The sequence below is a fragment of the Bidens hawaiensis genome, unplaced genomic scaffold (assembly GCF_021521415.1).
Source record: "Bidens hawaiensis isolate Kalapana, Puna unplaced genomic scaffold, B.hawaiensis_p1.1 tig00029330_1, whole genome shotgun sequence".
Taxonomy (NCBI): Eukaryota; Viridiplantae; Streptophyta; class Magnoliopsida; order Asterales; family Asteraceae; genus Bidens; species Bidens hawaiensis.
In genome coordinates this window covers 54,499-126,587 of record NW_027494851.1, presented here as the reverse complement: position 1 = coordinate 126,587, position 72,089 = coordinate 54,499, and the positions used below count along the sequence as shown (strand labels likewise).

General features: G+C 42.1%; 4 protein-coding genes across 5 annotated transcripts in view; all 4 read right to left on the bottom strand.

Annotated features, from left to right (window-relative positions):
• LOC143578751 (putative alpha,alpha-trehalose-phosphate synthase [UDP-forming] 10) overlaps positions 1-3,511 on the bottom strand; it is a 3,724-nt gene extending 213 nt beyond the window's left edge. Inside the window, exons 1-4 of one of the 2 annotated variants that reach the window (XM_077062235.1) lie at positions 3,415-3,511; positions 697-2,702; positions 329-602; positions 1-232 (exon numbers count right to left, since the gene is read on the bottom strand). The exon at positions 1-232 is cut by the window's left edge and continues 213 nt beyond it. In XM_077062235.1, the coding sequence (XP_076918350.1) occupies positions 1-232; positions 329-602; positions 697-2,636 (2,446 nt within the window). In that variant the 5' untranslated portion in view covers positions 2,637-2,702; positions 3,415-3,511. Of the gene's footprint in view, positions 233-328; positions 603-696; positions 2,867-3,414 lie in introns of those variants that run through there. The other variant, XM_077062234.1, reaches the window with a different exon arrangement.
• Positions 3,512-28,614: 25,103 nt separating this feature from the next.
• Positions 28,615-31,341, bottom strand: LOC143578750 (protein TWIN LOV 1-like). Its single transcript, XM_077062233.1, has 7 exons — positions 30,551-31,341; positions 29,611-29,815; positions 29,476-29,540; positions 29,312-29,391; positions 29,185-29,240; positions 29,047-29,110; positions 28,615-28,975 (listed from the first exon to the last, which is right to left on the bottom strand). The coding sequence occupies exons 1-7, from the start codon at positions 31,116-31,118 to the stop codon at positions 28,835-28,837; spliced, it is 1,179 nt and encodes a 392-aa protein (XP_076918348.1). The 5' UTR covers positions 31,119-31,341; the 3' UTR covers positions 28,615-28,834.
• Positions 31,342-34,262: 2,921 nt separating this feature from the next.
• On the bottom strand, positions 34,263-35,315 carry LOC143578759 (uncharacterized). Its single transcript, XM_077062242.1, has 2 exons — positions 34,874-35,315; positions 34,263-34,828 (listed from the first exon to the last, which is right to left on the bottom strand). The coding sequence occupies exons 1-2, from the start codon at positions 35,313-35,315 to the stop codon at positions 34,263-34,265; spliced, it is 1,008 nt and encodes a 335-aa protein (XP_076918357.1).
• A 2,108-nt stretch (positions 35,316-37,423) lies between these two features.
• On the bottom strand, positions 37,424-41,356 carry LOC143578749 (potassium transporter 6-like). The gene is made up of 7 exons (XM_077062232.1): positions 41,006-41,356; positions 40,449-40,935; positions 40,137-40,190; positions 39,332-39,592; positions 39,060-39,236; positions 38,716-38,970; positions 37,424-38,627 (listed from the first exon to the last, which is right to left on the bottom strand). The coding sequence occupies exons 1-7, from the start codon at positions 41,042-41,044 to the stop codon at positions 37,576-37,578; spliced, it is 2,325 nt and encodes a 774-aa protein (XP_076918347.1). The 5' UTR covers positions 41,045-41,356; the 3' UTR covers positions 37,424-37,575.
• Positions 41,357-72,089: the final 30,733 nt, after the last annotated feature.

Here is a 72,089-nt window from a genome sequence, read left to right as displayed (position 1 = left end):
ACAGTTTGATCACATCACCAGTGTCATCAAGATAATACTTAGCTTTACTCGGCTTTTGTCCAACCGTACACGCAAATATTTCTGGCTTTGAACTTACAACCGCACTCCGAATGCTTTCAAACATGTCTTCATCTGACCTGTCATCCCCGATGCACGTCACAAAATCCGGGCTTTCCCCCTTTTCCACCATTCTTGATAATATCTTCTCTGCAGTTAATCCTTTTGTCACACCCTGCAAAAGTCAAAAAGTTTCAAAATTTAAGCTTTTGATCTTGTCATTCATGATTCAACCTAACTACAAATTAAGTGGAAGTTAGTTAGCAGTTACCTGAGGTTTGACTTCAACTATGTGTTGACCACGTTTAACCACAGCCGGCTCATTAGCAAGTACGTTTTCTAAATGCACCAACAACTCCTTAGCCTGACACGAACCAAAGTCAGGGTCAGCATCCTGGTGGTGCCAAACCAGACCACTTTCTTTGACCTCAATGCTCGAACCATCGGTTGCTTCTGTATACAGTCTCATAACCGGTTCAGCAATCTCCTTCCACTCAAGATCAGTAGCCGGGATACTCGACTCCCACTCAGATTTCGCACTCCGTCTACAAAACCAAGATTTATATTATTAGAAGACATTTAAAATTTAAACACACATAATATGAATGCTCAATTGTCGAATAAACATTTAAATAATACCTTGTGAAATAACCATGTTCAGCAGCTAAACCGAGCCATTCACAAGGAGCAAGCCACTCGTTTAACGAGCTTCTTCCTCGCCCACTCACAATGAAGACCGTGTTTTTAGGATCATTGCAAAGTGTGCTCAGAATATTAATTAGTTCTTGACTAGGAGCTTTTACAATAGACGGATGTGGGATAAGTGTACCATCATAATCAAGAAATATAGCCCGTCTGCTTGACTTCTTATACGCAGAAACAATATAATTTGGAGAAAGTTTTCTGAAACTTGGAGAAAGAGAAACGACGCGAAAACCAAGCCCGAAACCAATACCCCAACAACGTTTGTTATAATGGTCTTTTGATGCTCTTTCTAAATCTTGCATAAACATACGGGCCCAGTAAGCCACATCGTGAGAGCTTACGTATTTGTAGTGTTTTTCGTGTCTTAATTTCTTCTCTGAATCTTTCATTGTTAAAGCGGAGTTTATAGCTCCAGCTACAGATTCAATGTCCCATGGGTTGACCCGTATAGCACCGCTTAAAGATGGTGAACACCCGACAAACTCAGAGACAACCAACATACTTGATTTGTCAATATGAGGCGAGTGTTGTCTGCAAACGATGTATTTATACGGTACTAAATTCATTCCGTCTCTAACAGCATTGACTATGCAACAATCAGCCATTGAATAATAAGCCGACTTTTCATAACGGGCTACAGGGCGGTCGATTAAAACCACGGGCTCATAATCAGGTGAACCATAAGTCTCATTTATTCTACTTACAACTGAATACGTTTCACGTTTTTCTTCATGTACATCTTTTCCTGTACTTCTTGCAGGGTTCACAATTTGGATCAAAACAACGTTACCTTGTAGCGCAGGGTTCATCTGCAACAGATATTCAAACGCTTGTAACTTAAGACTAATGCCTTTAAAGATATCCATGTCATCGACTCCAACTATCAGCTTTTTCCCCTTGAACCTTTGGCTTATCTCGTTGACTTTACTTGATGTGATTGGAAGATTTAGAACAGACTCAAGCCGGCCCATGTGAATGCCAACAGGTAAAATTTTGATATACACTGTTCGACCAAAGTAATCGAGCCCGATATGTCCTCGCTTGGACTCGTAATCCAGGCCGATCATTCTACTGCAGCATGACAAAAAGTGTCTTGCGTAATCAAACGTGTGGAACCCGATTAGATCACAGTTAAGAAGTCCTTTAAGGATTTCATCTCTTACAGGAAGAGTTCTATATATTTCCGATGAGGGAAACGGGCTATGAAGGAAAAAACCAAGTTTGACCCGACTGTAACGTTTTCTTAAAAAGGTAGGTAAGATCATAAGATGATAATCATGAACCCAAATATAATCCTCATCGGGGTCTGCAACTTCCATAACTTTATCTGCAAATATTTTGTTTGCAGATACATACGCCTGCCAGAGAACGCGGTCAAACCGGTCAGCATGGTCAGGGCAAATAGGAAGCATGTAATGAAAAAGCGGCCACAATTGCTGTTTACAAAAACCACCATAAAACTTTTTGTGAAGATCATGAGGAAGAAAAGTGAGAACACAATTGAATTCTTCTAGCAGCTTTTGAGCAACTTCTTCTTGTTCACTCGCATCTACTTCAACCTTGAGCGAACCTACATATACAAACTCGGTTTCAGGAGGAAACCCGTCTTTTAGCTGCCAGTAGAGCGAGTCCTCGTCGAATCTGAAGGTCAACTTTAGGGTATCCGGATCGCGCTGAATATGTAAAGGTAACATGTTTGTGACGATGATTTTCCTCTCGGGACAGTTGGACGAGATACTATCTGAATCTCCATCATGAGCGTTGATAATTCCGGGCAGAGTCATGACCCGTGGAAGATTTCTTGGAGTTTGAGGGATATCCAGTAGTTTATCAGGAACCAAATCCAACATATTTGCAAAAGATTTTGATGCCATGAGTGGTTTATATTATATAAAAAAGCGCGCCTTTATAAGGTATAAGGTGTATCTTGTTTAAAGATCCTGAATAACAACACATTACAAAAGGGTAGAGAGAGGTGTGAGATAACATATCCGTGATTCAATCATCCAAAGTAGAAGATAACAATGTGCCAAAAAGAATAACTAGAATTTAGCAGCAACTTAATGACCTAAAAAACTGCATTTTCCTCTTTATCATATCAAGAAATAACAATAAGTATCAAGTTGAAATGCCTAAAAAGTAGAGCATATTGAGCAACTCAAACAACATATAAATCAGTAATGAAGTAATAAATATCTATCTATATATATATATATATATATATATATATATATATATATACTGCCTGCATAGTAAGAAGGTCTATCATGAATTATGAATACTTTCCCTATAGTTAATATATATTGCTCTAAATTATTGAGAACATCCCCCAAAAAATGAAATGAAATGAAATAAAACTAAGTGTTCAAAGTAACATAACATATATTTTTGTTGTTCATGTACAAATCCAATTCGACCTACAATCACACACACGAATAATAATATGAATTGCAAATGTTTAAACTCCCAATCCCAATTGGGCGGGTATGATTTCCTAAAAAACACCCAAATTACAAAATTATATATTGTTTTATTGATCTCTTAATTAACTAATTAATTCCATATCTTCCTAAATTGAAATAGTTATTATTCAAATCCATTCTAAAACACACACATAGATGCTATACGGATAATTAAACAACTTAAACTTACTGTCAGATGGATGCGAAGGACGACGACGACGGAACTCGGTGTCCGGCGGTAGACGGAATCCAGAGAGCAACAAACTAATTGCCTTGTGTTGTGTTGGGTTAATAATAATAATAATATTAACTTATTAAGAAACGTTTTAGAGATAGAGAGAGAAAGTGGATAGAGTTAGCCTCTACATCACAACTCAACACATCTCTTAACTAACCATCCTTACCTTTTTACTTAATGAAGAAGCGTGGATCGACTTACTTGTATTCGATCTACGTTCCTCGGTGTGAGTGTGCTATATCACCGATGGTTTTCCGGAATATGAGTTCTTCCACCTACAAAACGAACAGCACCGTGAACTTACCCCTCAGAAAGGGACAGAGGGGTCCTCTTTGGGGTAACCCTCCGGTGTGAGAATAAGATATTGTAGGAGAAGATAATGAGAATGTGAAAATGAGTAAGGACTTAGAATATATTTTCTTGCTTACCTCCCACTGTGGAGGTGGTGTGGTATTTATAGTATTAGGGTTTCAAATGATTGGGCTCAGACCCAATTAGGGCCTTTTTGGCCTCCTCCTATTGCTTCGCGCCACGTGTACTTAGGACACCTGGTGCTTTTTTATTGATTATTCTCTGACCAAGGTATTTCACCTGACCCATGTGCTATCACGTGGTAGCACATGGGCTTTGCTGAGTTGTCCATCCTTCATTGGCAGCTGTCAACATCAGCATATTCTTTATTCCTTAAAAGATACCTTCTGGAAGGTTGTCTGATGAGCACAATCATGGTTGTCCTTATCCTGATTTGGATAAGGACGTGGTTGATTGTGTGCATGTGTGATATGCGCCTATCCTGGGGATGCGCGAGGTCTTCTCTTTATTCTCACGCGCATATGTTTCATGCGCAGATGTGATACGGGCAAGCATATGTGATATGCGTGAGCATATGTGATATGCGTGAGCATATGCGATGCGTGAGCATATGCGATGCGTGAGCATATGTGATATGCGCCACGCGCATAGGTTTTGGCTTTGTGTCTTCATGACATCCTGATTTCAAGCCTCTTGTCTATATCTTGTGGGTTGATCCGCCCCGCTCGATGTTAAGGCGGGTGCATACCTCTTCAAGCCCCCCCAGTCTAATGTGTGTCTTGTCTCGCGCGAGCGAGGTAAGATAGATATTAGACTTAATAGTTTGCTCTTTTAATAGGGTTTGTCTTTTCTTTTTCATTTCTCATATGTGCGTTGCGCGAAATTCTATCCCTTTGGTTAAAACGAATCGTCAATACACGTGGTTGGTTGGTGCTGACATGCATCAGAGGTGGAGGCGTTGTGTGTTAGACCTTTCGTGTGCTCGAGGTGCTACAGTTGCCTTTCACGTCTCCTCATACAGTGTCAGGAACACGTGTCGCACTTATGTTGGCCTACGCTTGCGAGTGGGGGCGCGTGAGCGTAGATCTGATTATTACTTTTTTTTCTCTCTCCCTCCTGGGCCTATAAAACCAAACCTTTTGAACGGTTTTTTCTTCATCTCCATTGTCATTTTCAGAGCTTTTGCTTCTTCAATTTACATTCTGATTAAAAGCTTTCGTCTTTGTCCCTGAACTCCGTGCTTAAAGTAAGCATATTGTTTGGTTCACAATTGTATGTCTGATAACCCAGACACCACAATTTCCCCTAGTAAACGCCGTGTCAAATCAGTTGTTAGGTCTACTTTGAAGAAGACCGGCAAGGGTAAACGGGTTGCCGAGGCCTCGTCGGAGGAGGGAGGAAAAAACAAGGCAGTGAAGAAATGGGATGAGATTCCCTGTAAGCTGAAACAATCTGATTTTGATAGTCTCCTTGCTTCTCAGGTCCCTGAGTATGGTTGTCTGCTTCCGGCAGCCGGGCAGACGGCTGCAGATCCTCCTGCCGGCTACATCTCTCTATATTCTCATTTTTTTACTCACTGTAACCTTCGTCTTCCGATGACAAGGTTTATGGGTGCGCTCCTTCAGTTTTATGGGATTCACATATCCCAGGTCCATCCCTGTGGATTGGTGCGCATGACTCATTTTGAGTTCATATGCAAAGCTCAGCGCGAGGAGCCCACCCCTCGGCGCTTTCAATATTTTTATAAGCCAAAGATCCAAGATTCTTGGTTCTCATTCACACCGCGCAGTCAGAAGGTTAAGTGCTGCACTGTTTCTTTCAAAAGCCTTCATGACTGGGCGGAAAAATTCTTTTTCATCAAGGCTGGTGTTATCCCAATTCGCATGACTATGCGCGTGATCACTTCTGCGCCCGCGGATGATAATGTCCTTAGGAACCCAACGGGCGCGTGGGTTAAGAAGTTATCTGCTGAACCATCCCCCGCCAGGAAAATTTGCGAGGAAGCGCTGGTGGGGGTTGGCATGAGCAAGAGGTGGATTGACAGCGGGACTGAGCCTGTCATCCAAGTTGATGGCTCAGGTGGGTTGTTTGTTCATTGCGTTAGTTTTGCGCGAGTATAATTCGTTTTGCTAATATCATTTGTCTTGTTTTATGCAGAAAGCAAGGAATACATCCACGCCGCCTATGACGAGCATATGGAGGGTGGCTCTGTCGCGCTGAGCGCTGGGGAAGTTGCTTTCCCTGATCGCTTCGATGATATGTTCATCCATGTCGATTTAGAATTTTGTTTTGACAGCGATGCGCCTGGTAAGCCTTTGTATTTGTGTTTAGGCCCTTAGAATACCTGCGTTTTGTTTTACTATTTCTGTTGCGCGTATTGTAGATGCGCTCGAGAATTATGAGTTGGAGCTTGTGGAAGAGGAAGTGGAGGAGGAAGAAGCTGAAGTGCCGCAACTCAAACGTAAGGCTAAAGGTAAAACTGGCGCAGGGGCCAGTAAAAAACAGAAAAAAGGTGATGCCTCTGTTGCCCAGGATCTTCCTCCTACTCAAGCGAAGGGACTTGAGAAAACCAAGGGTTTTACATCCAAGTTTTCCTCGTCTTCTTTGCCTCGAGGTGTGGGCAGTCCCCCCGTCCACACGAGGTATGGTGCCGCCACCTCATCTCTTCGCGTGGCGGACAAGGGAAGCGGCGCTGCGCCTGCTGTTCCGTCTTCTCCAACAGGCATACTTTGTTTATATTTTGTGGTTTTATGAGCGTGATTCTGATAGTTATTAATAAAGCTTTGTTTACTCAAATGTTTGTAGAGCCGGCAACGTTGGTGGCTCAACCTCAGGCACAGCAAGGTGCCCAGGCTATGCCGAAGGTTGTCTTGAAGTCCCCTGTTTTACCCTCGAAAAGGGGGAAAATGGACTTCATGGCGATGCTTAATTCGCGGACTCCGGTGCGCCAAGGTATTTATTGCGCTTTGATTGCCTGATTTTTTTTTTCTTTAGTTCCAAGTCATGAATCATTTCTCCTTGTTGGCTTTTTCGTAGGAATTATAGCTGGCACACAAGCTGCTGGTGGCACCGCTAGCGCTGGCGCAGTTAGTTCAGCTCCTGCTCCGACAAGTATTGAATCTCCCCTCATTGGGATCACTAAGGAGCAGGAGACTATTTTACGCGCTGATCTAACAGCGTCAAGACCTCCCTCACCTCCTCCTGCGCGCAGCCCTCCTCGCGAGACTATTTTTTATTTTTCTAAGTCGCAGAAGAAGAGACCTGTTGTAGAGGATGATGTGGAGGTTAATTCTGAAGGTTCTGATGGTGGCCGCGCAAGCCTTATAGCGCCACGAGATTTCGTGGCGCAGCCTTCTTCTCGTGGGGCAGGCAGGAGCTCATCAGCTGGCGCTAATCTTTCCGCCGATTCTCCTCAGGTATAAGTTTGTTTTGCTCCGCTGTGCAGACTTCCAAATTAGTGTTTAGATAACTAAAACGTTTCTTTGCGTTGCTTTGTGCTTGCAGGAAGCCGATCACATATACCGCCCGAGCTGGAATATTACTGAAGATAGCTCATTTCAATCCATGGGCGTATATGAAGACTTCTGGGCTCACTCTGTTCCTCCGGCTGAAAGGAGGTTTCAAGAGAACCGCGCTCGCGTGGACTTGCTTAATGACCACCTTTTTGCTGGGTCTGCGTTCTTTGCTGCCTCCCAAGAGCTTCGCAATGATTATATAAAAGTGCGTGATGCCCTTGTGGAGGCCAAGCGAGAGGCTAAGGTTTCTGCTTGGAATCTTTCTGATGCCCGAGAGAGGGCTGAGAAACTCCAAGCAGAACTTAGCGAGAACCGGGCAAGTGCCAACGCTGCTTTTGTGAAGCGCGGGCATGAGCTGCAAGCTGCGCGAGAGAAGCTGCAGGCGGCAGAGGCAGACGCGGCCAAGTACGCACGTCGAGCGCGTGACTTGGAGTTGGAAGCAGAGGCGCGTGACCAAACTATTGCGCAGGCTAATATTGACAAATCCTTATTGGAGAGTGAGGTTGCGCGCCTGAAGAAAGAGCTCGATGCTGCGCGAGCGAAAAAGAATGAAGCCTTGGCGGCAGCAGCGTCTGACAAAGAAGAGCTAAAACAAGCCAAGGAAACTGTTGAGTTGTTAAACTCTCAGATTCCTGCTCTTGAGACGTCTGTTTCTTCCCTTGCGCGGGACCGTCAATGGCTAATTTCACAGGGTGTGACTCGTTGCGCTTATGCGATGAAATACTCAGACGAGTTTCAGACCCTTGTGATGGATTGTAATGCAGCGTCGCGCTTGGTGGGTCGAGCTGAAGGGTTTAAGGATGGCTATGAATATGGCATGATAAAGAAGAATCCATCCGACTATCCTTATCAGCTCGACGTTGTCTGCGCTGACATGGCTGAGGTGGGGGAGAAGTACCTGAATACTCCAATTCCCATCCTTGAGCAGGTATTTTAACCTTAATGAGTTTACTTGACTTATTTTCATAATCTTTTGTACTCATACTTTTCCTTGTGACTTTGCAAATAGCCGCGCTTGCTGACCAGCCCGATCTTGGCGCTTTAAAGAAATTACTTGATGAATGTGAAGGGACTGGTGGCAATGATGATGGCGCGGGCAACGCTACCTCTGCTAGCGGCTCTGGCGTGGCCAAAGGACCTACTCCTGACGCTATCATAATAGAAGACGACTATATTCAAGACGAACAGCTTGATTATGGTAAGTTTGGAGATGAGGAGCGGGCTGCGCCAGATGCTGAGGGAGGAAGTAATGATGAGGACGATGAAGAGGCTGATATTGATATAGAGACTTGAAAAGCCCTTCTTGTTTTTTTTTTTTTTTGTAATTTTTACCTCATCATTTGTAAATTTGTAAACTTCTATGTTTTGGAATGAAATTTTGTTTTTCCCTTATTCGCATCTTGCGCATTCCCAATTCATCTCTTTATATTGCATGCGTGTGCTTGTTGAATATAATGTATGTTTACACATTGAAACTTGAACAAGGTTGTAAGGAAATTATTTTTACTTAATCCTTAACAGTTGTCATATTTCAAGTTATTTTGCGATATTTTGAATATGCTGACACGTGCCTTGGCATTTCATTATTCCTCTTTTGCGCGACGTTATCGCGCATTTATTATAGGGAATTATGAATGAGTTTTTTTTTTTTTAGCTTTTACGTGTCAGTATGTGTTACTCTGATATCCATTATAATCCCATGCGCGACCTCGACCTGAGACCTTAACAACTATGCTTTGGCATGTGCTTTGCCTTAGCTGTGCTTAGGTATTTTTATGGTCCAGCTGCGCAATACGTAGGATGGATGCTATGAGTAATTTGAGCTAAGGCTCATATTATTGGGCTAAGGCCCTGAGCTAAGGCTCATATTGTTAGGCTAAGGCCCTGACGTTTTAGAGTTAAAACTCGTTAACGCGTTTGAGCTTGAAGCTCGCGCATGTATGTTTTACTTTTTTTTATTTTTAGTTTGATGTCAATACAATGTTGTCGTATTGCTCAAAATTAATAAAGGGAAGTGTGAAACATGTATGCAAAAGGTAATAGAACGCATATTAAGAAAAAATAGCGCGTATCATTATTCATAATGGCTTAAAAAGCCTTGATTACAAACTTAACGACTTTTACATGAAACATTTTCTGAGTTGTGCTGCGTTCCATGTGCGCGGGATCTTCTTTCCATTTAAATCTTTTAAAGCGTATGCGCCTTTTCCCAATTCTTCCGAGACTTGATAAGGTCCCTCCCAGTTAGGAGACATCTTTCCCGGGGGTATTGCGCGACTAGCTTCATTGTTCCGCAGGACAAAATCATTCTTCTTGAAGTGGCATTCTTTCACGCGCTGATTGTAATATTTTTCTAGTTTTTTCTTGTATTTGGCTTCACTGATGATAGCCGCCTCTCTGCGCCCTTCAAGTAAATTGAGATCCAACCTCCTTTCGCGCTCGTTATCCGTCTTACTCATCATGAGCACTCTATAGGATGGGCATCCAATCTCTGCTAGAATCATAGCCTCCGTTCCATAGGTTAGGCTGAACGGGGACTCGCCATTGCTGGTTTTGGTTAATGTCCTGTGCGCCCACAGGACATTAGGTAACTCTTCAACCCATACATGGGACTCTCCCTCTAACCTTTTCTTCAGCCCATTTAGCAAGCTTTGGTTCGCGCGCTCCACTTGGCCATTCCCTTGAGGGTGGTATACCGAAGTGAAGACCTGGTTGATGCGCAATTCCTTGAGCCAACTGGATATCTTCCTGTCAGTGAATTGTTTGCCATTGTCGCTCACGATTTCCATGGGCAGGCCAAAACGGCATACGATGTGGCTCCAAATAAACTGCTTCATTGCCTCAGCTGTGATTTTTGCCAGTGGCTTGGCTTCAACCCATTTTGTGAAATAGTCTACTGCCACTACCAAAAACTTTACTCGCCCTGGCGCTTGCTGTAAGGGACCCACAATATCGATTGCCCACTTGTGGAAAGGCCATGCAGAGGTCACCGGAATCAAGTTGTTCTTTGGCCGCATGGTGTTTGGCGCATAGCTCTGACACGCTTTGCATTTTTGGATTTCTTTTAACGCGTCCAAGTACATGCCTGGCCAGTAGTAACCTGCGTTCATTGCCTTGGCAACCACCATGCGCGGGCCAGCATGTATTCCACAGATTCCTTCATGTATCTCTTTGATCACATAGCTTGCTTCTTCAGCGTCTAGGCATTTCATGAGTGGTCCAAGATAAGAGCGTCGATATAACGTACCATCAAGCAGTTCGTAGTTCTGCGACTTATGTCTTATCTTCCTCGCCTGTGCGCGATCATCTGGTACCTTTCCCTCCTTCAAGAATTCCATTATTGGAGTTATCCATGATGAAGGTGTTGTATGAATTACAAGGACAGACTTCGCTCCCACTGACGGGTTGCTCATTACTTCCACCCTGACATCTTTGCCGAAATGATCGAAGCTGGTTGATGCCATTTTGCTTAGCGCGTCGGCGGACTTATTTTCACTGCGCGGAATGTGTATGATTCTGAAAAAGTCAAATTGTTCAGTGAGTTTCTTCGCCTGCTCTAGATACAGAGGCATGGTGTTCTCCTTGGCATCATAAAGGCCATTGACTTGTGCTGCTACCAGGTATGAATCTACATGAGCCTCTAGCTTTTTAACTCCGAACTTGTGCGCGATGTGCAATCCAGCCAGCAGGGCTTCATACTCAGCTTCATTGTTGGTGCTCTTGAAATCCAACCTGATTGCGTAGGTATATTCATGATTTTCTGGATCCACCAGTTTGAGGCCTGCGCCGGACCCTTCGTTGTTCGAAGCTCCATCAGTGAATAATCTCCAAACGTTTTCTTCATTATTGGCTTGCGGAGGGTCTACTTCGCGCTGAGCCTCTTCAACTTTTCCTTCAGGGATTTCTGCGATGAAATCAGCTAAGACTTGTCCCTTGATTGCTGGACGAGGCTTATAGGTGATCGTGTGCTCCCCTAATTCCAGCGCCCATTTCGTCAGCCTTCCTGAGAGCGCGGGACACCGCAAGACTTGCTGGATGTTGTAACCAGTCAGGACTTCAATAGGATGACCATTGAAATATCCGTGAAGCTTGCGCGACGCATGCGTTAGTGATAAAACTAACTTTTCTATGATGGTGTAGCGCGTCTCAGGGTCTGTCAGCACCCGACTTACATAATAGATTGGTGTTTGGATTCCCTTGCGATCCACCAACAATACTGCGCCAATGGCGCGCTCTCCTGCTGACAGGTACAACGTTAGAGTTTCGCCAGGTAGTGGCGCTGTGAGCGCAGGCAAGTTTATCAGACATTCTTTTATTTCACTGAAAGCTTGCTCGGCCTCAGGCGTCCACTTGAATTGGCTTTTCTTTAGGCAATTTCTCAATGTGTTGATGAATGGGGTAGATTTGCTTGCATGATTCGCTAGGAACCTGTTAATTGATACCAATCTACCATTCAACTTTTGAACTTCCTTCATGGTGGATGGTGAGGGCATGCTGAGAATAGCCTCCACCTTCTCTGGGTTCACCTTGAAACCATCCTTGGTGACCATTACGCCTAGAAATTTCCCTTCTTCCACGCCGAATGTGCATTTGCTCGGGTTGAGCTTCATGTTTACTTCCTTTAGGCGCCGAAGGGTTTCTTCGATGTCTTTGAGCATTTGTTTTTCCTCCCTGCTTTTAATCACCAAATCATCCACGTAGACTTCTAAGTTTTTTCCAATTTGCTCGTTGAAAACTGCATCCATGAGTCTCTGGTAAGTGGCTCCTGCATTCTTCAAACCAAAGGGCATTTTTGTGTAACAGAAAACACCCTTGTCAGTTCTGAAAGCAGTCTTGTCTTCATCCTGTGGTGCCATTTGAATTTGATTATAGCCCTTATAGGCATCCAGGAAACATTTGAGCTTAAATGGCGCCACAGAGTCCACCTTCGCGTCAATGTTTGGGAGGGGGTAACAATCTTTTGGACACGCTTTGTTGAGGTCCCTGAAATCAATGCACATTCTCCATGACCCATTGCTCTTCTTTACCATCACAGGATTGGCTACCCATGTTTGGTACCGTATTGGGCGAATGATATTTGCGCACAGTAGATCTTCTACTTACTCATTCATGGCCTTTGCCTTCTCGTCTCCCATGACTCTTTTCTTTTGAGCGATTGGCTCTACAGACTTGAATGTATTGAGAGATTGCTACGCCAGGTCACGCGGAACCCCAGTCATATCAGAATGGTGCCACGCAAAGACTGACATATACGTTGTGAGCAATCTTTTCATTCTCACCCTTGTGTCATCTGATATCGTAGCTCCGATTGTGATTGTTTGTTCTGGGAATTTTGGGTTGAGAATCCATTCCTCTGGCGCGTTGTTTGCCACTGGAAGCTTCATTCTCCCCTCTCGAGGTGTACTTGTTACTGCGCATAAATGATCTCGATACACAAATGTTACTCCTGTTGGTGTTGGGAACCCCAACGCGCCGTGCGCTGGTGACGGTATGGCATTGAATTGGGCAATCGTTCCTCTACCCAAGATCATATTATGGCATGAAGTGGTGGGCAAGACCAAGAAGTTGACAATTTCAGCTCGCTTGTGCTTTTCATCCCCCATGGTCAGTTCGAATTGTATCTGACCTAGGGGGTGAATAATTTCGTTTGAGACACCCGAGATTGGCGCATTCACAACTTCGAGCCTTGCTTGGTCTGCTGGATCCAACTTCCTGAAACATTGCTCATACATGATGTCTGATTCACTGCCGGTGTCCACCAGGACTTTTGACACCTCATAATGAGCGATGTGTGCAGTGATGACTAGGGGACTGCTGATAGACGGGCCTCCTCTGATTCTTGGGAAGATTACTTGTTGCTCGCGCCAATCCCCTTGGATTTGCGCGCTTCTCTTCCTCGATCCTTGCCTTTGCCTTCCTCCTTCAGCTACACAGATTCTTTTGAATTTTTTACTGGCTGAGGCTCCGTCTGGTTGTTCATTATCTGGTCTTGGGTTTTTTACTAGGTGAGCCAACTTGCCTGATTTCACATCTTTTTCGATTGCATCCTTCAAATGATGGCATGCATCGGTGTTGTGCCCTGTGGATTTGTGAAACTCACAATATTTGCCACTGTTTGGTGGTCCCTTATGGAGTAATGGCATGGGGCTTTTAAACTGGACATTCTCTATGCTTAACACTTGCGAAGGCTTTTTGGTGAGGGGAGTCCATATTCTTGGTAGAGGTCTATTAGGCTCTCTGCCGCCTTCCTTCTTGTCACCCTCTCCGCGATTAAGAATGTCTTTTTGGGGCTGGGGTGAACTTTGTTGCGCTTGCTTTTCTGCGGGAGAATAATTGGTTTGTTGCAACCTGGACCATACAGAGTTTTGTTTGCCCCTCCTTTCATTGTTGCGTGGTGCCTCTGTTTGATGCCCTCTATCTCTTGCTCTGTCTTGGGCAATTTGTTTTTCATTTCGCGCGAAGACTCGCGATGCTTCCATAAGCTTAGCCCAAGTGGTTGGCATGCCTTCTCTGCTCACGAGAGCTCTGCGGAGTTGATCACTGCTCGCACCTTGTATGAAGGCAACGCGCAAGAGTTGTTCAGTAATGCCTCCAATTGCAAGAGATTCCTGATTGAAACAAGTTATGTAGTCCTCAATGGTTTCATCATTCCTGCGCACGCAGTGCATGATGTCATCGGGGTCGCGCGTGTGTCTGCGCTGCTGTACAAAGTGAGCCTGGAACTTTTCCAATAGCTCTTCGAACCCATCGATTTGTCCTGTCGGCAAGCTTTCGAACCAGACACGCGCTGCGCCCGTGAGGCAGCGAGCAAACATGCGACACCATGTTGGCAACGTCCAGCTTTCTAGGTTTCCAGTGTTGTAAAAACCTTGTAAGAAATCATCTGGATCTGTTGTACCATCGTACTTGCCTAAACCGCTCGGCATCTTGGTTTTGTGTTGAATGGGAGCCTTTGCAATGCGCTCAGTGAATTTTGAATGTTTTACCAAGATGGCTTGCCTATATGGTGTGGTTACGTCCACTTGCTCTTTCGCTTGTGGGTTGTATGGTGTGTATAGATCCATATCGGCTTTGGCTCCAGGTGCTATGTTCATGTGTGCGCGAAGCTGTGAACCTCCCGCGTGAGTATCTCGCGTTTTCCTCATGCTGTGCACCTCTTCATCATCACTAATATCAGCGTGTTCGGTGTGAACAGAATGACCGTCTTCCGGCGCGCGCCTTTTTTGTTGTTCTCTGAATGGTTTGTTTATCAAATGCGAGCCTTTGTGTTAAGTCGGCTAACTTTTTGTGTTTTACCAGCTCATTGTATTTGTCCATTAAACGCTGTTGTTCGTTTATGAGCCATTCTTTAGGGTCATTGGTTTCAACTTCCGGACCCATTGGTCCCTTTTGTTTTGTACCAGTTAGATTTTGGAACGTGAGATCGTCTGGAGGAGTTTCAGTCTGGCTATGAGGTGTTGTGTTGAAGGGGTGGTTACTGGTGGTGCGCGCAGTGTCACGCGGTGCCCTCAGAACCTGATGTCCCTCATTAACATCCTCAAGCTCATTATCCTCCAGAACTTGATCATTGTTTCGAACACCGGAAACCATGGTGAAGATTTTCAGAGAGAACTGATGAAATAGTGGTTTTGTTGCCGTTGTAACAGGTGATGGCGCCAATGAAGAAGCGTGGATCGACTTACTTGTATTCGATCTACGTTCCTCGGGTGTGAGTGTGCTATATCACCGATGGTTTTCCGGAATATGAGTTCTTCCACCTACAAAACGAACAGCACCGTGAACTTACCCCTCAGAAAGGGATAGAGGGATCCTCTTTGGGGTAACCCTCCGGTGTGAGAATAAGATATTGTAGGAGAAGATAATGAGAATGTGAAAATGAGTAAGGACTTAGAATATATTTTCTTGCTTACCTCCCACTGTGGAGGTGGTGTGGTATTTATAGTATTAGGGTTTCAAATGATTGGGCTCAGACCCAATTAGGGCCTTTTTGGCCTCCTCCTATTGTTTCGCGCCACGTGTACTTAGGACACCTGGTGCTTTTTTATTGATTATTCTCTGACCAAGGTATTTCACCTAACCCATGTGCCATCACGTGGTAGCACATGGGCTTTGCTGAGTTGTCCATCCTTCATTGGCAGCTGTCAACATCAGCATATTCTTTATTCCTTAAAAGATACCTTCTAGAAGGTTGTCTGATGAGCACAATCATGGTTGTCCTTATCCTGATTTGGATAAGGATGTGGTTGATTGTGTGCATGTGTGATATGCGCCTATCCTGGGGATGCGCGATGTCTTCTCTTTATTCTCACGCGCTGATGTTTCATGTGCAGATGTGATATGCGCAAGCATATGTAATATGCGTGAGCATATGTGATATGCGTCACGCGCAGATGTGATATGCGTGAGCATATGCGATGCGTGAGCATATGCGATTCGTGAGCATATGCGATGCGTGAGCATATGTGATATGCGCCACGCGCATAGGTTTTGGCTTTGTGTATTCATGATATCCTGATTTCAAGCCTCTTGTCTATATCTTGTGGGTTGATCCGCCCCGCTCGATGTTAAGGCGGGTGCATACCTCTTCACTTAACCATGGTTTACAATTCAAACTCTAATTACTTAAATGCCCTTGAACAAGGTGACATCGAAGTTTTACATATTTTACAAATGAGCTTATAGCACATATTGATATGGAGATCTAGAAGGTATGCGAGTTAACTCTTCTAAACAGAAACCTATATTTTATCTTATGATGTCTAACTATGACTTACTTAATCATACTAAAAACACGAGTGATGTCTTTATTCACTACCTGAATGCCGACATTGGAGGAGAGAGTTTAAAGAGTTAGTTTGATTCCACGGACTGAAATGTGGGATTTTGATGAGAAATATGATGTAGAAGCTCATTACGAATGTTTTTACATACGCATAAAGGACGAACGAATGGGCATTAAATTTGGGAGGGAAATAATAAGTTGATTAGTGTTTATTGTAATTAGGAAAAGTTTAAGTATTCATATGATAATAATATATTAATCGGGGACTTAACCTACACGAGAAAAGATTAAAGGCTAGGTTATCTCTATTATACAAAATTATCTTTTGAGGCACACTTATAATTAACAAAACATAATTAAAAAGAATAATAATAAAAAGTAGGTAGCATCCAATTGTGGACAAGCAAAGACTAGTCATCCCTATCTCCATTGACTAATCCCAAACCCAATGAGATTAGACCACACCCACTCAACCTTTATCAATTATTTTATTTAGAATATTGGCATAATTAACATTTCTTTTACAATTTATTGATATTAGATCTTATTAGTATGTTTAACATTATTAAATATATTATAAATTTTGTTGAATCTTAAGATGGATATGAAATTATTTTGTACAAAATTGTAGTTTACTTAAATCCAAGATAAAATATACAATCATCACAAAAATGACAGGAGAGTCATTGATACTTTAACAATAACAATAATAAATATATGTAAAAGCGTGTTACTTTCCAATGGCAATATTGTAGTTCGACGTGGGTTATGGCGTAATTAACTATCATGATTTTTCTAAACAATTTTCCTCATCTACCTAAAACATCCAACAAATCAAATCATGCCATGTCATTGTTATGATGCCAACGTGTGCAAGTAATGGTCTTACAAAATTTTTATCTGGCTACTAAATTTGATTGTACATTTGTACCCAATGTTTTAAAAACTGGTATTTTACTTGTACCGGATTAGGCGAAAAAATGGTACAACCGGTTGAACCGGGTTATAACGGGAGGTTCAACCGGTTGAATAGTTTGCCTTATTCATATAAATGTAATTTTAATCTAAAAATAACCCAAAACTAAATGACTCTTATAACAAAAAATAATCCAAAAATTAATCTATATTGAAAACTAATGCAAAAGCACTTAATTTTAAAAATATAGTCATAAAGTTTACACGTTTGAATGTTAATTGTTGGATTAAAAGTAATTTTGAAAAAATATGAGCCACAAATATCAAATATTTTTAGGGCTTAAAACCGGTTTACCGGTAAAAACCGGTATTTTAGACAAAAACCGCCGATACGATGTTCTAACAAACCGGTCAAAAATACCGGACTCAAAATACCGGCCTACTGTACGAAATCCGGTTTAACCGGTTCAACCGGCCGGTTTGAACCGGTTTTTAAAACACTGTTTGTACCTTTCAAAAATAAATAACCGTTTAAAATATAGTTATGCGTCCATTTGAAAACGAAAATTTCCCATTTTGGAGTCAGAACCATGAATACATTTGCCCACTTAAGTTATTCGGAGAAATCTTCTGAAAGAAGTGAATTTCATGGACACATGCAGTCAGCTAAATTTAGCTTAATCTTTTTAGGAGCTCAAACCAAATTATAAAATCGGCGCTTTTTCTCGCGTATGAAACAATGGGGTGCTAGATTGGCACGTCTCTGAAGGAAAGCTCGTACATTAATCCTGATCTGAAAACCACCCTCATGAGAAACCAACCAGATGTGAGAAACTCCACAATTCTTTTTGTCACTGAAGAAACACTAAGTGACCCAGGGCAGATTACGGATAATCTGTGGGTTAAGTAATGTTTCCCACGAGGATGAGGTTCAGCAGAGAAGGTTCTTCAAATGACCTGCAAAACAGACACCGTAAGCTCGTCACTGAGAAGGGGGGGTTCCTCCTTGTGACCACCCTCCGGCGTGAGAATCAGACTAGATTGCTCTGAATATAAGTGTATATTAAGAGATTGCTAGATAAGATAGCGAGATATCAGATGATGTCCTTACCATTCCAAGGTGTTGGAGTATTTATAGCCGAAGGTAGGTTTCCTAGAAGTTACAGCCGGCTGAATAGTATTCCTGTTCTACCAACAGTGGACTATGCACAGGCCATGCTGGTTGGTGGATAGACTACGGCCGACAGTTACAAGGTCGGCTGTACACTGTTCCTTTACTGCCGGCTATGCACTGTTCCACCAACTGTAGGCTGCGCACGTCCCATAGTAAGGGTTGGTGAGTAGGCAGCGGCTAATAATGACAAACAGTACTAGAGGGTGCTCCTCCTCGTACTGTTGTCGGTGAGCTGTCACCCTGTGATTGGTTCATGGGCTGTTCTGGTCAGATCGTCTGTTCTGCCCATACCTTAGTAGGTATAGTACAAAAGATCTTCCAGGAGCATACGGACTGGCTCATTTAGGCGGGAGTATTCCCGCCTTGCTCATTCCTTCATGTGACTACTGAAGTAGCTAGTGCCTTGTGCGTGTAGCCTTGCTGTTAGTGCGGGTAGCTTTCCCTGATGGCTTGTATCCGCAACTGCGGGAACAGGCGGGGTACTTCACCATTGGGAGGCTTTCCCTGCGGGTACAGCTGGCGTACTGCGCGTAAGGTTTTCTCTGAGCATGGTGGGTCCTGCGGGAGCAGTTGGTCGTTGCGCAGACGTCCCTGTTCAAGGTGAGTCTTGCGGGTCCAACTGGGCTCTGCTGGGACCTACCTCTTCAAGTCCCCCCAGTCCAATGTTCTTCTCATGAATTATTAATAAGTGAGGTGAACTTTTGGACTAGCAAGGGGTTTTGAAAAGGGGTTTTTGATTTTTAGGTTTTCCGTGGGGATTCTTCCCGCGGTTTTCCTGATGTCACGCAGAAATTCCCGACTTTTCTGCTTGATCTTTGGGTATGAAGCGGGTAGGTTTGTAAGCTCCTCGCAAGTCAGGAGCGTTGAGTCCCACTTGTGGATTCTCCATGGGGTTTTGGTAGTTTTCAACATATTGATCAATTATGCTAAAACCACCAATTCCATCTTGGAGTTTCAAACAATATAGTTCTCGACGTTCCCGTCATGCGGGGATGTTATTCCCGTTTCCGCAAGCATGGCCCAGAAGATCCTTCTTGGTTTGAATTCCCTGCAGAGTGCTAAGTATGTGAAGGGTTTTGCCTTGACACTGTACCCGCACTCGTCTTACGGTTACTTTACTTCCAAGGTATTCCTGGCGTCAATTCCCTGCGGGTGCTAAGTATGTGAAGGGTTTTGCCTTGACACTGTACCCGCACCCGTCTTATGGTTACTTGGTTGCCAAGGTAAGGGGTATTTTCCCGCTTACTTTTGAATCTTTTTGAATTTTTTTTGAAATTCGAAGAGTTGGTGAAAGGATAAGAACAGTCCAAACCTCTGAAACGTCGTGCGACGGTTTCTTCTAACTGTGTCAGGACGTGCAAGAAGTTATGGTGACGTGACAGTACCTGGTCATTCCAGACGCTTTTTTAGGCGCGTGGCCGCATAATTAATGGTACGCGTCCTTTCAACAGCTGTTGCCAGCTTGCTTTTTGCCACGTGTCATAGTTTCATTGCACCTTCGATTTCTCTCTCCTACGCATTAAATTCATCGCATTAATTGCGATTAGTATATAAAGGGGGAGAGGGTTCTTTGTAATCCACACTTTCACTCTTCTCTTCATCTTCAAAACGATTTCCGGCGAATACTCACCTTTCAGTCGAGCATTCTCTTGAAATCGTTTTCTTCTTTCATCTGCAAGATGTCTTCTCGTGATCTCGAATCTACAGCCCAGGAGGCTGGGGTGTTTGCTGATGACAAGAGTACTGCTGGCGAGTGCCAGTGTGCTCTGCCTGTCGATCTATATCAGTACATCGTCAGGAAGTTCATGCTCGAGTCTCTCGAGCCTGAGTTTCCTGAATCCCATCAGACAGTGTATGATGCCCCCAGAGGCAAGATCGGGGTATATGTTGCATTCTTTGTTTATGGGAATCTTAGGTTCCCATTGACAAAGTTTGTGTACCGTGTCCTGGAGAGGCACGGTGTGCACCTGACCGAGGTGCACCCGATGGCGATCGCGAAGATTCGCCACTTCGAGTGGGTATGCCGGATTCTGGGCATTGAGCCCTATGTCGACCGCCTGATGACCTTCTACTCTTGGAGGTGCATCCAGGGGTGGTATACGCTGATAACCCGGATTAAGGGTTTAAAGATTTGCGCAACCGAGCGCAGTCTTCGTTCGTGGAAGCGAGAGTTCTTCTACATCTCCGCTCGCGCCATCCCCCTTGCCATGAAATTCAAGAATGGGCAAGCACTTCCCAGCCTTCACGCCTCCAACTACCAGGAGGCGGAATGGTTCTCGAGGATATCCCGAGTCCAATCTCCGGTTTACCGGTTTGCGGAGTCCGGGATGGTGATGCTCGAGATGAGCCGGGTGTGGAAGGATGCGGATGCGCAAAAGATCCCAATCGTCCTTGAATACGGTTCGAACTCTGTTCCTTACGGTATGCTCTGTTTCTTTTTGTTGATTTAGAATCTCTTCTAACTTCTTTCCTGTTTATTTCAGAGGGGAACGACTTGCAGTCGCTCATGTATCCGCGGGAGGCTGACAGTCCCGCTCGGATGGGTACTCGCGCTCTAGACGAGAACGAGTTGCCCATCCTAGAACAAACGGCGGATCGGTTCGTGGAGGTCTACCCGCTAGGCCACGAGATCCTGAGCGCCAGGCGGACAGGTAAGGCGCTATTCAACCCTCGACCCCTCAATGTTGAAACCTCTGCTGGAATTCCTCTAATCGTATGTTCTGATGAGGAATCCGCAGATGGTCCTCCGTTGGTGCGGAAGAAGAAGGCTGCCGGCGGGAAGGGGAAGGAGAAGGTGGCCTCCACTGCCGATCCAGTGCCTCGGTCTGACTCAGAGGCCGAGAGCGAGGAGGTGGCGGGGAACCCCGGTGGTGATAAGACCACTGCTCCGGAGGCTGCGACGATTGTCACCTCCGGAGAGCCTAGGATGACAACGGTGACCGGCGTGAAGAGGCCGGCTCCATCGGGTTCATCCCCGCCTGTCCGCACTTTTAGGCTCAAGAAAACCCGTAAGTACAAACTATTTTTAACTGCATAGCTTTCCATCATTAATACTTCTTCTTTGTGCAGGCGTGGATGTTGACGCATTCCAGGGTGGAGCGGGGAGGAGTACCCCCCCGCCCATGACGGTAGGCTTGGTCAGCCTACCTGAGGCGACGACCCAGGCGGCTGCGCCTGCTTCCGCTGGTTCAGTTGCTCATTCCATTGAGCCAACTGTTCCAGCTGTGACGACATCACCGCCGGCTGTCAGTGCCATTTTTACCGCATCTTTCACTGAGCCGGCGGTTACTTTTGCTGCGGACTCCGCAGCGGCGACCGCGGCGGACTTCACCATGCCTCCTCCGTCATCGGCATCGACGGCCGATCCTTCAGGTATGCATGGGGCTTCTCGCCAACCTCTGCCTCCTTCCCATCTACCTGACCTCTTGGACGGATTTCCCTTGGGTTCAGGTGACGGGTTTGGCGGCTATCGGCCTGTTATTGACCCTACAGGTGCGTAGGGTTCTCTTGGCCTATTATTATTATTATTATATATATATATATATATATATATATATTTTATATATCATCTTTTCCTAACTGCTTTTTATTTTTTGCAGTGTCGGATTCCAATGAAGTGTATGTTCCACGATGGAACACCCGCCGAGGAACAACCCTTCACACACCTGTGGAGTGCGTGGATTGGGCTCGTCACGCAGCTCCCAGTGGTGCGTTGGGGGAAGCCATGGCTAGCTACCAGGAGGGTAGGCTAACCAATGAGCTTCGGGTTCTCCTGGCCCGGATGCAGCCGCGCGTCGAGCTGCTTTGTCGTGAAAACGACAAGTTAAAAGCAGCTCGCATTCAAGAAGTAGCTCAGGCGCGGGCTGTCCGGGAGGAGAATAGGAGGCTCTCCGCCGCGGCTGCGGAGAAGGAGAAGGCGTTCAAGGCCCTTGAAGTTGAGGTTCAGGCCCGTCTCGAGGCCCGTTCCAAGGCTGCCCAAGCTGTTAACGAACAGCTTCGGCTGGCTAAGGAAACTGCTAGGAACGCAACTGAAAGGGCCACCAAGGCTGAAGCTGTTGCTGAGCCTCTACGCCTCGAGAATGAGGAACTTAAAGCTAAATTAGAGGCGCTCCAACAGGCTCATGATGCCTTGGCGATGGAGGACGCGAAGAAGCTCCAAGAGATCCTGGACCAGAGGGGCGTGCTTGACCACACTGAGCGGAAGCTAAAGGGCGTCGAAGAGGCTGCTGCAAAGGAAGTGTTGCTTGCCAACCTCAATAAAAGTGAAGCCGAACGCGCCTGTACCCAAGCTCAAGCCGCCCTCCAAGAAGCTCTGGTTGCCAAGGAATGGCTTCTTCGAGAAGCGTTGTCTCAGGTAAGCTTTTCATGTATTTACGCTTTTCTTTGTAAATAGAAAAGGTTTTGATACTTGTATTTTTTCTTTTTTGTAGGTTGTGCATCGGGTCTTCTCAGAGACGTCTTATGACGATGCTATGAGCGCAGCCCTCAACGCTTCTCATGAGGATGGGGAAAAGGCCGGCTTCCTGCTTGGTCTAGGGTTCGTTGAGAAAGGCATCCCGCCTTCCAACTTCCCTTTGTATGATGTGGATACTGAAGCTGTTTATGACCAAGCAGTGAACCAGTATGCCGCCTTCCCGCATCCGGTGGTGGAGAAGGTGAACGAAGTCGCTGCTGCTGATGATGGGCTAGCTATCCTTAAAGCTTTCCTTGAACCACCACGCTCTACTGATGGAGCGGGTCCAAGTGGAAGTGGTCCTGAAGCTTGATTCTGAAGATCCCTTTCCACCATTAGCGTAGATTTTTGCTTTTGTATAGCTTCTTTTGTATGCGGGTATGCACCCAGCAATCTTTGTAATATTTGAATTTGATGGAATAAAGATTGTGTTAGTTCTTTGCCTTGTTTATTTTACGCATGTTTTGATCTAACTTAGCAATTTCTTTAGTACTTAGATAAGTTAACTTTTTAACGTGGCAAATTATAAGTTTGTTTCGCTTCCTCTTTCATGATTGTGCGGGTATGACCGTCACTTACACTTAGTAGGATGGCTTAACTTTACTTATATCTGACCTGCGTGGAAGTTTTCCTCATCTTTTCCTTTGAGATTTTCTAAGTGTTCAGAATAAGTTAACCTTTGGACGTGGTAGATGATAGGTTGAAGTTTTGCCTCCTTGTTCGTGATTGTGCGGGTAAGACCGTCACTTGCACTTACAAGGATGGCTAAACTTTACTTACATCTGACTTGCGTGTAGGTTTTCCTTAAAACTTGAAATTTTTACCGTTGTGTTTATGCGGGTTTTGCCGCCTTCCACACGTAACGACTTACTTCTTCCCCCATTTATGCGGTGAATACCGGCACATCAGTGTGGGAAGTTCATAAGTATAAAGGTAAGGCTATCAACACATTGTGAAAGGAGAATCATTTAGAAGTGGCTCTAGGCCTTTTCTTTACAAGTTTGGAATTGATCTACATATAACATTTGCGTAATTGAGCTCCATTCCATGTTCTTGGGATGGGAGTGCCATCGAGCCTTTCGAGGCGGTACGCGCCCTTTCCCAGAACTTCTTTGATAATGTATGGCCCTTCCCAGACCGGGGCCAGCTTTCCTGGGCGTTCTTGGTTCGAAGCCTCGTTGTTACGCAGTATGTAGTCTCCTACATTGAAGTTGCAGAGTTTTACCCGCGTGTTGTAGTACTTTTGCATTTGTCGCTTGTAGTTCTCTTCACGCACTGCGGCTAAGTCTCTGCGTTCCTCGGTTAGCATAAGATCTAACCGTCTTTCCGCATCATTGTCTTCTGGCTGAATCAAGACCCTTGGTGAGGGTAAACCAATTTCGACCGGGACCATGGCTTCAGTGCCATAAGTGAGACTGAACGGGGTTTCTCCCGTACTGGCCTTCTTCAGCGTTCTGTTTGCCCAAAGGACGTGCGGAAGCTCGTCCACCCAGCCGGATCTGTGTTCCAAGAGTCTTTTCTTTATGCCTTCGACGATGCTCTTATTTGCTCTTTCCACCTCACCATTACCTTGCGGGTGTGCCACTGAGGTAAAGGTGTGGGTAATTTGAAGTTCTTTCAGCCACTGTTGTAGCTTCTTGTCAGCAAAGTTGGTGCCGTTATCGCTCACCAAATTCTGGGGAATGCCGGTGATCATCGCTACACCCTCAGCTGTTGGCCATCCCATCATGCCGTGGACTGAGGATACCACGGCGTTGAATCTTGCCATCCCGTCTCTTCCGAAGAGAATGTCGTATGTGTGGTGTGGCTTCCTCATTACGACAAAATCCACGTCTTCTGTGCGTGAGTGATTCCCGTCCGTAAGAGTGACGGGGAAAGATAGGATACCCAGGGGGGTGTTTGTGCTGCCATCGAACCCTTCCATCGAGGCGCAGATCGTTTCCAGGCGTTCCTTGTCTTCGTTATCTAGCTTGTCGAAGAACTGCCTGTACATCACCGTTGACGAGGCGCCGTTGTCAGCAAGAGTGCGAGAAGTGATGTAGTGCCCCAGCTGGCTTTTGATGACGATAGGGCCTTCTTTGCTGGGTCCTCCTGGCACTCGCGGGAAGCGCACCTCAGCTTCCTTCCACGCGCATGGTTCTGTCGTTCGCCTTTTTCTTTCTCTGATCTTACCATGAACCATGTTAATGCTGATGTCAACGGGCTTTCGTCCGTTGCCTCGGTACCGGTTATCGTTCCTTCCTCCCTTCTTGATTGATGCCACCAGGTGTGCAAGTCTTCCATCCTTGACGAATGCTTCAACAATATCCTTCAAGGATGTACACTCTTCCGTACTATGACCTTTTGTCCCGTGGAAGTCACAGGATTTGCTCTGATCCGCATTGGGTCGCTGCCGGATCATTGGAGCTTTTGGCCATGGTAGCTTTTCAGTGGCAAATATCTCCGTGACGCTTTTGGTGAGTGGCGTCCACCGGTGTTTTTGGCTTGAAGGGTGTGTGTTATTTCTTCCGCCAACAAGAGGGTGAGAGCTGGATGAGGTGTCAAAGTTTACCCTTGACTGCCAAATACCTAGCTTCCTCTTTTTGTTCTGCCGGGCGATCCGAACATTGTTTTCTCTAGTCCTTTGCGTGTAGAGGTGTGTACTCTGGGGAAGATCCCTTCCCAGTTGCTTCTCCGTCTCGGCAAAACGCTTGGCCGCCGTCATGATGGCATCCCATGTGGATGGCATGCCGTCCTTACCCGTCAATGTGCGGATAAGCTCTGGGTATTCGGCGCCCTGGATGAAAGCGGCGCGAACAAGATCTTCACTTATGTTGCCCAGACTTAGCTTTTTGGAGTTGAAGCGAGTGATGAAGTCTAGTAAAGATTCATCCTCCTCTCTAACGCAGTTGAGAATCGTCCACTGTTCTTCAGTATATTTCCTTTGCTGGCTGAAGTGCTGGCTGAACTTGTTCTGAAAGTCCGCCCAATCATATATGTGGTGGACCGGTAAGCGATTGAACCATGCCCTGGCCGCTCCAACCAGAGTCATCTGGAACATATAACACCACGTGGGTTCCGTCCAGTTACTGACGGTTGCCCCCGCAATGAATCTGTTCAAGTGGTCGTCTGGGTCGGATAGACCATCATAAGTGCCGATGTTGGACATTTGTTTGGCACTTCTAGGGGCGATTGCTTCCGCAATGTCCCTTGCGAACTTTGACTTTCCTGCATTTGCAGCAGTTGGTCTAAAGGTTTTGGAGAAGTCACGCGGGTTTCTCTCCGCATTCGTTGGTTTAAAGGCTTCCCCAAAATTCCTTGTCGGTTGGAAGTCCGTTTCCTTACCCTTCCCTTTTGCCTTATGGCGAGGGTTTGCGTCGGTATCGGATTCTTCCCGCTCATCGTCTGAGTACTCGCACTCACTGTTCATATTGAGATGTTGGCGAGTACTGCCGAAATCGTCAGCCTGTTGAACTGAACGCAAGCGTTCATCCAACTCAGCTTGGAACTCTTTCTGACGTGCTTCGGCCCACGCCTTAACTTGATCTAATGTTTGGCGAGGGACCCTCGTTCGTTTCTCCAACTGGGCATCAGTGAACCCCAGTGGAATATTTACTGCACTTGCCCCGGCTTGGGTAACCGGGGTAGTGTTCGTAAGATTTGTATAACCGCCGGTGTTCCCCCCAGTTGCTGGGGTTGTGGTTACCGGGGTTTCTTGGTCGCTTACTGGCCTTGGGACCGGAGTAACGTTAACCATTTCTTCAGAAATTTTGACAAAACTAAGAATTACTTCTAGCTTTTATGCACGGATGGCGCCAATGAAGAAACACTAAGTGACCCAGGGCAGATTACGGATAATCTGTGGGTTAAGTAATGTTTCCCACGAGGATGAGGTTCAGCAGAGAAGGTTCTTCAAATGACCTGCAAAACAGACACCGTAAGCTCGTCACTGAGAAGGGGGGGTTCCTCCTTGTGACCACCCTCCGGCATGAGAATCAGACTAGATTGCTCTGAATATAAGTGTATATTAAGAGATTGCTAGATAAGATAGCGAGATATCAGATGATGTCCTTACCATTCCAAGGTGTTGGAGTATTTATAGCCGAAGGTAGGTTTCCTAGAAGGTACAGCCGGCTGAATAGTATTCCTGTTCTACCAACAGTGGACTATGCACAGGCCATGCTGGTTGGTGGATAGACTACGGCCGACAGTAACAAGGTCGGCTGTACACTGTTCCTTTACTGCCGGCTATGCACTGTTCCACCAACTGTAGGCTGCGCACGTCCCATAGTAAGGGTTGGTGAGTAGGCAGCGGCTAATAATGACAAACAGTACTAGAGGGTGCTCCTCCTCGTACTGTTGTCGGTGAGCTGTCACCCTGTGATTGGTTCATGGGCTGTTCTGGTCAGATCGTCTGTTCTGCCCATACCTTAGTAGGTATAGTACAAAAGATCTTCCAGAAGCATACGGACTGGCTCATTTAGGCGGGAGTATTCCCGCCTTGCTCATTCCTTCATGTGACTACTGAAGTAGCTAGTGCCTTGTGCGTGTAGCCTTGCTGTTAGTGCGGGTAGCTTTCCCTGATGGCTTGTATCCGCAACTGCGGGAACAGGCGGGGTACTTCACCATTAGGAGGCTTTCCCTGCGGGTACAGCTGGCGTACTGCGCGTAAGGTTTTCTCTGAGCATGGTGGGTCCTGCGGGAGCAGTTGGTCGTTGCGCAGACGTCCCTGTTCAAGGTGAGTCTTGCGGGTCCAACTGGGCTCTGCTGGGACCTACCTCTTCAGTCACGTTAGTCCTGGTCCGAGCTTTTCATACTCAGGGCACTTACATAGATGCTTCTCCAGGCACAATAGAAAACTTGTGATGTTTATGAATAGGAAATGTTAACATTTGCTAAGTTGATTATTTTGCTATATATATTATTATTTTCATTTTCATTTTCATAATATGAATACGACAGGCACAACGTTACAGGTGGTGACTGGCGTGTGTATGACTGGGCTTCATCTCTATCCATTCTCCTAACATGGGCCCGCACAACAGTTGCGAGTTTTGTTTTGTCACATGTTCGTAATCTTCTGTAGCTTTGCTTTCAAAACATTATTATTATTCCCATCAAATACCATAAATATCTCATGTACAATAAACCCTTATATAAAAAAATGTGTCTTTTGGGGTTTGTACATTCTTAAATAATACATAGTCGTCATCTTATTGAAAGCTTCTGGTTTTACATTCTAAGACGACAAGTATTGTATTTACAATTATACATACACATATGTATCTGTATCTCAACATGTGTAATTAAACAAAATTACATGACATAAGAAAGCATTTACACATTTCCTCACAAGAAACTACACCAAAACACAATCTATAATATGTAAAAGAGCTGCCATCTTCTTTTTTAAGCATCTTCTTTAAAAAGGCCCCATTTGGCCTTTTTTTTTAAATATAATATTTTTTGATATATTATTTTTTAAAAAGAAAACTAATTACTCAATTTAGTTAAGCCTACTAGCATTCTAATGACGAACATAACCGTAATAATGTTTGGTGCCAACATAGGACGATAATAAGAGGCATTAAGCAAGTCGTAACCATAATAACCGCCAAACCTGATCACGAATTCACAATACAATGGCATCAATAAAAAGGTATTTTTAGGTACTTAAAATTTTAACAAACTGTTTAAAATAAACACCATACCTGAAGCATTACCCATATGTTTCGTATCTCTGAACCCCATGGTGACCACTAAGCGTAATGTCATCATGATCCAGTTGGTCTCCCGGATATAAACTTGTCCATGAAATTCCGAATTCGTATGGACTATTTTGACCCGGAGAAAAAACCCGAGAGAAGAACACTGTTTTATACAAATGATGTAAAAGCTGTTTGAATAGACAACTGTGAAAAGTGTCCAACATCTGCAAAAACTAACAATGAAAGTGGTCCATAGCAATTGGGCATGTGTTTATAAAAACTTTAAAAGTAGAACAATCAAATTTTCAAATCCATGATGATAAGCACTAAACAAATAAAATCCTAGACTAGCCTCCTAATACAGAATGTTTTGTAATGTTCTTTTGTTTAATTACATATGAAACTAATCATAGTCTTGGTTTTTTGTCCTTAAATTTATCACGTGAGTTGATGTGAAGTGTTTTTGTCCAATAAAAATTGATATCAATACAATAAGACCACATTTTTATTAACAGAAACCATTCTGGTTTCATGTCATGAGTTGGAAGTGGTGGCGATCATTCCCGAGGCCCTCACTGCTACTTTTACGGCGGCCACCACGCTCATCTCCGGCCTCAGATTCCGCTCTCTGTTTTCACCACTCACATTCATCTGAACCTCAACAAAGTACGTGATCTGTACGTCACACACACGTGTATTAATTAACCTTCTATGCATGTATAAATATATAATAAGTTAATAACTACCTTGCCAGAAGCATTTCGCACAGGTGCAATGTACAAAGAGTTCCAAAAGGGACTCCCGTCTTTTCTGTAGAGATCAACAACTTAATCTCTATAACAAATTAGTTAGTTATATATAAAAAAAACATGCGATGCACCAACCTGTAATTTAGGATGCACACGGTGCAAGCTTTTCCAGTTTGCATGCTATTTGTAATCTGCAAAGTTAACCATTTCATTGTTATTATTTTTATGTATCTGCAAACATTTTGGTTTTTTAACTTCTAACCTGTAATTCAGTCGAGTCATCTGTTTCCTGCCCGCTTAAAAATCTACAACTTCGTCCCAGTACTTCATGTCTAGCGTATCCTAGAAAATAATATTTATCTACCTTAAATTTGAAAAAGGATAAAGTATTGTGTTTGACTTTAACCATCAATGCGTTATGCGTACCTGTCAATTCTAGGAAAGCGTCACTGGCATACACGATCGGGATATCAGATTTATGTGGATCCGTCCTACACGATGCATAACGATTAGAAACTAACTATGAATGCGTAAAACACTACAAAGAAGGAGATAACTTACAAGACAAAGCTTTGTTTAATTCTACCAAGAGATATATTCAAGGATGCACCAACACCGCTCATGTAAGTAGAGCAGCATCTCGTTTCTGAAACTAATCTGCCCGTTAACTGGCTGTAATGCGTCAGCAAGGAAAGTATGCTGCACATAGCATTGCTGGCACCTTGTCTTTCCAAATCACTCACCTTCCATACCGTCTCAGTAGTTTCTGTATCACACAAACTCGTCTTTATCTTAACATTGAATTGGCAAATAAACTTGGATACTAATACTCATTAATCAGTAATTCCATAAATACCCTTAATTCAGCAAGATTGCAAATCAAGGAATTAAAATGTGACCCATTGGGTTGAATGGGTTGTATTAAAATGCATATAATGGGTCAGAATGAGTCAAACTAAAAAAAGAATATGATTGAAACGGGTCAAAACGGGTTGACATTTCTTAAAAGTTATGGAACGAGAAAACGGAGGAAACTTTTTAGTACTTTTACTTTTTTAGTTTTTGATTTATATTTCGAGTTATGATTTTTTAATTATTTTTTTGAATTTTTTAATGAGGGGTTTTTGAAATGGGTCAAAATAGGTTGAAATAATTAAAAAATCATAACTTGAAATATAAATCAAAAACTAAAAACGTAAAAATACCAAAAAGTTTTCTCCGTTTTTCTCGTTACATAAAAAAAATAATAACAAAAAACCTTCAAGAAATGTCAACCCGTTTTGACCCGTTTCAATCATTTTCTTTTTTCAGTTTGACCCATTATATAAATTTTAATACAACTCTTTAATACAACTCATTCAACCCACAAGTCACATTTGCCACCCAAGAATTAACCCAACGGGCCAACAATACAATAACTTTGTAAGTCAAATTGATATTGTAAGATCACACAAGTCTAAAACAATCTGCATAAGCCGAAAAAGCGTTTAAAAATCCAAACCTGCATCAGCAGCTAAGTCCAAATTGGGAATACGGGTCAACTCCGCAACGGTATCAGAACACACCTTCCTTCTACAAAAGCCAAGAACCGCAGCATCCGTCTCACACAAACCCACCCTGGAAAACTCACTCCCAGACCGCCTAGGCTTAGGCATGATCGGGACTTGAACACCAACAAAGTGTATGACCCTCCCATCTTCCTTGCAGAAGACAGGAAACATATGAAACAGTATCCAATAAGGCGTCCCGTCTTTTCGATAGTTCAATAAGGTGACTTGTATGGTCCTTTCTTCCCTAACCGCCTGTCGAATCTCCATAACCGATCTTCTGTTGGTCCTGACCCCTTGAAACATCCTCCCGTTGTTCCCGATAACCTCGTGGGTCGAATAACCGGACATTTTGAGGAATTCCCTTGAAGCGAAAACGATCGGGTGGGACGGGAGGGAGGGGTCGGTTATGGTGAAGCTGTGGGGCAGTTCATCAAGGGCTTCTCTTACCCAAAATGAGTACCTGCTATTAATGGATTGCTCAATAGCAGTAGCAGTAGTAGTAACACTTCTCTCCTCCATAATAATAAATTATCAATGAATCCCAATCCCATGTGGAGGACTAACAGGACCTAACCCTAACCTAAGTTGAATGAATGAAAGAAAGATAAAAGGATAATCTTTATAACATACCAACTGAATAATAATAATAATACCACCCCATGATTGCTTAATTATTTAGCTTGCTTCAATGAAGAATACAAATGAAATGAAATGAGAGTTGAGAGTTGATGAGAATCACTCAAAAGTTTTGTGGAAGAGGTTGCAAGCAGCTGACTCATCAAATAAATATCATAATCATTAACATCTTTTGTTTTCATCATTTATCTATTTGCATACACAAACACATGTTATTTTATATTTCCTTTTCTTTTCTTTCTAAGAGATAAGAAAAGAAAAATAATTTAATTTATTTATTTCAACTTTAAAATATAATATAATATTAGTTTAGAAATTTTAGGTGAGTTTTTCTATGGAGACTCAGGTTCAATCTTTACAGATAATATTTTGAGAGGGACGTAATGAAGAAAGACTAAGATCTTTGTGATCTTCAGTTCAATCATGAAGATGTCCAGGTTTTACTACCAGTGAGCCATCGGGCGTGTAAGTTTTCCCCAGAACTAACTTAATGTCGTTTAAGGGCTCTGTACGATTGAAGGTTTTGCCTTTGGGCCACCCCGTACTGAGTACCTAGACAATTCTCTGTTTATTAGCGTTCAAAGAAAAGGGGGGGGGGGGGTTGATCATAAGTAGTTTTACCTTAGATTCACTTAAAGTTTTCTTCTGATTAACGTGCTGTGTTTGAATTTCACTCTTGCTTTACAAGATGGATTAAACCTCACGTCATCTAACTAATTGTTTAATTTTTCCAACCAAAATGCTCTTGTTTAAAAAAAAGGATGTTGAGAGAGGAGATGATGTCAGGAAATAATATCTGGCAAAGTAAAATATAAATATAAATTTCAAGGTAATTTAGTAAGAAGAAAACAAAACAAAAATATTTACGATAAAGACAAAACACTTATGATATGCGGACGTGGTCGCATATTGACAAAATGTACCCAAACCCAAACCCAAACCCAAACCCAAACCCAAACCCACCAAATTATACATCTACTTGTTTTTGTCTTACCAATTTTTCATTTTCTTTATTTTGTTAGATCAAAAGGCACATCACATAATATATTGTGAAGGTGCTAGAGTTTATGCACAGTTTTAGCATTATTAAGGTGTGTAGTAAATGTGCTCCTCTTAAAATGAAAGTTCTAGTTAAAACGAAAAATAAATTCAATCTTATGATCTCTATCATGACATTTTTAATGATACTAAAATCTTGCATGGTATTTTTGTTTAATAATCAAACGCCGATGTGAAGATCGTATGTACACGGTAAAATCTCACAAATAGCAGAGCTAGAGCTGGTTGTAAAGTATAGGGAGAGCGGAAGGTAGGCGGCAAGTGTTATATATACATATTCATATGTATTTGTCTGTATATCAACATGCATATATTGTTGGTATAAAGCCTTGATTGAATACACACAAATGATGAAGATTGCAGGAACTCTCAATATTTTATTGATGTGAAAATGTGATGAAATGAGAGATACATGAAGATCCTATAAATACTAGAAAATCAACGAGAATATCTCAACAACTACTGACTACATGACTTTATTGAAAATAACAAAATATGCCTAATGATAGGATCATGCAGAGACTAAGTCAAAACTAACAAAGAGAGAGAGTTCCATGCGCACGTGATTTGAATCATTCTTTAACATCCTCCCGTGATTCAAATTCTTCGACATTCAGCAGTGACCTGAAGTTATCAAATTTCCCTCTGGTGAGACCCTTAGTAAACACATCTGCTAACTGACTGAGAGTGCTGCAATACTTCAAGCTGACATGTTTCTGCATAATCATTTCCCTAATAAAATGATACTTCAATTCAATGTGTTTGGACCTGTTATGCATTACTGGATTTTTTTTGACAGATTAATGGCCGACTTATTGTCACAATAAATAACTGTTGGGTCAGTTTGCTGCAAACCAAGATCTTCCAAAATTCTTCTTAACCATATGGCTTCACATGTAGCTCCAGTAGCTGAGATGTACTCAGCCTCGGTACTTGAAAGTGCCACAGTGTGTTGTTTCTTTGAACACCATGCAACTGCACCATTACCAAGCGTGAAAACATAAGTTGAGACTTTTCCTATCATCTGGACAACTGGCCCAATCACTGTCACTATATCCAACCAGAGCTATTTCTTGCGCTCTCTTGTACCAAATCCCAAAATTCTTTGTACTAGCAACATATTTGATAATTCTTTTCGCAGCACCAAGATGAAGCTTTGATGGCTGATGCATGTATCTTGACACTAAGTTTACTGCATAAGCTAGATCAGGACGGGTATGTGTAAGATAAATTAGGCCACCCACTAGACTTCTGTACATCTCACTATCAACTTTATCTGCACCATCTTTCAGTTGAAGTTTTTCATTGCAGTTGACTGGGGTAGCTTCAGTGTTGCAATTGCTCATTCCAAATCGAGACAATAGATTGGTAACATATTTTCCTTGACACACAAAGATCCCTTCCTTGGTTTGTTTAACTTCCAGACCAAGAAAGTATTTTAGACTACCCTTGTCCGTCATTTCAAAGGTGGACTTCATGCCTTGCTTGAACTCTGTGACCATTTCATGACAAGAAGACGTGCAATTGATATCATCAACGTAAAGGCAAACATAAAGCATACCTTTTTCATTTACTTTCACGTACAAGGTAGGTTCACTGTAGCTTCTTTTGAACCCATGACTGAGGAAGTAAGTATCAATCTTTTCATACCAGGCACGAGGTGCCTGTTTCAACCCATACAGAGCCTTCTTTAGTTTATACACCATATGTTCTTTACCCTCTACCTCAAATCCTTCTGGCTGCTCAACGTATATATCTTCCATCAGTTCTCCATTAAGAAAAGCTGACTTGACATCAAGTTGATGCACATGCCAGCCTCGTTGAGCAGCTATAGCCAGAGTAACTCGCATGGTCTCGAACCGTGCTACTGGTGCAAACGTCTCCTGGTAATCAATGCCATACTGTTGAGAGTAGCCCTTGGCTACTAGTTGGGCTTTGTGCCTTTGGATTTCACCTCGAGGACCAAACTTAGTCTTGAATAACCATTTGACACCCACAATATTTTTGTCTAGGAAGAGGAAGAACTAATTGCCAAGGATCATTCTTTTCAATGGAAGCAATCTCCTCCTTCATGGCTTGAAGCCATTTATCATTGTTGCAAGCTTCTTTATAACTAGCTGGATCAGCAGTGTGAAGAGCAAATTGACATGTAGTATGAAGATCATCATCAGACAATTCTTCACCAGTGTAATATTCTTTAAGCCATGTTGGAGGTTTTGAAACACGCTTGGAGGGACCAGCTTCAGTGTGATGTGGGCCGTTGGTAGGATTAGGTTCGGGGCTATGGTTTGATGTATTTTGTGTTAATGGTGGAATGTCTTGAGGAGAAGGAGGTGCACTTTGGGTAGGTTGAGGATCAGTTGATGGAGTAGGTTTATTGGATGTGGTAAAAGTATCATTGGTTGGGAAAGGGTCTCCAAAAAGGTTGTCAAAAGAGTTGTCACTATCACTTGTATCTTGCACATTACTTGTACCTTCACTTGACCATTCCCACTTTTGATTCTCGAGAAACTCAACATCACTTGTGCTTTTGACTAAAATCTTTTATGTCTTTGGACAAAAAAGTTTGTATGCATAACCTGTTGAAGTGTATCCAATGAAGATTTGCTTTTCTGACCTCTGGTCCAATTTTGATTTGTGTGCAAGATTTAAGCCATAAGCTATGCAACCAAAGGCTTTCATGTGTCCTACAGTGGGTTTTATACCACTCCATGCATGCAAAGGTGTTTGCTTTACCAATGCTTTAGTGGGTGATCGATTCATGGTATAGACAGCAGTAGATACAGCTTCAGCCCAAAAACACTTAGGTAGCTGTTTTTTAAACAGCATGCTTCGAGCAAGCCCCATAATTGTACGATTTTTACGTTCAACTACCCCATTATGCTGAGGCGTATATGGGGCAGTTAATTCACGCTTGATACCAGCTTCACTGCATAAAGAGTTGAACTCGTGTGAACAGAACTCGCCACCACGATCAGACCTGAGCACCTTTATACATCTCCTACTTTCTTTTTCAACCATAGCTTTAAAAATCTTGAACTTGGTAAAAACCTCTGACTTGTTTGTGAGAAAGTAAACCCAAGACATACGAGTGAGGTCATCAACAAATAATAAGTAATACAAACTGTTACCTAGACTTGAGACTTGCATGGGTCCACATACATCAGTATGGACAAGTACCAACCTTCTTTTAGCTCGCCATGATGTTGACTGAAAGGACCCTCTAGCTTGCTTTCCCATAATACATGCTTCACATTTCAGCGAGGTGGATATTTTGGGCAGACCCACAACCATTCCAGAATCATGCAATTGTTTAAGGCATTCAAGATGAATATGACCAAACCTAAGGTGCCATTTGTGAGTTTCCAATTCTTGCTTAGTGGGTGTGGGATTTGAAACAGTTACTAAGCAGGTAGTGTTGAGAATAAACATGTTATTTCTGGCCACTTGAACCTCTAAGAGAACTTTTCCTGTTGCTTTGCTTTTTACCATACATTTATCATCATCAAAAAGTATGGCATACCCTTTTCTCATTAGCTGACCAACACTTAGCAGATTATACTCTAATTGTGGAGCATAATAGACATCATTCAATAATTTAAATGATGTAGGGCTAGTGTGAACTTTAATGGTTCCTTTGCCTTTGACTGCCACCTTCTTTTTATCACCATGCCACCTTCTTTTTATCGCCAAGTAGTACATCCAAAGTGAATGTATCATCAAGACTTACAAAACTAGTTCTAGATCCAGTCATATGATTGGAACATCCAGAATCTATAAACCAAAGATTATTAAATTTACCAGAGGGTGAGCCAGCCACCATTAGAGCCATCGGTTTGGTTGATTCAGGAACAAATGCCATGAGTAAGTGTTGTGCTTCAGATTCGCCAGCAGCAGGTTCACTAGTTTCTTCATTCTCAGCAACATTAACTTGTGGTTCTTCATTATACCAGCAATCTTTCTTTTTGAAGATGCCCGAATTTTTTGCATATGTAGCATTGTGGCACTTTGCTACGGTCCATCCCAGATCCAGATCTACCACGTCCTCTTCCTCTGAACGGTGTACGCCCTCGGCCACGTCCACGAGTTGGTTTGTTGTTTTCTTGAAACACTTGAAGGGCTTTCTCATCAGTGAGTTCAGCCGCCTTGACTAGACTCACAATAGCCCTCCCGTTCATCCTTTCTTCTTGGGATTGAAGCATCCCCATAAGCTTCACTGGCTTGATAGTGGATAGATCCAGAGCGACTTCAATGGATGGGATCACATGATAGGCTTCGAAGGATCTTTTCTACAACCTTCTGATCTGACACTTCTTCTCCAAATGCTCTTTGCTGGCTTACATTGGCAGTAACATGAGAGAAGTATTCCCCCACGACTTCATCATCCTTCATATTGAAATTTTCGAACTCTCGCCAAAGACTTTGAAGCTTAACTGCCTGGACTTGGGAATCACCCTGGAATTCCATACGAAGAGTTTCCCAGGTGTCCTAAGCAGATTCAGCAGCGGCAATACGGGAGAATAATTGATCAACACCACGCTGAATAATAGCCATGGCTTGAGCATCTTTCTTCTTAGCCTCGCGGTGTTGATCATCTCTGTTACTGGTAGCAGTAATACCAAGATAAACAACATTCCACAATTCACATGATCGTAGGATAGTTTTCATTCTTAAGCTCCAATGTTCGTATCTCTCACCTTTGAATAAGGGAACGAATGAAGCAGTGATGTTTGTAGCAGATGAAGAGGCAGCCATGAGTCGACATAAGAGCCTAGCTTTGATACCAAAACTGTTGGTATAAAGCCTTGATTGAATACACACAAATGATGAAGATTGCAGGAACTCTCAATATTTTATTGATGTGAAAATGTGATGAAATGAGAGATACATGAAGATCCTACAAATACTAGAAAATCAACGAGAATATCTCAACAACTACTGACTACATCAGAGAGAACGGCTTTATTGAAAATAACAAAATATGCCTAATGATAGGATCATGCAGAGACTAAGTCAAAACTAACAAAGAGAGAGAGAGTTCCATGCGCACGTGATTTGAATCATTCTTTAACATATATAAACAAAATTACATGATATAAGAGAGCATTTGCACATTTCCTCATTGAGAAACTACACCAAAACACAAAATATATATAAAAGACTGGAAGCCAAATACAAACTATACCTACTACTTGTATTGTATCTGCTACCATCTTCTTTCAAAGTGGCCAAAACCACCTTCATATATCCACTACAAAAACATTTACAAAAACACAAACATTCACACATGATACACCATTCCCACTTCAAGGGTCGAGGCATGCGGTACCGTTAAAGTGTCCATTGAGGGCCTGCTATTTCGTCTCAACAACTCATACCCAAAATTTATAACCATCTTTTTAATAATACTTGACCCTTTTTTTGCTTTAACGTACGAGTGTCCCAAAATGTACGCCACCCCGGCCTCCCGAGCCTCCATGAGGTCACGTAACTCGGCCCGTGTGCCATCATCCATCTCAGGGCCTTCGGGTACCACAAATCTCACCCTTTTTTTTACTTTGTTTGTTGTTGAGGCTTGTATTTCCTGAACCTCGGGCCCGCCAACGTCCGTGCGGATTTGAACACCTTCCACGTGTGTGGAAGGTGTGCCGACAACCGTCATCACCTCGTCATCATTTGCCGTTTTGCCATCTAAACGGTTCCCGTCAGGGGTAGAACCGTCCTTTTGTTTCCTGATAAACTCGGCTATGCTGCAAACCAAATCTTTTTCAAACTCCACGTCATCCTTGTGAACATCGCGATAACCGTACCTGACTATGCACCTATAAACCCTGTATTCTGGTGGGCCTATACGGCCCACTAGAAACCGTTCTTCGTGACTCACGTGTGGGACCGGGACTGATTTCACACAAAGGAAAATAAGTACTTGGTGGAAAGCAGGAAGGTTGGTTACAAAATGAGAGAAGATTGCAGGTATGCCTGAAACGAGCTCAGTATGAACAAGCCCGATTCCTCGAACCCGGACTATGCCAAGTGTCAGGCCCAGGCCCAATAGCCAATCAACAGATACTTTGTTTTGGACATCGAATTCATACTTTTTAAGTGTACCATAATGCCACACGTACATCACGATCATGAAAATGAGCGAGAGCGCTATCGGGACCCATGCCCCTTCTAGAAACTTGATAAGAGAAGCTGAAAAATATAACGCTTCGATCATCCCGAAAAACACCACGAACCCGATTGCAAGAAAAACACTTTGGTGCCAACATAAGACGATTATAAGAGACATCAAGCAAGTTGTAACCAACATAACCGTAATAACCGCCAAACCTGATCACGAATACAAAAGCACAAAACACAATGACATCAATAAAAGGGTATTTTAGGTATTTAACAAACTGTTTAAAAATTTCCTTACCTGAAGCATTACCCATACGTTTTGTATCTCTAAACCCAACGGTAACCGCTAAGCATAACGTCATCAAGATCCAGTTGATCTCGGGGATATAAATCTGCCCGTAAAACTTTGAATTCGTATGGACTATTTTGACCCTCGGAAAGCATCCGAGAGAAGTACATTGTTTAATAATCGAAAAGGTCCCGGTTATTATGGCTTGACTTCCAACAACTGCAGCAAGTATGGCTATCACCAGCACCGGCACCCTCAAATGTTCTAAACCACCCCCAAAGGCCAAATATATTACAATATCGCCACGTGATACTTCTTTAATTTTGAAATGAAAAAGATCAAAAACAACTTACCGGGTACAGAGATGTAGAACCCGATCTGGTAGTCATTCTCGATAACATGATGCTTAGATAAATAAGCAGCTTGCCCCATATACGCAAGAATCAAAGATGGATATACAAATGATGTAAAAGCTATTTGTATAGACAACTGCGAAAAGTGTCCAAGATCCGCAAACATAGCTTCCGAACCTGAAAATATGAGCACTCGTTTTATAAAAGATTTATAAAAAATGACAACTTCCCCCCCCCCCCCCCCCCCAAAAAAAAAAAGAATGATTACTTGCCTGTGATGCATAATAAAATACCCCCTAAAGATTTCCAGCCTCCGGATTGTGTTTTCTTGAGAAATTTATACATATGAACGGGGGATAGTGCTTTGTAGATGTGAGGGTTCCAGTGAATGATATTGTATAAGCCGATAGAACTGATGGTAAAGAGCCACAATATAATCACGGGTGCAAACAAGTGCCCGACCCTGTGGGTCCCATAATGTTGTAGGGCGAACAATGCTATCAGTATGATACATGCAACTGGGACTTCTACATCTGCAACAGTATATAAATTTCTTTTAATCGTTATTCATACGCATGAATGTAATCGTGAGGTCGAATGTGGGTCCCACTGTTGAACAAGTTAGTAAACATTGCATATGCAAGATTTATACCTAAATAATATGTGGTTCTTTTTGAGATTATGCAAGATGACTAAACTCTTTCTATTGGTGGATGATGTAATATGTCACTAAGATAGAAATTCTTGTAAAATTACACACATATCCTTACTTTTAGTTAACTTAACCCCTAACAATCTAGGATTTCTCAAACATAAACTACAAGACTATTGACTGTGATTGGACATTTTAACTTGTTTCATTCACAAGTTCTCGAAAATAACGAATTTTTGCCGGTAAAGAATGACAGTTACTATTCTGCTCATGCCAATAACCAAAATCTAAAGACAAGTAACTTGTTAAAGACTTAGAAACCAAGATTATGCAGATGATTGACCGAGGGTCTACCCACTTTTGTTAAGAATGATAACACCATGTCCAAGATAACTTATTTAGCACTGGATGACTAGGTATCTTACATTTGTGATGTTCTTTGGCCATTGCAAGTTCCACACCAGAAACAGCTGAAAAAACTGCAAAAATCATAACAACAATAAATCAATCCAGCAAGTTAAAAGACCAAAAACATTTATGCATAATTTCACAATAAAACTTGAAGAATTCACACCGAAAACAGATTATATGATTTTCCCTTTAACTAAAAAATATAAAATAAAATAGAATAACCTAATTTATTCAATAAAATCATCTTTTTTGAGAAAACAGTATAAAGATGAACCAATTAATAAACAAATGTCAAAAAGTCAATAAATTTAAAATTTACAAGAAACCTGAAAGTGCAGGAGTTAGAACACCATCACCAATGACCATACAGGCCCCAACAAGAGCCAACACAAGCAGAAACCTCTGCAACACTCTATACTTCTCCAAGGTAGATTTAAGTCTTGACCCAAAAGAAGTCAGGGCTAAATTAGGTATTTCCTGTTTATAGCTTGACAGTTCTTCATCAGCTAATTGACAATTAGGCAATGAACCAACTTTAGCATGCCTACAAAGCAATGAATAGAGTGCAAATGTGCCTCCTTCACCGTTATCATCAGCTTTGAGCACAATGAACACATACTTCAACAAAGGTACCAAAGTTAAAGTCCAGAAAATAAAAGAAAGTGCCCCAAATATCTCTTCATTAGTCTCTGAATGCTGAATATCTTCTGCAAATGTGCTTTTGAACACGTATAAAGGTGATGTGCTTAAATCTCCATAAACCACACCTAGGCTTTGGTAAGCCAATGTCAAAACTGTAGCCCATGACTGTTTCTGTAAAGAAATGAATCAAGATTCAGATGGGTATTGTCTAAATATTAATAATTTAACATACCCAACTCACCTTTAGATGAGACTGATGAAACCCAGGTTCCAGATCCATGATAAGTCGGGTTAAAGTGATAAAGATGGAAGCTTTATGGTGATTTGACGATGAGCCATTGAAGGGAAGTAATTAGATTGAGTTGAAACAGTGAGTTGTTGGTTAATGGCTGAATCTTGATTGAAAAGGTGAGAGTGAAGAGTTAAATTAATTGTTATTATTTATTAAATAAATGGGGAGAAACAGCCCAAATTAGATAATAAAGAGCATTAATTAATAATAATAAAATAGTTGGGAGTTTGGTTACTTAGCATCAAGAAAATAAGTTAGAAATAGAATAGAAGAATGGAGTTGGTTTAGTATTTAATGTGGTGAGATGAGATGAGATGAGATGAGATGAGATGAGATGAGATAGATAACAGTTAGTTGAACTAAAACGAAAAGATAGGAAAGAAGTGCTTAGAAATACTGTATTTATTTAATAATAATAATAATAATAATAATAATAATAATAATAATAATTGCGTGTGATGGTGGATGAGTGGGAGAGGGGTTTTATTAGGAGAGAAAGATTGATGAGCAAGGTCAAGGATGGATAATGTATATGCTTTTTACGGCTTCAATTATGTGGGGGATGTTACAATCAATTGAAACCAGAATTTGTCCAACTGGACTTCTGTTTTAACTTTAAAGAGTTCAGGCTACCAGGAGTCCATTTATATGGACGTCGTATCGATCATATGGTCGAAAAGAGTCATAATGATGCATCGATCATATGGTCGAAAAGAGTAACCACTCCCTATACTTCTATAGGAAATGAGAGAGAATACCTAAAGGTCACGGCTATATTCGGATATTCCTTAAAATTTTGGGGCCTGGGATGAGTGAGAAAATGCTGTATTCGGAAATTCCTTAAAATTTTGGGGCATGGATGAGTGAGAAAATGGGCCATGTGATAGATAATTTTACAATTTTATTATTAGGTTGCCTTTCAAAAACTCAAAACAAAAAAAAAATAATAATAAACAAGTTACTAAAATAATTCATATAAAACACAAATGAATGAAAGTTTTTTCTATATATATAAAAAAATATCTATAAGAATATCACTTACGAGATTTGAACTCATGACCTTCGTTCTTTCCATTCAACCAATGAGTCGTTTTATATGTTTTTGTTTAAAAACATAATTATATATAGAATACAAATAACTTTTTTTTTTAACAATTATGGCCTTTTTGTGAGAGTGAGCCTGAGTCTATCGCCCTCTCAGCCCTCCCTTTGGGTCGGGCCAGCCAAAAATATAGTAGTAATATAGTCGCAAGCGTATCAAAGCGTGTCTAGTTCGTTGCTGATGTGGATGGAATTTATTCGATATTAGTTCGTTAAAGTATTGGAACTTGAAGAGAAACAAAACAACAATAAGCTCGTGATATTTTATTATAAGTTAACGAATGTAAAGATATTAAATAAAAATCAAATTGAGTTAAAATTAAGCTTAAAAACACGTATTATTTAAAGTATATCAGTGAAACTGGAACTTAAAAGAAACCCACATGGACAACTTATTCATTATTCACGTAAAGTTTCTAAATGTTATTTATATATAACTATAAATTTTATGAACCAATTAGTCTTTACCAATAAACTTGCTTTGAGTGTAAATTATAGGGTGGAGTTTTGAATGGTTGTGAAAGTAAATTATAGGGTGGAGAGAAATGTAGTGGTTTTTATTTTTAAATTTGGGGAGAGAAAGTTTGTCATTATTTCAGGTAAAGAATAAAATATTTAATAATAGTTTAATGTCGGTCGGTTGGCTGGCTCGCTTAATTGTTTATCTATTTGTAAGCTCATCGTCACACTACACGAGAGCCAAAAACACAGAATTATTTCTTTATTTTAAGTCATTGCTTCTCTTTATGAATTGAAAGGTTCTCCTAATTTTTAAAATATCATTGTAGAATTAAATTATCATTTATCATATCGTCACATCCAGCTGCTGATGTAGAAGATATGTTTAGAGGTAAACCAAACAAATATTTTTGGAACAACTGGTGAAGAAATGTGGATAGCATATTTCAAACATTTGATATAATTACCTTATGCATAAGAGGAAAATATACTTTTTCTTACCAATATATTAATTTATAGGAATCAATATAATATTTAAAAATATTAATAAGAATCATTGACATAAAAATGATGTTTATGAATTATCCTTCACATGGTGGTGATCGTGTAAGGTGATAACTGTTCTAGGGTCACCACGGCATATGTGTGTTATAATTTATTTTTAGATGTCTTCGGGTGTAAAATGTATTACTTGACGGAAGATGAATACATATCGTGGAGAATTGATTGGAAAGTTGGAAATGAGATCACGTGATAAACAACAAAAAAAAATGGGAAACAAATTGGGGTCCATCGTAAATCATGGTGTCGTGTCCCACGGTAATATATGGTGTAGCCTGGGTCACAAGCATAATTTGACAGAGAGGGTACCGTATTTGGATTTCAAGTCCATCGCAAATAACGGCGCCCTGCACGCTGTGGTTTACGATTCATATAGTTTTTGGCGCTTTTGAACGGTCTTTTCACAATTTTATTGACAATAGAGGGGATGTGGAAGATCGAAGAAGATCAAGTGACAAGGTTTTCTAAGTTCAAATTCATCATAGTTTCTGCTGAGCATCGCAGCATATCAAGGTTTCTACTATGCACATGTGACTAAAATCCTTGTGATCACAACCGAGGCTAGGGTTTGTATGTCATTTAGTTTAATCTTGACTTTTTCATCTATGTTGGACATAAATACATTGTGTATGTTAAAAGACCTTTGGTAAACTTGATGTTTTATGTGTGTTTACCTTTTACACAAGTGTTTTTTTTTTCAAAGATGTGTACATTTAAATAAAGTGATATAACTTTCCATACTTGGTTAGTTGGTTTAGAAACTCATGTTACTAATTGTGTCATTGATTTGAACTTGGTTGTGTTCATTATTTAATTCATTGTATTCTCGTTTCATATTATAGGTTATATGTAAGAATTATAATAACCAATCCAATTATAACTTTTTACACTTTGATTTGCAATAAGCTCGACACCCTATTTAACCAATTTAATTTAGGTGATTAGAACACACATTACTCTAATCTTCGATCGGTTGTTCAACATTGATCACAAAGTCATCAGCCAATGCAACTTGAATCGCTTGAGTCTTGACTCATGATGCCCGTACTGCGATCATACATAAGGCTGTAAACAAGTCAAACCAAATTGATGCATGTAAGAGTGTGTAAATCTTTGAGATATATTCTTACACATTCCAGTCTTATATTTATAAATTACGTCAACCGTAACACACACAATAATAAATAAGTGTACCTATGATTTATGTAGTATAGTATTTATAAGACCCAAGTATTGATACAATGGCAAGCAAACCCATAATTCTAAACTTTCGTTATCGTTTAGTCAAACGAAAAGTTGAAAGGTTTTTGAAACAAATCCTTTTTGATGCAGTGGCGGACATACATTAAGTTGAGCCGTAGCCTCCGCTACGGCTCAACTTTTACCGGTAGTATAGAAAAATTTTTTTTGGCCGATTTTCATGTTTCGTTACCACTGGAAAATAATTGCATTACCGCTAAGATTTTAAGTCCAACCAATCTATATTTTAAACCAATCAAAAGCCAAAGCCCAAACAAAAAAACCCATTAACCCAACCTAACCAAACCACCTTTCACCACTTCACATATCCATTTACAAAATAATAATAATAATAATAATAATAATAATAATAATAATAATAATAATAATACAGTAGCAGTGGAGCTCTGCTCCACAGTCCACACCACCGCCGGCGAACCTCGCAAATGCTTTATCAAAACATCTTCAAAAAAAAAAGAGACAAGATTTGTTGGAAGCGTCTAAGTTGATAAGCGGGACAAATCGAGCATTGAATAATTTAAGACAAACCGAATTTGACAAGATGTTGGCAAAAGTTACATCTTTTTGTGAAAAAAACAAGATTAAAATGTTAGATATGGAGGAAAGTTATGGTAATCAAAGAAACCGGAAGTATGTCATTACTAATCGACATCATTTTGAGGTTGAAGTTTTTAACGCGGTCTTGGATATGCAAATTCAAGAACTTGGAAATAGGTTTAGTGATGTCTCAACTCGTTTGTTAGAAAATATGTCGGGTTTAAATCCTTATGATTCGTTTTCCAAGTTTGACATATCTAAGATAGTAGTTTTTCATAGATGTATCCGAATGATTTTACTAACGAAGAAAGAGGGTGTATTCCAGGTGATATTACGACCTTTTATTACACTTTAAAGGAAGATGCTAAATTTGCAAAACTGGGTGGAATGGGTGATCATGCTCGTGTAACGGTGAAAACCGGAAAACACACAACTTTTCCTTTGGTTTATCGAATATTGAAGCTAGCATTGGTTTTACCGGTTGCAACTGCAACCATTGAAAGATATTTCTCTAAAATGAAGCTTATCAAGATGGATTTGCGCAATCGAATGGGTAATGAGTATTTGAACAATGCTTTAGTGTGCGGTCGAAAGAGAAACGCTTGATAAAGTAAATGAAGAAGATGTAATGGCTCGGTTTCAAGCTATCAAAAACTGAAGAGGAGATATTTACAGCCCAACCTAGATCCGCCACTGTTGGTTCGTTAACCCGGTTAATTTAAATTTATTTGTTGTCGTGTTGTTTATATTTGTTTCGTTAACATTGTATAAAATACAGGGAATTTTTTTTAAGCGCTACGGCTCGGTTTCGAGTCTAGATCCGCCACTGTTTTGATGTATTTAACAAATGACTTAACACATGTATATAGCGCGATTACAAGTCTGCTTGAAACAGATATAAACAAATATGTTTTTGTAAATTGTAAATTGTAAATTCCCCTTCTTACAAGTAGTAAGATCTTCATTCTTCACAAATCAAACACAGTAACATTATTAAAAGAAATTAAATTGTTTTTGACGATAGTAGTTGAGTATGTATATATTTTTGGTGTCAGTTCGCTAGTGTTTTCTTGTTCCTCCTGCTAGTGCTTTGATAGTACCTAAGTTAGCATAAGAACTACACCCACATACATAATGCATGCTACATAAATATGTATATCAAACTTATAATACATTTTACATGAATATGTTGAAAAGTTGAAGTTGCATTTAACATGTCTCATGTCATGGGCTACTTTGAACTATCAGCATACCAAATAAGATCAATTTTGACTTTGACACAATAATTTGTGGCATTGAATGATACCATCTATGGGTTAGTAGAATGTCCACATTCTCATATTTAAGTCATCCCTACCATCCTATTTTTATTCTACAATAATAATAATAATAATAATAATAATAATAATAATAATAATAATAATAATATAAAGACATTTTTTTCCGAAACTAATATACTACTTTTAAATTCACCTAGCTTATCTACTACGTAATTTGAACCCTCAAACTTTAAAGCAACAAAGCACCTATTACACTATGAGACACTAGTAAGCAAAAATTCAAAACATTGATATATTTTATTGCTTGCTATAAAAAAATGAAACAAGAACCCATTGATATGTTTGTACCTAAATTTTGATATGCTTTTTAGTTCCCAAATTATTTATTGTTGATGCTTAGCGTAGTTGGAACTTTCAAGTTGACACACAAAACAAAAGGAGTTTATAACAAGTGTTTTTGGTGGGTACGTCTAAAGTTACGAATATGCTCCTCCTATTATAGTTTATTTAATACGAAAACAATCTAAATATAAGTTATAACATGCACGCGTTTCATGTGAAGCGACTAGACTACTACTTTTATGGAACTCTCAAACTTATATTACATGATTATTATTGTCATCGTTAATCAACTTTCATAACGCAATTATCAGTCTTTACATACAACAAACCATCACAATTCTTCAACACAAACTTTAATTCCTTTAAACAAAATTGCTATCCGAACACCATTTAACAAAAACTTATCATTATTATATATGAATCAACTTTAATGAATTTATTTATTAAGAGGGTGTAGTGTACGTTCTCCTATTGTGAGAGATATATACATGATATTAATTTGTCCCTATAATACAAGTTGTCTTCATTCGTTTGTCTTTTTTGTTTTTTAACTTTTTTTCCATCTACGGGGGCAATTGAATTGAATTGAATTGAATGTTGTGACCCACTCATGTTGTCATTTTCATTGTCGACAATGTGACAACTGTTACAACCATTTATTAAATGAGAAACAAATGTCGAATTCTGTACGCTTCATCGGCTCCAACAGATAAGGATATATCTTTCAACAACACTCGTGCGGCATTTCTTGGAATTTTGTTCAGCTTGTTGCGAGTTAATATTTTATAGGATTAATTTGTTTATGAGCTTAATTAACCCAAACAAAATTGTGGATATATATCTTGACTAGAATATCATATGTTTTTTTTTTGATTTATTTGAGTTAGCTTATAGTTATAGACATGGTACTAAACATGATTGGAGCCATTTGAGGAGTGATGAAGAACCAAAGCGATAATAATTCTTAAGAAGTATGGTTTTATTAAATTTCTGAATGAACAAACCATTACAAGAGCCCACTTTAACTCTTTATATAGGGATTTGTGTTTAGTTTTGACAAGTATGTCAAAATTTTAAATCTGCTAAATGACAAATGAAATATGTAATAAAAGTATTAAATGACAGCCTAATTACTAGTGTAAGCTAGAATATATGAAAGTTTTGAATGTTGTGAATCTTGAACAAAAAGACTTACTGAGTGAAATTGTCATTTGCCAAAAGGTCCAACTCGTTGAGACCTTTCCGTTGACTGATAATGGGTGCAGTAAATGAATTCACTCGTAGCCCAAGTTACGTCCTTATTTAAGGTTGGGCCTTTTGGTCCTTAAGGAGTCGGCTGAAGCATTACGAGTTTAAAGAGATTGGTACGTCGAATTTGTTTTTGAAAATAAACTCTAACCTACTAATAAAAAGCCACTGTTAGGTGAATGTGACATATTAGGCTTGGTTCGAGTTTATTCATGCACTTAGGAGTGTTATTTTGTATCTGTTTAAAATCAAGCTTAAATTAATGCACTTATTGACTTGATTTATACACATATATACCCCATAAGGATAATATCATCAATTATACCAATTATAATTGGCCGGTAATAACTACATACATATAACTATCATCTACGTAAAAAGGAAAATGATAAAAGATATTATTAGTCGATAATGACGTTGATATGGACCAGGCGATCGAGGGACCGATATAGCTAGGCCTCATGCTTTGACATTTTTATATAACAACATGCAGGTCATATATATATTCTTATAATTTGTGTATCTAAATTATTATTGTAATCATTTTCATTTAAGAAAAACTTAACCTGGCTGCTAAAATCAGATCCTACTTTGTGGATTATTCTATACAACCAATTCTAATTACATGCATATTAAATAAAAGGAATCACACTTAAAGAATATATATAGCCATGCTAATTAAAGGCTTAATGAACTCAATTTTTTTTAAAGTAGATATATTCTTCTGCATATCTTTCTTAAAAGCATCCCTTTAAAGTTTAAACCTAACAAAAACTGGAGTTGTTCATATATATTATTAATAATACAACTTTTAGTACTTTATACAATTTATATTTTGAATATAGATGTAAAATAATAAAAAAGAAAAATAGGAACATTTAAAGTCAAAGTGGATATTTTGGTGCTACAAATGTTTTCTATAATTTTTGACCAAAACAATTTAAAAGTCGTGAACGGATAATTTAATGTTTTTGTTCGGCCCTCCCTTGTCGCACCACCAAGACCTTTCGACCATTTTGATTTTCATGCAAGGGAAGAAGTGATGCGCAAATTGTATTTAGATTGGGGTCGGAAGTCATTAGGAGCCCCAACAATTTGATCGGCATGTGAGGTCGATGACTCTCATATCCACCAACTATTCACCTAGGACCATGACAACATCAAACCAACACGTGATAGTTAATGTACTAATACTAATAAAAGAAAGTTATACATGTGGTAGTTTAAGACATATAAACACATGCCTAATAACCTTAGTTTGATTTTGTCCGAAGGCATCCTATTTGTTAAAATTCTCAATTTGTGAATTTAATATACTCGCCTTTAATGATTAAACCGTTCAATTGTATTAATCTTTATCACGTTGCAAGTTCTTCGGATGGATCATACAAGCTTGAAATGTTGACAGTGGCAACCAATGTGCACTTATACATGGCCGGTTTGATTTAGGCAATTAAAATTTGACCTTTACCTTGTATTTGCAAGGATTTGAACCTACAATATCATATTTATGAAATGAGATGTCATAACCAATGTTGTAAAAATCGCTAGGCGGTCCCTAGGCGCCCGGCCCCCTTGTAGAGAGTACTCGGGGAGTACTCGGCTTGTACTCGGACATGATAAATATAATCTAAAATAATAATTGGATATTATATATATGTTAAGATAAGCATAATTAATGTCAAAATAAGCATAATTCATATGAAAAAAAATATAATTCAAAAAATTTATGTTTTGTTGTTATTTTGATTTTTTTACTAAAAATATAAAATAAAAAATAAAAAAAAATTAGAAATGTTTTTTTAAAAAATAAAAATTTTGACCGATTTGAACCTTGCCGAGTAATTGTGACCAAGTTGGGAAAAGGCGGCAATGTTGATGTCCGAGGACCTTGGAATCACCGATTCCAAGGCCTTGGAATCCGACTTTTACAACATTGGTCATAACACTAGACCAATAAGTCATGAGTTACTAATTATCTTGAAGTTAAGTAGCAGGCGATAGCAGACACCGTTACTAATTATCTTGAAATGAGAGGAAATTAATCTCATTTATGCATGTTTTTGGTTCAAAATTTAAATACTCATTAGATATTAGGCTTGGGCCTCGAATAGAATGGACCCACCCGACCTTTTATTTTACTTTACTCACTTTAGCCCATATAAATCCGCTAATAATTTTTTTCGGCCCAAAATAACTCTATTATTGAAAAATGATGAACCAAGGCTAAAGGCCCAAACGAACCAAAGCTTAACAGGCTAAACAAAACTAAACTAATACAAGCCCAGTCATAATAAGTTTTAATAGTACTGGACCAAAACATACATATAATAAACATAAAGATACATGAGCCCAATGACTCAACGCCCCGCCCCAACTAATAAATCGAACAGGTGACACTATTTGTTCGGTATCACCTCATAACAAACCGTAACCGGAAGTAGCCGGAGAATTGGAGATGTATAACCACTTTGTTTATTTCTTTCGGTTTTCGATTACAGATTAAAAATATTTAATGGTCCGATTAACTGATTCACTGAATACAAAATCTTAAATTAACCCAAGCGTTTTAAGGAGCGCTGAAGTTAACATATTGTTAACTGTTTCGGTTCAGTTTGATTACATAAAAAACCATAATTGAAAACCAAACTATAAAATTTGGTTTTCAAAAAGTAGGTTAATCGAACCAATATCCGATTTTTGTTTGATTGGACTGGATTGTTGCATCTGGGTTTGTCTAGTAGTTCAATTAAGGGCTGCTTATTCCTGTTTTCCTATTAACGTGACATGGAATATTTATATCAACTAGCAAATAAACATTTTAAGAGATATTATTTAATTTCAAAAGTTATCGTAAAAACAAGTTAGCCGTCTATATATGGAAAGAATATTTCTATACACAAGTAGTGTTTATTAAAATTTATGGATTTGTATAGAAAACACAAGCTTAGGCTTATGACGTTTTTCTTTGAAATATAAAATAGACTTATGAAGAGGTAGGTCCCAGCAGAGTCCAGTTGGACCCGCAAGACTCACCTTGAAGAGAGACGTCTGCGCAGAAACCAACTGGATCCGCAAGACCCACCATGCTCAGAGACGTGACGTCCTTACGCGCAGTACGCAAGCTGTTCCCGCAGGAAATGCCTCCCAATGGTGAAGGACTCTGCCTGTTCCCGCAGCTGCGGATACAAGCCATCAGGGAAGGCCACCCGCGCAGCAAGGCTACACGCACAAGGCACTTAGCTCTCAATCATTCAGTGTCACCTGAAGGAATGAGCAAAGCCGGGAACAATCCCGCACAAAGGCGGGAGGGGGAATACTCCCGCCCAACTAAGCCAGTCCGTACGATACGGGAAGATCTTCTGTACTGTACCTGACGAGGTATGGGCAAAAGATCTGACCAAAGATACGACAGCTTATTGACAACAGTATGGCGAGCAGCATGCTCCTGTACTGTATGTCACTATTAGCCGCTGCCTACTCACCAACTCCTGTCATACCACGTGCATAGCCGGCAGTTGGTGGAAAAGGAATAGTACACAGCAGGCCTGGTCACTGTCAGCCGCTGTCTACCCACCAACTACCAGCAGGGCACGTGCGTAGGCCACAGTTGGTGGAACAGGAATACTATTCAGCCGGCCACACCTCCTTGGAAACCTACCTTCGGCTATAAATACCCCAAATGGTATGATCATCTCATCTTATCATATTATCATCATAATATACCTGATATCTGCTCTAGCAATCTCTTAATATACATTTATATTTAAAGAGCAATCTAGTCTGATTCTCACGCCGGAGGGTGGTGTGACAATCGTCAATTTCAGGTTAACCCCGTTAACTCAACTCCGTCAATTCAAACTTTAAGATCGTTGAATCTATAACGCACACTTCGTTACATTTAAACTAGGGTTTAAATGACGCTTAAACACTTACTACATGTGTAGTCTTTCGAGATTTGCACCGAAACGCAAACGAGTTGACGCAAACGATTGATAAACAAACGACAAACGTCAAAACAATAATTATGTGTTAATTATGTGTTAGATATATGTGTGTTACTTGATTGTTATGTGGAATGTTAAACAAGAAACATGAACCAACTATTTAGGCTAGAGATGTAACATTTGGAAGTTTAGGGACTAGAGTGTAACTTGTATATCTATAAATATATCATTATCACAAACCCTAACTCCTCTCCTTCCCCTCACAAAAACCGACGGCAGCTAGACCCCCCCCTCCGTGCGATCGGCTCACAAACACACACCAAACACTTGGTTTTAATCTTGGGTTTTCACAATTGAAGCATCCTACACCCGTTTCTAATCATCTCCTACCTTCCTCTTGCTTGTATTGGTGTTTTGAAGGTATAACTTGCAAACCCTAGGTCCGACTTTTTCCTATGCATGGTGTTCATATGATTCTTGTTTATTTGATGGTGTATTAGTGATGATTTGATAACTAGTTTTGATAGTATTGCATGTTAATTGTTGTGTCCTTGATTGTGAGTGCAAATAAAACCCTAATCTTGTATGTATGGTGTAATTGATATGCATGGATAGTAGTTATAGTGTCTAGAGGGTTATATGGATGCATGATAGTTCATAGATTGTTATTATGTTGAGTTTTGATGTGAACAGATTCTGGACAGAATGTATATACGATGTTTAAGTGACTGTAACGAAGTGTAAACGTGAGAATTGGTTGAGATTGTGGGTACTGCAGTAAACTAGGTTGAGTCTAGTTTTCATGAAGTATAAGTTTGTAATTTTTGGACAAGTATAAGTGTACTTTTATGATTTTACAAAAACGTGGTGCAAAGCTGAGCTGTTAGACCTGCTGTTAGGTTATGTTGTAAATGTTATATCTCATGAACTACGAGACCAACTGGGTTGGTTCCACTTCTGGAAGTTGACTCATTGAGTTAGGAACCAAACCCAAGTGGTCTTGCATTTATTGGATTTTTCGTTTAACGGGAATTGCAAATAACATTCTGTTGCGCATGAATCTGACTGATATGAGTTTGCTGTAATGTTTTGGTCATTATAAGAAAAATATGTGGAATAAAAATAAGATAAAATATGTTCTGGAAACCTAAGATATGTATGCTTCTGTGGTGATTTTTGGTGAATTAATTGAGACGTTATGATCGGTGAACTAGTGCAATCTTTCAAGTAAGAATTCTGTCATAATGAAATTAGCTGCTGAGTTGTGTAAAAATGCATGAAATATGATAGTTTTTATATAATTGTTGTGTTTTGACCAAAATACCCTTGCGGGGAATAGTTGTAAATTGATTGCCATGAATTGACCAAATTGCCCTTATGGGGAATAATGGTTAGTTAATCTTTGTTTGTTGACCAAAATGCCCTTACGGGGATGATTGCTAGTAAAGTATGTTGTTAGTACGTGACACGAAAGTAATTGCTCACTCATGTATTGTATCACAATTGTACTTGTTTAAGTCACACACAATTCACAAACGAAACACGAAATATGTTACGTGCATAGGTATTATGTGCCGAGTCTAGAGACTCGTTAAACGTACCGATACTTAGAAAATCTCTTTGTTATTTAGAACGCTAGAGAGTTTCTACGACGCACATCACTTGGTGATCTAGATCGGGATATTCTTCGCAAACAGTGAGTTTCACTTACCCCGCTCTTTGAACTGTTTTCAAACGTTTTTCACTTGGGGGAGATAACATACTCCGATAAACGTATTTTTCTGAGATAAACGCATATTTAAGATTTTGTTATAAATTATATATCACTTGTAAAGGCTAAGCGGCAAACGTAACATTTGAAGTCCCACACATCGGACCGGTTAATATTTGGAATAGCGAGTCACTGTTGAGTAGTACTACTGGGTTTGACAAACCCCACCCGACGTTAAGCTCAACTGGAGGTTGAGTGGGTGTAATTTTGGCTAACACTTACCATGGTCTGGATTGACCTGGTGACGGGCACTTGATAAACAGTCAGCTTCGGTCGCGAACCACTTAGCGATACTTGTTGTATAGATTAGCTACCTATCGATATATAATTTGACATAACACTATCTGGTAATGCAAAACACTTAAACGTCGTAACGAGGTTACGCAACACTTAAACGTCGTAACGAGGTTACGCAACACTTAAACGTCGTAACGAGGTTACGCAACACTTAAACGTCGTAACGGGGTTACGCAACACTGAAACGCCGTAACGAGGTTACGCAAAACGCTAAACGATTTATCTTATTTAACTTGTGAACTCACCAACCTTGTGTTGACACTTTTAGTATGTTATTCTCAGGTAGCCGAGGCGGGCGCGCGGTTTAGGAGCATGCATTAAACGAAAGTACTTATATTCTGCAAACTTAATTTTAACAGTTACATTTGGTTTTAAGTCGTCCTGCGTGACGCAACTTTTGAATTAAGGTTTTACGCTTCCGCACTTACTTACATTTAAACGTTTTTCTTTGGTTTGATTATAACTAATGATTCCGATCCTGCCAGTTCACACCCTCTGACGGTAAAACTCCGTTAGTGGATTTTGAGGGTGTGACAGATTGGTATCAGAGCCATTGGTTATAGCGAACTAGAAGCTGCATGCATACTAGACTATAACCGCGACGACCCATTAGTTATAATGATACGCACTGCATAGGTTTGTGTAGTCTTGAAATCTTATTTCTTTACCTCTTTCACTCATACGCGCGCACATACACGGCTTACCTGTAGGAATGTCGACGCCACCCTCATCATCATCCGATTCGATGACGCATGCTCACGGGAAGGAACCGCAGTTACCTACCACCTCGCCACCCCGTGTAGTCCCGGAACTCGAAGCTCCTGCACCGAAGAGGTACCGCCTATCCGGAGGCATGTATGAAAACGACGTTAGCTGGGATTGGTACCCCAACATGATCAGACGTATGGTCTATCGCGAACAAGTTCCCCCATTGCCTCACCCGAACCATCCTGCTTATCCTAACACCCTACCACCTATAACCGAACCTGTGGAGCGAGTTCTCGCAGCTGTCGTTTCTTGTTTGGAGCGTGATGTGGGTTACATGCGCTACACGAGAGAAAATGTTGCCAGACTGTTTAAAGACGGAACCGAGACTCAGGAGGAGATTGCCCGCATGGCAGCGGCAATGAAAGAATTGCAAGAGACTAGGGAGCAACAAACGAAGGTTATGATGAAGATGCAAGCCGAGGTGATAGACTTGCAAGAGCAACTCCAAGAAGCAAGGACCCGAACTGAGATAGCACTCGAGCGTTGCGATGACCTACAAATGCAACTTGCTCAGAACGCAGCAGAACCTGAGGCAGAGCCTGAGGCCGAGCCCGAGGCAGAGCCTGAAGTAGAACCTGAAGAAGATCCCGAAGAGGAGCCTGAGGAAGGAAATGGCCGGAAGAAACGCTGGACGAGGACGTGGTAACATCAGCATGACTGCAGCTGAACTTCAAACTCTGCTGAATGACCATGTTGCTGCCGCTTTAGCCGCACACGTTCAGAATCAAACAGGAGGTCCGAATGGAACATGTACCTTCAAGAACTACCTTGACTGCAAGCACAGTACGTTTAAGGGCACTGAGGGAGCTATAGGCTTCCTGCGTTGGGCTGAGAAGGCCGAGTCGGCCTTTGAGATGTGTAACTGTCCCCCTGCCAATAGGGTCAAATTCGCTGCTGGGACACTTGAGGATTCCGCCCTCACTTGGTGGAATTCGAACGTCCAGATCCTTGGATGGGAACTGGCTAACGCGATGAACTGGGAGGAGTTCAAAAGCATGATGCGAGAGGAGTACTGTCCGAGGGAAGACATTTCGAAGTTAGAGTCGGAGTTTTGGTCGTTGAAGATGGTGGGTTCGGAGATTGAAGCCTACACTACTCGTTTGCACGAGTTGGCTGTGATGTGTCCGCGGATGGTGGATCCGCCGAGCAAGAGGATAGAGATGTACATTGATGGGTTAGCACCACAGATTCAGGGTATGGTGACGTCTTCCAGACCAGCCACGATCCAGCAAGCGATCCGTTTGGCTCACAAACTGACGGATCAGGCTGTGACCCAGGGTGCGTTACCACCGAGGGGTTCGACCGTTAAAGCCCGTGACAACCAGAGTAACGACAATAACAACAACAGCAACCCGAACAGCGGGAAGAGAAAGTTTGACAACACCAGATCTTCATCCTCAAACCTCCCACCGCAACAACACTACCGTAAGCCCGAATTTACTCGGAGCTTTAACACTCAGAATCACAACAACAACAACAACGGTAGCGGGCAGGTTTCGAGCGGATATGCTGGGAAATATCCAAAGTGCAACAGGTGCAACTTTCATCATGTTGGTCAGTGTGACCGTGTCAAGTGTCAAAGATGCGGAAAGATAGGTCACCAAGCGAAGGAATGTAGAGTTGACCTTGCGGCGAAGGGTGCTCCTAAGCCACCGATGACGACTAAGGGATGTTTTGAATGTGGACAGGAAGGTCATTTCCGGAAGGATTGCCCCAAGCTGAAACAGAATGACAATAATGGGGGTAATAGAAGTGGCAGTAATGGTGGAGGAAATGGCAAAGGAAGAGCGTTTGTGATTGGATCGGGTCAAGCCCGCAATGATCCGCATGTGGTGTCTGGTAAGTTCCCTGTAAACGATTGTTTTGCTTCTGTTTTGTTTGACACTGGAGCTGATAGGAGTTTTGTGTCAAAAACTTTTAGCCAACTTTTAGACCTTACTCCAACCCCGTTAGACGCTAAGTTTCCTGTTGAATTAGCTAACGGTAAAACTGTAGTAACAACTCATATACTTGCGGGATGTAAGTTGAAACTATCAGGTCATTTCTTTGACATCGACCTTATTCCTTTTACACTTAGTAGTTTCGATGTCGTTGTCGGCATGGACTGGTTATCCGAGAACCGAGCGGAGATTATATGCCATGATAAGATAGTCCATATTACCACCCCTTCCGGCGAGATCATTTCGGTCCGAGGCGAGAGAAGCGGCATTGCAACACCCCGACCAAAGGCGGATTATACATCGGGGCGCCACATATTGTTTCATTACTCGTGACACTATTGGGTGTCAATATTTAATAAATATATTCATTCGCGCACGCGCAACGCAATCGCAAGATAACATAAATCAACATAAATCATTATATTATAAGACAAAATATTCGAACAACAATAACTTGTCTTGATACATTTTAATCTAAGTCCAAAAGTAAAAACGTCCTACGTGTCCACAAGCTCCGAATGTAGCTACAGCAAACCTGAACATGTGTTAAAATAAAACGTCAAACACTTGCGTGTTGGTGAGAAATCAAGTTTAATAGATAATAGATAACAATAATCACTGCGCGCAACACGTGTATGTCTGGTGTTTAACAAGGGTGTAATCAGATTGTGATCAAGCCTAAATAGATCATAGTTCATAGTTCAATCCGTGCTCCCAAATGAGCACAAAAACAAGAAAACATCTGTGCAAGTGTAAACAAAGAAAACCGTAAACGATAGGTCTCCCGTGTTCATCCAATGGATCCATGAAAACTTCGGAATAGGCCGAACAAAGCGGTTAATGATACACACATACAAATAAACAGCCAAGTAAACGTCCTCAACACATGGGATACTGCGCGACTAAAGTTCATAAACAAGTTTAAGACTCTAAGTTTGTATGAACACATGAACATCCCAAAACATTAAAAATAAAAGGGATTAGGTACGAGATTACTCACTTGATAAACGGTGCGGTGTAAGATAAAGCAAGAATCAACTTTAAACAAGCACAAGTTAACCTATAAATAAGATTATTGTTTTAATGATTTGTTTTAAGTCTTGATTATAAGTTAGCATAATTAATAAGTAAATTATTATATATAATATATATTACCGGAAAAGCAGGGCAGAACAGGGAGGAAGACGGAGGCAGAGAGGGAGGCGGCTGAGGAAGAACAACGGCAAGGAGCAAGAGAGAACAGGAGAGTTTAAGTGCTTTGTGTGTGTAGTGTTAGGAAATTAACATTATTATTTATAGGGAAACCCTAGGAGACATAAATCCAGAAAAAGGGGAAAAGATTCCAAGGCAAACAGAACAAGACAAACCAAAAGATAACAAAAGATATGACGGCTGCAGGAAAAGAGAAAAGCAAAAGGGAAGACTGACAGGGAACAGTAAACAGGCATGGGCGGGTCAGATAAAGGTACTGGTCAAGCATGGAAAAAGCAGATCTCAAAAGATAATGTCAGTCACCTTTCCTGCCAACCAAAGGGGGTTGGTGCGCATGCTACGCCGAAAGTAACTTTTCAGACATAAGACAGGTTAGGTCAACAGCTCAAAAGATAAGATATCAAAAGCAAACAAGCAAGTTAAAACAGAAGAAAGGACACAAGACAGCGCGAGAAAGCTGCGCGCGCGAGAGGCTGCGCACACGAGAAGATTGAGCGCGCGAGGGCAAAGGCAGACAGAACAAACCTTAGCGCGCGCCGCGGGAAGAACTACAAATTCACAGCGCGTCGCGGGAGGATCTACAATTCTTAGCGCGCCGCGCGAAGAACTATAGTTCTTAGCGCGCCGCGGGAGGAACTACAGTCCCTAGCGCGTAACGCAGGAACAGTCAATCTTCACGCAGGCTTCCTTGTAAGGAGTCTAGCGCGTGGAGCTGCGCAGACAACCTTAGGCGGGAAGAAACAAAGGACAAACAAAGAGAGAAGGGGGGGGGGGGGGGAAGTTCAAGGCTTAAGGGCGGAACGACGACAAGAGAGAGAAAGAGGCGGGACGGCAACAAGAGGGAAAAAGAAGGCGGGAAGGAAAATATTATTAGTAATATATATATTTTAAATGTCAAGTTTTAAAAGAAAATAATTAAATTTTAAATCATAAAAAGAATCGGATCAGAAAACGGGTACCTGGGTCGGGTCGGATCGGGGCAGATGTCACAGGCATGACCACCAGCGTCATTACCCTTTTGAAGGCACAGAAGTATCTACGAAAGGGTCATCCGGCAATTTTGGCGCAGATTGTTGAGAAACCCGCGGAGGAGAAACGAAGTGAAGACATACCGGTTGTGCGAGACTTTCCGGAAGTTTTCCCGGAGGATTTGCCCGGACTCCCTCCTATTCGTCAAGTCGAATTCCAAATCGAGTTGACACCCGGTGCAGCACCCATAGCACGAGCCCCGTATCGACTCGCACCGGCGGAACTTCAGGAGTTGTCCACTCAGTTGCAAGATTTGTTGGATAAAGGTTTTATCCGACCTAGCTCATCGCCATGGGGAGCCCCTGTCTTGTTTGTCCGAAAGAAAGACGGGACTTTCCGAATGTGCATCGACTACCGGGAGTTGAACAAGGTGACGGTCAAGAACCGTTATCCTTTACCTCGAATTGATGATTTGTTTGACCAGCTTCAGGGATCGAGTTACTACTCGAAGATCGATCTACGATCCGGTTACCACCAGCTGAGAGTGCGAGAAGAAGATATTTCAAAGACGGCTTTCAGAACACGGTATGGTCACTACGAGTTTTCGGTTATGCCTTTTGGCCTAACCAACGCGCCAGCTGTATTTATGGATCTCATGAATCGAGTATGCAAGGCGTACCTCGACAAGTTTGTGATTGTTTTCATTGATGATATTCTCGTCTACTCCAAGAACGAGACTGACCACGAAGAGCACTTAAGGATAATTCTGGAACTACTGAAGAAGGAACAACTGTATGCTAAACTCTCGAAATGTGAATTTTGGCTTCGCGAGGTTCACTTTTTAGGACATGTGATCAACGAGAATGGTATCCATGTCGATCCCGGTAAGGTAGAGGCCATCAAAAACTGGGAAGCACCTAAGACTCCGACTGAGGTGCGACAATTCCTAGGACTGGCCGGCTACTACCGGCGTTTCATCGAGGGATTTTCAAAGATTGCTCAACCCCTCACCGCTTTGACTCACAAGGGCACTAAGTACAACTGGGGTGACGCGCAAGAATCCGCTTTTCAACTGTTGAAAACCAAGCTTTGTAGCGCCCCTATTTTAGCCCTCCCCGAGGGAACGGAAAATTTTGAGGTACACTGTGACGCATCTATACAAGGTCTCGGTTGTGTGCTGATGCAACTCGAGAAGGTTATAGCCTACGCCTCTCGACAACTACGGGTTCACGAGAAGAACTATACGACCCACGATTTGGAACTCGGAGCTGTAGTGTTTGCTCTTAAGATATGGAGGCATTACTTGTACGGTACCAAGTTTACCATTTACACCGACCACAAGAGTCTCCAACATATCTACGATCAGAAGGAGCTGAACATGCGACAGCGTCGTTGGGTCGAGCTGCTTAAAGATTATAATTGTGCCATCAAGTACCACCCTGGCAAGGCCAATGTGGTGGCCGACGCCCTCAGCAGAAAAGAAACAGATAAACCCAGACGGGTGAGAGCATTGCAACTCACGATTCATGCCAGCTTACCCGATCAGATTCGCGATGCGCAACTGGAAGCTTTGAAAGGTGATAATTTTCCATCGGAACTCATGCGGGGCATGAGCAAGCAACTTGAAACCAAATCGGACGGGGTCCGATATTTTGAGAACCGGATTTGGGTTCCACGATACGGAGAGTTGAGAACTCTAGTGATGGACGAAGCTCACAAGTCCCGATATTCTATCCACCCTGGCTCAGATAAAATGTATCATGATTTAAAGGCACTTTACTGGTGGCGGAACATGAAAGCCGACATTGCCACCTACGTGAGCAAATGTTTGACTTGTGCCAGAGTCAAGATAGAATACCAGAAACCATCTGGTCTACTGCAACAACCGGAACTCCCAATGTGGAAATGGGAACACATCTCAATGGATTTTATTACGGGTTTGCCTAAGACACCGACGGGATGCGATACCATCTGGGTGATCGTTGACCGGTTGACTAAATCGGCACACTTCCTAGAAATTAAGGAAACAGACAAAATGGAAAGACTGACTCGTGTCTACATGAAGGAAGTAGTGTCGAGACACGGAGTGCCTGTCTCGATCATTTCCGATCGAGATTCTCGTTTTACCTCACACTTTTGGAAGTCGCTGCAAAGCGCACTGGGCACCCGTCTCGATATGAGTACAGCATACCATCCTCAGACGGATGGGCAAAGTGAACGGACTATTCAGACCCTGGAGGATATGTTGCGTGCATGCGTTTTAGAGTTCGGAAAAAGTTGGGAACCCCACTTACCCTTGATAGAGTTTTCGTATAATAACAGCTACCACGCAAGTATTATGGCAGCGCCGTTTGAAGCGCTGTACGGACGGAAGTGTCGATCACCACTCTGCTGGGCAGAGGTGGGTGATAGCCAAATCACTGGTCCGGAACTGGTACTCGAAACCTCGGAAAAGATTGTTCAAATCCGAAATCGCATGGCAGCAGCACGAGATCGCCAAAAGAGTTACGCCGACAAGCGCCGAAAACCTCTCGAATTTCAAGTGAACGATCGGGTGTTACTCAAAGTCTCACCTTGGAAAGGTGTGGTTCGCTTTGGAAAGCGAAACAAACTCAACCCACGGTATGTTGGTCCGTACCGGATAACTGAGCGCATTGGTCCGGTGGCGTACCGACTGGACCTACCAACAGAACTCAGTGGCGTACACGATGTATTCCACGTATCAAATTTGAAGAAATGCCTGTCTGATGAAACCCAAGTAGTCCCTTTGGAGGAACTACAAGTTGATGAACAGTTACGGTTCATTGAGGAACCAGTCGAGGTTTTGGATTGGGAAACCAAAACGCTCAAGCACAGCAAAATTCCAATCGTTAAGGTTCGTTGGAACTCGAGACGTGGACCGGAGTTCACGTGGGAACGCGAGGATCACATGATGAAAAAGTATCCTCACCTTTTTGAAGGGCTAACCAAACACCGAAAACCGCGAAACCCGGCAAACCGTCAAACATCACCGGAGGTATGAATTAAATTTCGGGACGAAATTTCTTCCTACTAGGGGATGATATGACAAACTGAAAATTTTTCTTACTTTTTCAGACACACATCACGACTTGACTCAAATTTTCGGGACGAAAATTCTTTAACATGGGAATGATGTGACAATCGTCAATTTCAGGTTAACCCCGTTAACTCAACTCCGTCAATTCAAACTTTAAGATCGTTGAATCTATAACGCACACTTCGTTACATTTAAACTAGGGTTTAAATGACGCTTAAACACTTACTACATGTGTAGTCTTTCGAGATTTGCACCGAAACGCAAACGAGTTGACGCAAACGATTGATAAACAAACGACAAACGTCAAAACAATAATTATGTGTTAATTATGTGTGTTACTTGATTGTTATGTGGAATGTTAAACAAGAAACAGGAACCAACTATTTAGGCTAGAGATGTAACATTTGGAAGTTTAGGGACTAGAGTGTAACTTGTATATCTATAAATATATCATTATCACAAACCCTAACTCCTCTCCTTCCCCTCACAAAAACCGACGGCAGCTAGACCCCCCCCCCTCCGTGCGATCGGCTCACAAACACACACCAAACACTTGGTTTTAATCTTGGGTTTTCACAATTGAAGCATCCTACACCCGTTTCTAATCATCTCCTACCTTCCTCTTGCTTGTATTGGTGTTTTGAAGGTATAACTTGCAAACCCTAGGTCCGACTTTTTCCTATGCATGGTGTTCATATGATTCTTGTTTATTTGATGGTGTATTAGTGATGATTTGATAACTAGTTTTGATAGTATTGCATGTTAATTGTTGTGTCCTTGATTGTGAGTGCAAATAAAACCCTAATCTTGTATGTATGGTGTAATTGATATGCATGGATAGTAGTTATAGTGTCTAGAGGGTTATATGGATGCATGATAGTTCATAGATTGTTATTATGTTGAGTTTTGATGTGAACAGATTCTGGACAGAATGTATATACGATGTTTAAGTGACTGTAACGAAGTGTAAACGTGAGAATTGGTTGAGATTGTGGGTACCGCAGTAAACTAGGTTGAGTCTAGTTTTCATGAAGTATAAGTTTGTAATTTTTGGACAAGTATAAGTGTACTTTTATGATTTTACAAAAACGTGGTGCAAAGCTGAGCTGTTAGACCTGCTGTTAGGTTATGTTGTAAATATTATATCTCATGAACTACGAGACCAACTGGGTTGGTTCCACTTCTGGAAGTTGACTCATTGAGTTAGGAACCAAACCCAAGTGGTCTTGCATTTATTGGATTTTTCGTTTAACGGGAATTGCAAATAACATTCTGTTGCGCATGAATCTGACTGATATGAGTTTGCTGTAATGTTTTGGTCATTATAAGAAAAATATGTGGAATAAAAATAAGATAAAATATGTTCTGGAAACCTAAGATATGTATGCTTCTGTGGTGATTTTTGGTGAATTAATTGAGACGTTATGATCGGTGAACTAGTGCAATCTTTCAAGTAAGAATTCTGTCATAATGAAATTAGCTGCTGAGTTGTGTAAAAATGCATGAAATATGATAGTTTTTATATAATTGTTGTGTTTTGACCAAAATACCCTTGCGGGGAATAGTTGTAAATTGATTGCCATGAATTGACCAAATTGCCCTTATGGGGAATAATGGTTAGTTAATCTTTGTTTGTTGACCAAAATGCCCTTACGGGGATGATTGCTAGTAAAGTATGTTGTTAGTACGTGACACGAAAGTAATTGCTCACTCATGTATTGTATCACAATTGTACTTGTTTAAGTCACACACAATTCACAAACGAAACACGAAATATGTTACGTGCATAGGTATTATGTGCCGAGTCTAGAGACTCGTTAAACGTACCGATACTTAGAAAATCTCTTTGTTATTTAGAACGCTAGAGAGTTTCTACGACGCACATCACTTGGTGATCTAGATCGGGATATTCTTCGCAAACAGTGAGTTTCACTTACCCCGCTCTTTGAACTGTTTTCAAACGTTTTTCACTTGGGGGAGATAACATACTCCGATAAACGTATTTTTCTGAGATAAACGCATATTTAAGATTTTGTTATAAATTATATATCACTTGTAAAGGCTAAGCGGCAAACGTAACATTTGAAGTCTCACACATCGGACCGGTTAATATTTGGAATAGCGAGTCACTGTTGAGTAGTACTACTGGGTTTGACAAATCCCACCCGACGTTAAGCTCAACTGGAGGTTGAGTGGGTGTAATTTTGGCTAACACTTACCATTGTCTGGATTGACCTGGTGACGGGCACTTGATAAACAGTCAGCTTCGGTCGCGAACCACTTAGCGATACTTGTTGTATAGATTAGCTACCTATCGATATATAATTTGACATAACACTATCTGGTAATGCAAAACACTTACACGTCGTAACGAGGTTACGCAACACTTAAACGTCGTAACGAGGTTACGCAACACTTAAACGTCGTAACGAGGTTACGCAACACTTAAACGTCGTAACGAGGTTACGCAACACTTAAACGTCGTAACGAGGTTACGCAACACTTAAACGTCGTAACGAGGTTACGCAACACTTAAACGTCGTAACGGGGTTACGCAACACTGAAACGCCGTAACGAGGTTACGCAAAACGCTAAACGATTTATCTTATTTAACTTGTGAACTCACCAACCTTGTGTTGACACTTTTAGTATGTTATTCTCAGGTAGCCGAGGCGGGCGCGCGGTTTAGGAGCATGCATTAAACGAAAGTACTTATATTCTGCAAACTTAAATTTAACAGTTACATTTGGTTTTAAGTCGTCCTGCGTGACGCAACTTTTGAATTAAGGTTTTACGCTTCCGCACTTACTTACATTTAAACGTTTTTCTTTGGTTTGATTATAACTAATGATTCCAATCCTGCCAGTTCACACCCTCTGACGGTAAAACTCCGTTAGTGGATTTTGAGGGTGTGACAGGTGGTCACAAGGAGGAACCCCCCCCCCCTTCTCAGTGACAAGCTCACGGTCTGTTTTGCATGTTATCAGAAGAACCATCTTTGCTGGGTCTAACCCCTCGTGGGAAACATCTATCTAACCCCCAGGTTACCCGTAATCTGCCCGGGGTCCGGTTAGTGTTTCTTCATTGGCGCCATCCGTGCATAAAAGCTAGAACTTCATTTCTTTTCAGTTTTTTCAAACTTCTGGAAAGATGGTTAAAGAAACTCCGGTAACCACAACCCCAGCTATTGGGGGGAATACCGGCTACACAGTCTTTACAAACACTACCCCGGTTACCCAAGCCGGGGCAAGTGAAGTAAATTTTACGAACACTACCCCAGTTACCCAAGCGGGGGCAAGTGCAGTAAATAATCGCTCACTGGGATTCACCGATACACAGTTAGAGAAACGAACAAGACTACCCCGCCAAACACTCGATGAAGTTAAGGCATGGGTGGAGGCATGTCAGAAGGAATTCCAAGCTGAGTTAGACGAACGCTTGCGTTCCGTCCAACAGGCTGACGAATTCGAAGAATACTTGGACGATGACTCGGAGGAATCCGACACCGACGCGAACCCTCGCCATAGGGCAAAAGGGAAGCGCAAGGAAACGGACTCCCAACCGAGAAGGCGTTTTGGAGAAGCCTTCAAACCAAAAAACACAGGTGGAAATCCACGTGACTTCTCCAAAACATTCAGACCAACTGTGGCAAATGCGGGAACGTCCAAATTTGCAAGGGACATTGCGGAAGCAATCGCCCCAAAAAGTGCCAAACAGATGTCCAACATCGGCACTTATGATGGTATATCTGACCCAGACGATCATTTGAACAGGTTTATAGCGGGGGCAACCGTCAGTAGTTGGACGGAACCTACGTGGTGTTACATGTTCCAAATGACGCTTGTTGGGGCTGCTAGAGCGTGGTTCGATCGTCTACCGGTCAACCACATCTACGACTGGGCAGACTTCCAACAGAAGTTTAGCCAACACTTCAGCCAACAACGAAAGTATACCGAGGAGCAATGGACAATCCTCAAATGCATTAGAGAGGAAGATGAATCTTTGCTAGACTTCATCACTCGCTTCAACTCAAAGAAGCTAAGTCTGGGTAATATCAGCGAAGATCTTGTTCGCGCTGCCTTCATCCAGGGCGCGAACGACCCAGAGCTCATCCGCACCTTAACGGGTAAAGATGGCATGCCATCCACATGGGACGCCATCATGACAGTAGCAAAACGCTTTGCGGAAACGGAGAAGCAACTGGGTAGAGATCTCCCACAGAGCACAAACCTCTACACCCAAAAAACAAGAGAAGACAACGTCCTTACCGCCCGATTAAACAAAAAGCGGAAGCTAGGTATTTGGCAGTCAAGGGTAAACTTTGACACCTCATCCGGCTTGCAACATCGGTTAGGCGGAAGAGATAACGTACAGTCAAACAAGAACTCCAGATGGACGCCGCTCACCAAAAGCGTCACCGAGATATTCGCCACTGAGGAGCTCCCATGGCCAAAGGCTCCATTAATCCGACATCGTCACAATGCTGATCGGAGCAAATACTGTGACTTTCACAGGACAAAAGGCCACAACACTGAAGAATGCATAGACGTAAAGGACATGGTCGAAGCATTTGTCAGAGATGGGACGCTCGCGCACCTCGTGGTGCAATGAACGCTGAGCAGGATGATGCGTGTAGAACCCCAGCTGGGGAAAACACGAATAAAATTACAGCTTCAATGTGGAGACTACATGCTGCGTAAAGAACGAGATCCCGAACCAGGTGCATATCGGCTCGATGGCACTCCCATCCCAACATGGAAGGGAGCTCAATTACACAGTTTGCATGTAGATCAATTCCAAATTTGTAAAGAAAAGGCCCAGAGCCACTTCTAATGGAAATGATTCTCCTTAGAACATCGACGCTGATGATTTTACATTTACTTTATGAACTTTCAACACGGATATGCCGGTTTCCACCGCATAATTACGTGAAAAGTCGTTGCATGGGGAAGGCGGCAAAACCCGCATAAACCCAAAAAACGGCAAACCTTCACGCAGGTCAGTTGAAGGGTAAAGTTCAGTCATCCCACTAAATGAAAGTGCCGGTCTATCCGCATGAATCATGATAGAGGAAACTGAACACTAACCTATTAACAACCGCGCGTCGAACGGTTAATTTATTCAACACTAATATGCCGGTTTTCACCGCATAATTACGTGGAAAGTCGTTGCGTGGGGAAGGCGGCAAAACCCGCATAAACCCAAAAAACGGCAAACCTTCACGCAGGTCAGTTGAAGGGTAAAGTTCAGATCCCACTAAATGGAAGTGCCGATCTATCCGCATGAATCATGATAGAGGAAACTGAATACTAACATATTAACAACCGCGCGTCGAACGGTTAATTTATTCAACACGGATATGCCGGTTTTCACCGCATAATTACGTGGAAAGTCGTTGCGTGGGGAAGGCGGCAAAACCCGCATAAACCCAAAAAACGGCAAACCTTCACGCAGGACAGTTATAGGTAAACTTTGGTCACCCAACTAAATGAAAGTGCCGGTCCTAACCGCACAAATCATGAGAGGAAACCAAACCTATTGACAACCGCGCGTCGAACGGTTAACTTATTCAAGAGAATTTCTAACAAAAAGATGAGGAAAACCTCCACGCAGGTCAGACGTAGGTAAAGTTAAGCCATCCTACTAAGTGCAAGTGACGGTCCTACCCGCACAATCACGAAAGAGGAAGCAAAACTTCAACCTATTATCTACCACGTTCAAAGGTTAACTTATCCTAAATACATAGAAATTTCAAAAAAGATGAGGAAAACCTCCACGCAGGTCAGACGTAGGTAAAGTTTAGCCATCCTACTAAGTGCAAGTGACGGTCTTACCCGCACAATCACGAAAGAGGAAGCAAAACTTCAACCTATTATCTACCACGTTCAAAGGTTAACTTATTCTACACTTGGAAAATTGCTAATTTAAACTAAAGTATGCAAGTCATATAACGTTTATAAAGCAAGGAATCCAGAGAAAGTAGCGGTCTTACCCGCACAAAGATTTATATTTCACAATGATTCATTACAAGAATGGCCGGGTAACTACCCGCCTACAAGAAAATAAATCTATACAAGCTAAACCTATCCTAGTAGTGGGAAGGGATCTTCAGGATCAAGCTTCAGGGCCACTTCCACTTGGACCCGCACCATCAGTAGAACGTGACGGTTCAAGGAAAGCTTTAAGGATAGCTAGCCCATCATCAGCAGTAGCAACTTGGTTCACCTTCTCCACCACCGGATGCGGGAAGGCGGCATACTGATTCACTGCTTGGTCGTAAACAGCTTCAGTATCAACATTATACAAAGGGAAGTTGGAAGGCGGGATGCCTTTCTCAACGAACCCTAGACCAAGCAGGAAGCCGACCTTTTCCACATCCTCGTGAGAAGCGTTGAGGGCTGCGCTCATAGCATCGTCATAAGACGTATCAGCAAAGACCCGATGCACAACCTACAAGAAAATATACAAGTATCAGAACCTTTTCTATTTACAAAGAAAAGCGTAAAGACATGAAAAGCATACCTGAGACAACGCTTCTCGAAGAAGCCATTCCTTGGCAACCAGAGCTTCTTGGAGGGCAGCTTGAGCTTCGTTACGGGCGCATTCGGCTTCACTCTTGTTGAGGTTGGCAAGCAACACTTCTTTAGCCGCAGCCTCTTCGACGCCCTTTAGCTTCCGCTCAGTATGGTCAAGCACCCCCCTCTGGTCCAAGATCTCCTGGAGCTTTTTGGCGTCTTCCATCGCCAAGGCATCATGAGCCTGCTGGAGAGCCTCTAATTTGGCTTTAAGCTCTTCATTCTCCACGCGTAGAGGCTCAGCAACAGCTTCAGCCTTGGTGGCCCTCTCGGTTGCGTTCCTTGCAGTTTCCTTAGCCAGCCGAAGCTGTTCATTAACAGCTTGGGCAGCCTTGGAACGGGCCTCGAGCCGAGCCTGAACTTCAACCTCGAGGGCCTTGAAGGCCTTCTCCTTTTCCGCAGCAGCTGCGGTAAGCTTTACGTTCTCCTCCCGGACAGCCCGCGCCCGAGCTACTTCTTGAAGACGAGCTGCTTTTAACTTGTCGTTTTCACGACAAAGCAGCTCGACGCGCGGCTGCATCCGGGCCAGGAGAACCCGAAGCTCATTGGTTAGCCTACCCTCCTGGTAGCTAGCCATGGCTTCCCCCAACGCACCACTGGGAGCAGCGTGACGAGCCCACTCCACGCACTCCACAGGTGCGCGAAGGGTTGTTCCTCGGCGGATGTTCCATCGTGGAACATACACTTCATTGGAATCCGACACTGCAAAAAAACATAAAGCAGTTAGGAAAAGATGATAAAAATATGAAAAGGGCCAAAGGAACCCTACGCACCTGTAGGGTCAATAACAGGCCGATAGCCGCCAAACCCATCACCTGAACCCAACGGAAATCCATCCAAGAGGTCAGGCAGATGGGAAGGAGGCAGAGGTTGGCGAGAAGCCCCATGCATACCTGAAGGATTGGCCGTCGTTGCCGATGACAGAGGCATGGTAGAAGCCGCCGCGGTCGCCGCCGCGGAATCTGCAGCAAAAGTAACCGCCGGCTCAGTGAAAGATGCGGTAAAAATGGCACTGACAGCCGGCGGTGACGTCATCACAGCTGGAACAGTCGGCTCAACGGAGTGAGCAACTGAACCAGTGGAAGCAGGCGCAGGCGCAGCCGCCTGGGTCGTCGCCTCAGGTAGGCTGACCAAGCCTACCGTCATGGGCGGAGGGGTACTCCTCTGCGCTCCACCCTGGAATGCGTCAACATCCACGCCTGCACAAAGAAGAAGTGTTAATGATATTAAGCTATGAAGTTAAAGATAAAGGAAGTTTGTACTTACGGGTTTTCTTGAGCCTAAAAGTGCGGACAGGCGGGAATGAACCCGATGGAGCCGGCCTCTTCACGCCGGTCACCGTTGTCATCCTAGGCTCTCCGGAGGTGACAGTCGCAGCCTCCGGAGCGGTGGTCTTATCACCACCGGGGTTCCCCGCCACCTCCTCGCTCTCGGCCTCTGAGTCAGACCGAGGCACTGGATCGGCAGTGGAGGCCACCTTCTCCTTCCCCTTCCCGCCGTCAGCCTTCTTCTTCCGCACCAACGGAGGATCATCTGCGGATTCCTCATCAGAACATACGATTAGAGGAATTCCAGCAGAGGTTTCAACATTGAGGGGTCGAGGGATGAATAGCGCCTTACCTGGCCGCCTGGCGCTCAGGATCTCGTGGCCTAGCGGGTAGACCTCCACGAACCGATCCGCCGTTTGCTCTAGGATGGGCAACTCGTTCTCGTCTAGAGCGCGAGTAACCATCCGAGCGGGACCGTCAGCCTCCCGCGGGTACATGAGCGACTGCAAGTCGTTCCCCTCTGAAATAAACAGGAAAGAAGTTAGAAGAGATTCTAAATTAACAAAAAGAAACAGAGCATACCGTAAGGAACAGAGTTCGAACCGTATTCAAGGACGATTGGGATCTTTTGCGCATCCACATCCTTCCACACCCGGCTCATCCCCAGCATCACCATCCCGGACTCCGCAAACCGGTAAACCGGAGATTGGACTCGGGATATCTTCGCAAACCATTCCGCCTCCTGGTAGTTGGAGGCGTGAAGGCTGGGAAGTGCTTGCCCATTCTTGAATTTCATGGCAAGGGGGATGGCGCGAGCGGAGATGTAGAAGAACTCCCGCTTCCACGAGCGAAGACTGCGCTCGGTTACGCAAATCTTCAAACCCTTGATTCGGGTTATCAGCGTATACCACCCCTGGATGCACCTCCAAGAGTAGAAGGTCATCAGGCGGTCAACGAGGGGCTCAATGCCCAGAATCCGGCACACCCACTCGAAGTGGCGAATCTTCGCAATCGCCATCGGGTGCACCTCGGTCAGGTGCACACCGTGCCTCTCCAGGACACGGTCCACAAACTTTGTCAATGGGAACCTAAGATTCCCATAAACAAAGAATGCAGCATATACCCCGATCTTGCCTCTGGGGGCATCATACACCGTCTGATGGGGTTCAGGAAACTCAGGCTCGAGAGACTCGAGCATGAACTTCCTGACGATGTACTGATACAGATCGACAGACAGAGCACACTGGCACTCGCCAGCAGTACTCTTGTCATCGGCAAACCCCCCAGCCTCCTGGGCTGTAGATTCGAGATCACGAGAAGACATCTTGCAGATGAAAGAAGAAAACGATTTCAAGAGAATGCTTGCCTGAAAAGGTGAGTATTCGCCGGAAATCGTTTTGAAGATGAAGAGAAAAGTGAAAGTGTGGATTACAAAGAACCCTCTCCCCCTTTATATACTAATCGCAATTAATGCGATGAATTTAATGCGGAGGAGAGAGAAATCGAAGGTGCAATGAAACTATGACACGTGGCAAAAAGCAAGCTGGCAACAGCTGTTGAAAGGACGCGTACCATTAATTTCGCGGCCACGCGCCCGAAAAATCGCGCCCACGCTCCTGAAAAAGCTTCTGGAATGACCATGTACTGTCACGTCACAATAACTTCCTGCACGTCCAGACACAGTCAGAAGAAACCGTCGCACGACGTTTCAGAGGTTTGGACTGCTCTTATCCTTTCACCAACTCTTCGAATTTCAAAAAAATTCAAAAAGATTCAAAAGTAAGCGGGAAAATACCCCTTACCTTGGCAACCAAGTAACCAAAAGACGGGTGCGGGTACAGTGTTAAGGCAAAATCCTTCACATACTTAGTACCTACAGGGAATTGAAGCCAAGAATACCTCGGCAACCAAGTAACTATAAGACGGGTGCGGGTACAGTGTTAAGGCAAAACCCTTCACATACCTAGCACCCGCAGGGAATTGACACCAGGAATACCTTGGAAGTAAAGTAACCGTAAGACGAGCGCGGGTACAGTGTAAGGCAAAACCCTTCACATACCTGGCGCTCCGCAGGGAATTGAAACCAAGAAGGATCTTCTGGGCAATGCTTGCGGAAACGGAAATAACATCCCCGCATAGCGGGAACGTCGAGAACTACATTGTTTGAAGCTCCAGGATGGAATTGGTGGTTTTAACATAATTGATCACTATGTTCAAAACTACCAAAACCTCATGGAGAATCCACACAAGTGGGACTCAACGCTCCTGACCTGCGAGGAGGTCACAGACCTACCCGCATCATACCCAAAGACCAAGCAGGAAAGTCGGGAATTTCTGCAAGTGACAAGGACTTCCACGGGAAGAATCCCCATGGAAAACCTTAAAAAACCCTTTTCAAAACCCTTTGCTTAAGTCCAAAAGTTCACCTCACTTTATTAAA

Bases quoted from the DNA above. Each gene is read 5' to 3' on its own strand.
- LOC143578750 (XM_077062233.1), bottom strand. From the start codon at position 31,118: ATGGAGGAGAGAAGTGTTACTACTACTGCTACTGCTATTGAGCAATCC. The intron at 29,816-30,550 runs GTTTGGATTTTT...TGTGTGATACAG, and splicing joins GGACTTAGCTGCTGATGCAG to AAACTACTGAGACGGTATGG. The intron at 29,541-29,610 runs GTAAGTTATCTC...TGCATCGTGTAG, and splicing joins ATTAAACAAAGCTTTGTCTT to GACGGATCCACATAAATCTG.
- LOC143578749 (XM_077062232.1), bottom strand. From the start codon at position 41,044: ATGGATCTGGAACCTGGGTTTCATCAGTCTCATCTAAAG. The intron at 38,971-39,059 runs GTAAGTTGTTTT...GGGGTGGTTTAG, and splicing joins GTTCTACATCTCTGTACCCG to AACATTTGAGGGTGCCGGTG. The intron at 38,628-38,715 runs GTAAGGAAATTT...ATTCGTGATCAG, and splicing joins ACGTATGGGTAATGCTTCAG to GTTTGGCGGTTATTACGGTT.
- LOC143578759 (XM_077062242.1), bottom strand. From the start codon at position 35,315: ATGGTTGAAAAAGAAAGTAGGAGATGTATAAAGGTGCTCAGGTCTGAT. The intron at 34,829-34,873 runs GTTATGCATACA...AAAAGATTTTAG, and splicing joins CATTGGATACACTTCAACAG to TCAAAAGCACAAGTGATGTT.